The following is a 72,089-nucleotide window of genomic DNA, read 5'->3' as shown; positions in this document are numbered from 1 at the left end:
AAATAGATAAATTGACATGGGTGTTTTATAAAAATTAGTGTGTAAAATAGAAAAATAACTTCTTCTTTTTTGCAAAATTGAAGGAAAATCTCATTATGCATTTAAAGATTGTGTATTTGCTGAAAGTAGCATAGAAAAGAGGAAACTCTTGTTTTGGGTGTGGTGCACTGGTGCTTGCCAAAATAAGCTTAAAAAGCTCAAAAAATTGGCCTCTTTTGAGTTTGCCAAACGAATGGTTTGCTGTAATAAGATGTAATGTTTCAGTGTAGTGGATCACAGCCACAAAAAAAAAAAAAAAAAAAAAAAAAAAATGTCTCGGACCATATCTTTTGCAATGTTGGTAACTATGCTTCTTGCAGAAGACTTTATATGGTTGTTTTTATTTTTATTTAAATAAATCTTCTCCTCCAAGGAATTGGGGGAAAGATTTAGGTCGTAGGTATAGGCGTACAGCCCACTAGAATTTGAACCCTTTTTTGGATTAAGACTCGAGGGAGTTTTGACTTGGACCAAAAGAGAATGTGTCTGGATTTGGATGTAGTTTTTTGTTAAAAAGTTGATTAAAATATAATTGTACTTAATAAAAGTGAGAATTAAAAATGATGTGCTGTACATAAATAAATAATTTAAAGTTAAAAAAAGTAAAAAAGAAAAAATGGTTGCCAAGCAGACAAAACTCCTATGTCATCAAAAAGAAAAAAAAAGGGTGGGGGGGTTGGCTATTTCCTATTTATTTTTTAGTGCTTATTGCTTAATAGATTAAATAATGAAAGTGAAACACAGTATTTTAGGTTTAGAGTGGATGAAGACAAGATGGGCCATAATAAAAAGCTCAATGCCGTGTGGGCCATCTTTGTTATTGGAAAAATATGATGCTCATGGTCAAGAAAACATTAATAGAGATTGATTGCATGCGTCATTGGGAGCAGCACAGCTTAGATTTTTTTGTTGAATAACTGGAACAGTAGTATGAACATACATACATACATACGAGGAGGCCTTGCAGACCACACAATTCAATTCGGCTTGAAAATGGGCCAAAAGAACATTGTACCTAGCCTTGAATTTGGCCAATCAGAGGCTAGAAATCTGTTGATAAGCAGCATATATTAATTGCTTGTGGGGGAACCAAGATGAAGAAGAACTGTCCTTGGTAACCAGCGAAGCTTGGACCTGGTTGGCAGCCTGGCAGCATGTTGCATGAGAGTGCCTTAATTTGCTGGGTGAGAATAGGGCACCCTCTTCGTGTGCATGCCAGACCAGCCCAAAGTTTTTTGTTCCATGGCAATGGCATCATCAAAGGGCCATGGTGTGTTCTTAATGAGTTATGTTAAGAATATAATAAATTGTCACAACAGTCGAGGTATTAGTCTCTTATGGGTCAAAATAAATAATAAAATATTAGATTGAGACTTGCCACAATTAAAACAAGTGAGTTGTGAAGGATGTTGTGGAATTTTGTTGCCGTGTCCATAAAATTTATAGTTCTAAAAGTGTCTGATACTAAGGCCATGGTCCCTTTTCTGTACTTCATGGATGCAGCTAAAGATCAGATAGATGAGACCTCAAAACTCTGGCCAGTTTGGTTCTAATTAATCTAACCAACTTTTCGTATTTCCATTAGGATGAATTATGATGCATGCTCTTATATTTGAGTGTGGTTTTGTTCTTCTCCTCTCTTTTTTTTTCATCTTCTTCTCTCTCTTTTTTTTTTTTTTTAAATAAATTTAAATAATTTTTCAAAACGTGGGTGTCTGGAGGTTTTTGAGAATTTAACTATTCCTATGGTGGATGTAGTTTCTAATCTCACATATAAAGTAATTACAAAAATAATTTCTTGAAGTGGTCTTAAGATGAGCAGTTAAGAGTTTTGAACACACGACTCAGAGATCTTATGAGACCTTATAGGTCACTAAATCAATTCTTTGACTTTGAGTGTGGTTTTGTTCCAACCATCATATTTGCATGGTTATATAGCTAGAAATTGATACTATAGTCTCCAAAAATGTCATCTAATTTCCACAGAGACAATGATTTAAGCATTACAAAATTGGTTAATACAATAATCAACTAAATTATACAAAAGCTAGGCACATTCTAGCTAGCTAGCTTTTCATGGCTCAACTTGGAAAAATCCTTATAACAAAAGGCTGCCAACATAATCTTTAGCAAACTCTGACATTGAGTCTTGACCAATTTCTATTTTGGAAAGTTTAATTATGCCTTATAATTCAAATAATCGGTCTATAATAATAAGATTGACCATAATGACAATGCTTATAACTACCTAGCTAACCCTAAAATATAACTATTTTAAATATCCAATGGACCAATTGTCCATGTCTCGTAAGAACAAATGTTGTGTAGGTGGGGGTGGGGGTGGGGGTTTGAAACATCATCAATCTTGTAAGCATCCTATTAACTGCCTTAATCAATATTTATAATTATTAATTAATCTTACCTCATAACCCACTTCGCCATCACAAGACTCGTACCCCAATTCTTCTTTCTCTTTTCAGTTTTCAAACGAGTTCTAAGAGATGAACACTATGAAAAGGATAGCAACATTGAATCTAACCCGAACACTACTCTCCCTCTCCATCGTTCTAAATAACTACTTGCCAAACCAACCACATGGTGTTCAAGTATTGTTTGAAGAAAAAAATGTTAGGATTAGGACTAGTCATTGTTGATACTTGTTATATCTATGTTGCTGCCATGTGTCACAAGTGAAATTCTATTACTAATTCATAGACATAAAAGAACCAAAACTATGACGATTCTACTTAATTTTTAGTTTATTGCATAAGTACATATTATTTACAATAATACTAAGATCACAATTAAATTCACAATTGATAGAGTTGTGGTGGATACACGAGGACCATTAGTTTTTATTCCACTACTTATAAATCATTACATGGACAAATTGTGGATTTAGTTTTGATCTTAGTATTTTTTAATCTTCATCTTCCCAATTCACTGTGATGTGAAATTTGAAGTATTGAGCAGCTAATGCATTCAAGTTGTACATTATTTGGAGGGGAATAGTAATAGTAATAGAAGAATAGATTAGGCATGTGGGGCCAATGTTTGGATTGGAAAAAGGAGAAGTTCTGGTGCTACACAAACTAGTCCAAATTTTCAGTCCTATTTTTCCTGCTTCACTCTATATTCTATCAATAAAAATTTACCACGTATTAACATAATTAATTAAATATTATCATTAATTAATAATAGTAATATTTAATTAATTATGTTATTACATGACAAGTTTTTATTGGTGAAATATAGAATAAAACAAGAAAAGTAAGATAAAAGATTTGAATTGACCACAAACTAATACACAACTTTATATACAACTCACCGTATATAAAATTGTGAATTAATTTGTGACACTAGAATTTTTCTGAAAAAAGAATCAGACATAGGGTATATGGTGGGGTTGAGGATTAGGAGTTGCACGTGGGGACGATAAGGCTGCCATTTTGACCATTCACGTTGTGTCTCGTCTTCACTCTGTACAGCTCTATATGGAGTGGAGAGATAGGTGGCACTCTCTTATGTGGCCGACAACTGATTACTTAGATTGCATATTCAAACTTCTCTATTAAGTACCTGACATTCTGGCCCACATAATATTATAATTTTAAGCTGTCCTCTCAACGTAATTACAAGAGCACCCATAGCAGGAAGAGAAAGAGAGACAATATTTTAATGGTAAGAGAGAAGCTAAATAATATATATATATATATATATGTTTTAATAGCTTTGGGGCTACAATGCACAATTATAGATGCTGTGTACTGGAGCTGAAGAGGTAAAATTTTTACCTATAATTCCATCGTTGCAAAATGGTTTTTAAGTTACCTTAAAGATATGCGTCAGAAAATATACTTTTATATAAGTATATAACTAGTAATTGAATTTTTGCTCTTTAAAGTTTTAGAATTATTTTCATTTTAGTTATTTATGTTAAATTTTATTATGACTTTTCATATTTATGATTTGATGTTTGATTCTATGTTTATATTGATTATACCGTTCATTTCTATTAATAATGAAATTTGATAGTCTGTAATATGAGGTTTTTTTTTTTTTTTTTGGCTTACAACAATGAAATTTATCTATTCCACAACATTTTAGATTTAGTATTGTGGGGACGTAGGCCCAAGGATGCTTAGTGGTCCGAGAATAGGTCAATTAGTAAGGAAGACGTAAGACTTTGAACTTCATAAGCAAAGTTATGACTGTAAAGGCTGGGAGAGGTAGGCCGAGGAGGAATATCCCCTTGGCTAGGCAAGACGAAGATCGAAATGTGTGTCGTATCATCTAGGGTGACGTTCTAGGAGGTTCTATTGATAGGAGGTTCTATTGATAAGGACATGCATTATGAACGTACAAAAAGTGTAGGAGCTAGGAAATATCTTAGGGAAAGCTGCTGTCACCGCATTGAATGTTTTACAGCTAACTTTATAGTTGCATTAATAAGGAAGTGATGCCTGAACAGTAGTTTTTAGCCTTACAACTACTCTCCAGAGACTTCAGGAAGGTGCTGATATGATAGGATCAATACCAACAATTAACCTACATGTGGAGGGCAGAGATGAAGGGAAAGGGATAGTATAAAATAGGAAGAAGGCAATGAGAGAAAGAAATCGAAAAATTAAGAGAAAAACATTGTAGCAATTAAGAATTGAACTTGTAATCTAATTTGAGAGAAATATATAAAAACTGATCTCCTCAAACTATGTCAAGGACAATTTTATTTATAATAAACCAATCTATCTTCATTCTCTTATCATCTGAATCCACTCTACTTGTCGTATGATTCATTAAAATTCAGTTTTCCAACCCACTCTCTACAAATTCATTGTATTGGGCTTTTTGGGCGTAAGTTCATTTATCCTTTGGGCTAGGGACTCAAATTTTGTACTTACAATTGGCGCCTTATGTGGGAAGACTGGTGTTGTAGTGAGTCTAACATCCAACTATGGTAGGTTCAGGTTCGAATCAGGCAGAATCTATGGGGTCTCAGCATCAAGATCACTTTCGTAATCTTGAACAAAGAAGGGACTAGGAAGGAAGTGTGCATACTACCCAGACTAGTAGGAGCCAATCTCAGGGTGGGAGCCACCTCTCTCATGAGGAAGATGCCAAGAACATGCAACGGGAGATTGATCATTTAAAGAGGAAGCTGCACCACAAACGACGAAGGCGAACTCCCTCCAATTCTGACTTCTCTTCTGACGGTGAAGAGGATGGTAGTTATAGACGCAGATCAAGGACTCCTCCTAATGAGTCTTTCTCGTATGATGAGGACTACCATCATGAGTGCAGAAATAGAAATTCATCTTCCAAAGGCTTGAGAAATGATGCGATGAGTAGAGCACTCAACCAAATTTTCAGGTCACCTTTCACGCGCAGAATTGAGGAAGGGAGACTTCCTTGATGGTTCACTCAGTCAACGTTCACCATGTACTATGGTCGAATAGACCTTGTGGAGCATGTGAGCCACTTCAACCAAAGAATGGCTGTGCATTCCAAGAATGAGGCCTTGATGTGCAAGTTGTTCCCCTCCAGTTTAGGGCCCGTGGCCATGAGGTGTTTGATGGTTTAGGAGCAAGTTCCATTGATTCCTTTAAGGAACCCACTCAAGCGTTTGGATCTTGCTTTATTACGTACAGTAGGGTTCCTCGGCCTTTAGATTCCTTGTTGTCTCTGTCCATGAGAGAAGGGGAGACCTTGAAAACGTATTCGAACAGATATTGGGAGATGTTCAAGGTGACTTTAACGATGTAGCCATCAGGACTTTCAAGGTCGGCCTACCTGCCGAGTATGGCTTGAGGAAGTCTTTGACTAGGAAACCTGCTACTAGTGTATACTAGCTTATGGACTGGATTGATAAGTATAAGAGGGTTGAGGAGGACTAACAACAAGGCAAGGGAAAGGGTAAGGTTATCCCTCAGGAGTGGAGGGATTTCAGGTCGGACCGCTACAACAATAATAGACCCCAAAGGGATTTTGCTGGGCAATCTGGGTCTACAGCTCCTTAGGTGGTTAACACGGTGTTCCAAGAGCCAGTACATCAAATGTTGGAGAAAATCAAGAATGAGTCATACTTCAAATAGCCAAACAAGATGGGAGGAGACCCTATGAGGCGTAACCAAAGTCTTCATTGCCAGTACCATCAAGAACGATGACACACCACCGAGGATTGTAGAACTCTATGAAATCACCTGGAAAAACTAGTCAGAGATGGAAGGTTGAAATAGTTTTTGTATTGGCCCAATAGGCACAAAGACCAAGCAGGGTCGAGGGCTCAGGGGAACACTTCTTCAAGGCTCCCTTTGGGTACAATTAATGTCATCTTTACAGCTCCTGGGAGAACTGGCCCGCAGCCCTCCAGGGTGATATCTGTAGCTCGGCCACCCGTCGAGGACTCTAATCCTTAGCCAAAGAGGGTAGAGTGGAGGTTTGACCGGCGTTGAGTTTTTCGGATGAGGACAAGGTCGGAACCATATAGCCACACGATGATGCTTTAGTGGTCACGCTCAGGATAAGAGGATGTGATGTGAAGAGAGTATTGGTAGATTAGGGCAGTGGTACAAAGATTATGTATCCTGACTTATACAAGGGGCTGAACCTGAAGCCTGAGGATTTGACAACCTATGATTCACATTTGGTAAGTTATTTGATTAGACTACCCATGCAAGCAAGAGGTTGAAGGTGGACTTCATTATGGTGGTGCTTATTCTTCCTACATAACCATTGTGGCAAGACCCTAGCTTCATGCCCTGGGGGCTATTTCTTTCACCTTGCATTTGAAGGTAAAATATCCGCCCGGGGACCAGGTTGAGGAGCTTGTTAGGAGTCAATCCATGGCTAGGCAGTGCTTGGTAGCTGCAATTATGCACCAGCCTGAAGCATAGTCCTCGACCTCTACTGAGGGGGGCTCATAGCAATCAAGGATTTCGGTCTTATCTACGGATGCGGTGTCGAGGGGGGGGGGAGTGTGAGAAGTTGGAAGAAATTATTATAGATGGTGATCTAGAGAAATTTTTTCAAGTCGGAGCTCAATTGCCTCCTCGAGAGAAGGAAAAGTTGATAGCATTTCTTAAAAAGAACGTTGATGTGTTTGCATGGAATACTTATGAAGCTCCTGGGGTGGATCCAGACTTCATTTGCCATTATTTGAATGTTAACCCAATTATCCTCCCTAGGAAGCAACCACCTTGGCGCTCATCTAAAGAACATTCTGATGCTATTAAGAAGGAGGTGAATAAGCTTAGGTAGGCTGGGGCTATTAAGGAAGTGATCTACCCAGAATGGTTGGCCAATACAGTGATAGTAAAGAAGAAAAGTGGAAAGTGATGAGTATGTGTGGATTTCACAGACTTGAACAAGGCCTGTCCAAAGGACCCCTTCCCCCATGCCTCAGATTGATCAGCTAGTGGATGCAATTGTAGGCCATTCTCGGATGAGCTTTTTGGATGCCTTCCAGGGGTACCACCGAATACCACTAGCTTTAAGTGATCAAGAGAAGACAGCTTTTGTCACCCTCACTGGAAATTACCACTACAAAGTGATATCTTTTGGTTTAAAGAATGTCGGGGCTACCTACCAGAGGATGTTGACTAGGATGTTCGAGTCATAGCTAGGAAAAACCATCGAGATTTATATAGATGATATAGTGGTCAAGAGTAAGTTAGAATTTGAGCATGTTAAGGACCTCAGAAATACCTTTGAGATCTTGAGGAGGCACAAGCTACGGCTTAATGCTTCTAAATGCTCTTTTAGTGTCGAATCAGGGAAGTTCTTGGGATATATGGTTACACATTGTGGAATTGAAGTCAATCCTAACCAAATTAGAGTAATTAACAATTTACAGCCACCTCGGAATCCCAAAAAGGTCCAGAAGTTGACAGGAATGATTACTGCTTTAAACCGATTCATCTCTCAGTTAGCAGACAGGTGTAGGCCTTTCTTTCATTTGTTGAATAAGTGGAAGTGATTTGAATGGACTGAGGAGTGTGCCTTGGCCTTCCAGCAGTTGAAGGAATCCCTTTCTCGACCACCCATTATGTCTAGACCTGAGGTAGATGAGGTTTTGTTTGCTTATATTGCAGTGGCCTTCGACGCGGTGAGTTTGGTGTTGGTAAGGGTTGATAGTAGTGTGCAGAGGCCAATTTACTACGTGAGAAAGTCACTACATGAGGTCGAAGTTCATTATTTACCACTGGAGAAGGCCATTTTGGCATTGGTGCATGCTACGCGTAAGCTTCCCTATTACTTCCAATCACACACAGTTGTTGTCCTAATCCAACTTCCACTCAGATCTCTACTTTGAAGTGCTAATTGTATAGAGAGGGTTGCCAAGTAGAGTACGATCCTAAGGGCTTTTGATATCAAGTACATGCCTCGCACCTCTGTCAAGGGACAAGTCCTTGCTGATTTGGTGGCCGAATTTGTTGAATCCCCATTAGAAGAGAGAATGGAGAAGCAGGACAGGATGGAAAATTGGTTGGGTTAGTCTCCTTACAAGAACCTTTGTCCTTAAGGGTATACATTGATGGTGAAGTGAATCACAGAGAATCTAGAGTGGGGCTAGTTCTGATATCTCCTGAGAGGATCATAATTGAGAAATCCTTGAGATTGGGCTTCTCGGCCATAAACAATGAAGTTGAGTATGAAACTCTGTTGATGGGAATGACCATGGTCTAGAAAATGGGTGGAAAGGCAGTAGAGATATTCTTAGATTCAAGGTTGGTTGTGGGCCAAGTTCAAGGAGAGTTAGAGGCCAGGGATGTGAGAATGCAAAAGTACTTAAGTCGGATTAGTCATTTACAGTCTGAGTTTGAGTCTTTCAATTTACAGCACATTCCTAGAAGTGGAAACACCCATGCTGACTCTCTGGCCATGCTCGCGACCTCCTCGTCACAGAGCCTACCTCGGGTCATCCTTGTTGAAGATTTGTGTAAGCCTACTAAGATGAAGAATGAGGTGGTCCATATCCATCAAATTAGGGTGGGACCTAACTGGATGGACTCCATAGTATTGTTCCATAAGAAGGATATCTTACCCGAAGAGAAGTCAAAGACTAACAAGGTGTGAAGAAAGGCTTCTTGGTTTTGGCTGTCTAAGGACCAAAAGTTGTATAAGCGCTCTTTTTCTGGGTCGTACTTGCTGTGCATACATCCTGAGGCATCAGAGCTACTTCTGGAGAAGTTACATGAAGAGATTTGTGGAAGCTACACAAGAGGCAGATCCTTGTCTTACAAAGCCCTTACAGAGGGATATTGGTGGCCGAACATGCAAAACGAAGTACAAGAATATGTGAAGAAGTGTGACCACTACCAAAGATTTGCCATAAACAGTCATCAACTAGGGGGAGTCCTAAATGTTCTGTCCAGCCTTTGGCCCTTTGCTCTATAGGGCTTGGATATTGTTAGACATTTCCCTAAGGCAGCAGGGAATAAGAGATATTTACCAGTTGGCAAGGATTACTACACCAAATGGGTGGAAGCTGAACCATTGGCAAATATCAGGGATGTGGATGTCAAGAGATTTGTTTGGAAAAACATTGTTACTCGGTTTGTGATCCCTTATACACTCATCTCAGACAATGGACTTCAGTTTGATAGTAAAGCCTTCAGGAGGTACTGTTGTGACTTGGGAATTACGAATAGGTATTCCACCCCGGCTTATCCACAGGGGAATGGACAAGTCAAGGCTGTCAATAAGATCATAGTGAATGGATTCAAGAAAAGTTTGGACGATGCAAAGGGGAAATAGGTGGAAGAGTTATCACACGTCCTTTGGACATATCGGACCACATCTCATAGGTCAACAGGGGAGACACCCTTTTCAATGACTTATTGTGTCGAGGTTGTTATCCCTTTAGAGACTGGGTTCCCAACGCTGAGAATGAGTTCTTTCACTCTGAGAACAATGATGAGTTGTTAAGGAAGAGCTTAGACTTAGTTGAAGAGGGAAGAGAAAATGCCATGGTCCAGTTGGCATATTATCAACACAAGCTCAAGCAAGGGTATGATGCCAACATGAAATTAAGGCCGTTAGTTCTTGGAGACTTGGTGTTAAGAAAGGTTTTGGATACTGTAAAGAACCTAGCACGGGAAAAGTTAGAGCTTAACTGGGAAGGGTCATATCGCATTACATCAGTGGCAGGAATGGGTGCATATTATCTTGAAGATTTAGATGAAAATGTTATACCACGCCCCTGGAATGTAAACAACCTCAGAAAGTATTATCATTAATGAAGATGTTCCTTGTCATATTCTCGTTTATTATGTTATGAGTTGTAGTCCCTATTATTTATTTGGATTTCAAACAGAACCCTGGTCATATCTAGCTCCTCGGACCATATACCTTGGGTAAATTGATATTTTAATAACATCTTTCTAAGTGTTAAATAGAACATTAGTCATGCTTGGCTCCTCGGACCATATACTTTGGGTAAATTAACATTTTGTGACATCCTTCTAAGTATTAAACAGAACCTTAGTCATGCCTGACTCCCCGGACCATATGCTTTGGGTAAATTAATACTTAATAACATTTTTCTAAGTGTTAAACAAAACCTTAGTCATTCTTGGCTCCTCGGACAACATACTTTGGGTAAATTAACACTCTGTGACATCCTTTTAAGTATTAAGCAGAACCTTAATCATGCCTGACTCCTCGGGCCACATGTTTTGGGTAAATTAACACTCTATGACATCCTTCTAAGTATTAAACAAAACTTTAATCATGTCTGGCTCCTCGGACCACACGCTTTGGTAAATTAATACTTAATAACATCTTTCTAAGTGTTAAACAGAACCTTAGTTATGCCTGATCCCTCGGACCACATACTTTGGATAAATTAATACTTCTTGACATCTTTCTAAGTGTTAAACAGAAACTTGGTTATGTCTAACTCCTCGGACCATGTGCTTTGGGTAAATTAACACTCTCTATTTTTTTTTCTAAGTGTTAAATAGAACCGTGGTTATGCTTGGCTCCTCGGACCACGTGCCTTGGGTAAATTAACACTCTCTATTTATTTTTCTAAGTGTTAAAATAGATCACAGGTTATACCCGACTCCTCGGATCACTTGCCTTGGGTAAGTTAATGTTCTTGGTTATTTGCCTAGGTATTAGGTAGAACAAGGGTTATGTCTGGTTCCTCAGATCACACCCCTCGAACAAGTCAATATCTGTTTATTTTTTACTAAGTGTTTTGTTCATCTCCATAAATTTTTATCCTTCTCTGTTGGTTGCATAGTTCTCAGTACAAGCACATGGTTATTTTCCTTATTATTTATACAAGTTTAAATCATTTGAGTTAGCAGCAGTGCACTACTGTTGGCTTTGGTAAAGTCAGGGTGGCAATAATTCACTACTGTCAACAACAACATCAATTTTAAGTCCCATTGAAGGGAAAAATGACAACTACACCAATCATAAAATAAATATTACAGAGAAAGGAAAGATTCATAAAGTGAAAAGTGCAGCCCTTTTTATTAAATAAAGGAAAGGTACATTATATACAATGGCAAACTGCCACCATAAAAGAAAAGATACAATGGAAAACTACATAAAGAGAAAAAAAAATGATGACAAAAAGGAAATGATAGGCCAAAAACATATTGACCCCTTGTGACGAATTACTTGATTAATTAGTTAAGTTTATTAATTAATCAAATTAACATGCAATTGTACGTGGTAGCACAAACAAATCACCAATTAACTAAAGTATGCAGTAGAAAATAAATTGACACGGTAATTTGTTTACAAATGGGGAAAACCTACAAGACAAAAATCCCACCGGGTGATTTTAAGGTCACCACTATCGAGAATCCACTATTATCAAAACAAGCGGTTACAAAGTAAAGGAATTTCAATACCTTATACCAACTTACAGTTGAACCCTTACCCCAATACCCAATTGGACTTGTTCTATAGTGACAATCTCTCCTTTTCAATGCATGACTCCCAATATGTGACTAACCAATTGCACAGATCCCAATACGCGACTTGATCACCAACTTGAGAAGGATGTTGGCTGCAAAGTTCTTCAGTTGATCACACGATGAAGATCATGAAGTTCCTTTGTCACAAAAACCTATGGTGCACAAACACAACAACGTTTTCAAGAACTAGGGCAAACTAGGTTTTCGGTCACACTTTTCTTCACACTTGTGGAATTGTGCTCTTGTGCAACTTGTGTCTCCTTTTACGGCCCTTAAAATAATCCTTATATATGTTTAGGGTTGTAAGAAAAGAAAGTTCAAACAAACATTCACGGATTGGATGAAAATCAGCTTGAAAAACTGAACTTCATAAATCTCAATAGATAGCCATCTATCGAGCTAGCTGTTGAGCCATGGACTTCAGTAGCTTTTAAACCTCGATAGATGCTAGCTGTTGAGCTTTAATGAATAGCACTTTCTCACTTGATTCTTGGACAGACTTGCATGGCTTTAACACTTGAACTTGAAACCTTATTTCTTGAAGTATTAAACACATCCTAGATCTACCAACTTATAAGTAAAGTGCGTTTTGTCAAAGGGTTAGCCAATTTCATAAAATATTGACATATGTTCCTAACATCAAATCACATATATCCTAACAACCTCCCCCTTTGGCAATCCGTGACAAAATCACAACAAACAAATGAACATATGCGAGAAGTCATAAAACTCATACTCACTTGTTGAATACAATAAAATCTATCCTAACACAAACTTTTGAAAAATTTTGCAAGAAAAGAGTTTATGGCAAGTAGACTTTGACAACCTGTATTTTTGAAACACTTTACACAAAACTCATCATGGCATCTTAGTGTGAACCAGAAATATAAGATTTCATACAAGATATAAGAAGCATGTGCATAAATAAAGAAAAGAAACAACACATGTAAAGATAGGTGAAAGAACTTAATAACAACCTCAAATATATATATATCAACAAGTACAAGGTTTGCTATCACAAAGGGATCACAAGATCTAAAGTACATGAACAATATATCTAAAATATAGAGAAAAGAAAAAGATACATGAAATCCTCACTACATCCCTCAAAATATGAACACTCCCCCTAACAAAAATCTTCTATGCTAACCCTCCTCCTATGTGTATGAGTACTTTCATATCGAAAACTACTTCCCCTTTTTGTCATGAGTGACAAAGGGTAAGAGTATCAAGTAGATATCTCATCATCATTGGGTGAGCTAGCATTTCCATCCTCATCATCATCATCGTCATCATCCTCGGATGCCTCGGGAGAAAAAGAGGGAGACTCTTCAAAGCCACCAAGGCGAGTTGCCGTCTGGCAATACAGCCGAGACGGGTGTTCACCTGACATAACTTATCATTGAGAGTGTCAAGGCAAGCATCCATGCGTTGAAGCTATGCCATAATCGCATCAAGAGTCACACCACCCACTGAGGAAGAAGGAGCAGAGGTGGATGGAGTTGAAGAAGTGGGAGGAGCTAGCGTCCGTATTTAGGGTCATTGCAGTCTGAGCTGGGCCTTGCTCCATCGAACAGTAGCAGTGTCTATGGCACCTATCACGGAAAAATGAGGTGAAAAGGGAAAAGGAACGGAAAAATGGCGAAGAATTTGCGTGATAGTTGAATGGAAAATGAGCTTATTACGGGTCGCCGTATCCTTGTAGACATCTATAAGGGATAGGTTGAAGTGCGAAGGAAAGTCAATAGAGATATCCTCTAAGATGGATAACAAAAATCGAGCACGAGACTCTGTAATAGAGTATAGTGAGACAAAGGATGAAGAACGAATGTCATCACTATGTTAAGGAACCTCAGACCTTTTGCAAAGCCTGAGCAAGGGGTGTTTTAACGGTCACCCCAAGATGAGGGTGTCTCACAAAAGCGAGACGAGAGTTTGCCTTTGGACACTGTCCTCAGACGCTCACAGTTAGGGTAGTCAGGATGCGCTATCCTAGGGACGTTTAGTACATTGGATACAATATCTAAAGTAACTACAATGCGTGTACCTTGATCGCGAGTAAAAAATTGAGGTACAGAAGTATCAATTCCGTGCATATTGGAGTAAACTTCGATATGATCACAGAGGGACAAGTGACCAGGATGTCACAAAGTGACTCTCAACCCCTATTGTGAATGATAGTGGGTAGGTTAGTGTCAGAAAAATCTGACAGAATGATGTGGCATTCCGAATGAATGCCTCGTCTACAAAAGTTCTCTGAGAAGTCCTTTTGGGCATTCTCATCATGGAATCAAACAAAAGAAGGTGTAGGGTCAGAGGAAGAAGATGCCCCAGAACGCAAAGAGTTCTGGGACAGAGTAGATTTGCGTTTAGGTACCATAGAAGCAGACTAATGCAAGAATGGAGAGAGAGAAAGAGAGAGAGAGAAAATCAGAAAAGTACTAACACAGTAAAATATAAGAATATAAGAAACTGAAGGTACGTATGTGTAGGGGCCTTTTTTGTATATGGTGTATTGGGCTGCCTCCTACGGTAATGGGCTGGGCCGCCTCCTGCGGTGATGGGCCCTAGTGTTTCTGAGTAAGGGAGCTGGGACCGGTCCAATTGTAACTCAACTTGGGCTGGTTTGTGCATAAACTTATGCCTTGTCTGCCAGGAGCAAATTTACGGCAAGCAGAACTGTTGCAGACGAGTTACGGCAGGCAGATATAATAATAACTAAAACAGAGTACTCTGACTATTTAAATAAATGGCTATGTTCTCCTTACTAATAAAGCATGATTATGGTCATAGTGATATCAATCGCAGAGAAAAAATGAAGAAAATAATACTGGCTAATTTAAATGGGCATAAATTAAGCTTTAAGCTTAGTTTGCCGCAGCAAAGCCAAAGAGGAGAGAACGCCTCTTCTCAATGCAAATAATCCCCCAGGAAAAAGATCCTGCTGTGGGGATTAATGGCTTTGAGGGAGTCGGACCTGAATGGTTTTTGCCCAAAAAGAAAGAGTCCTTGTTTGCGTTTTGGAAGAAAGTAAGATTTGAAGGGGGAGAGAGGGAAACCGATCTATTGGTGCATGCCCATTGAACTAACTCTCCTTTTTTCTTAGTTTCCCTTTCTTTTCTTATCTGTTTTCTTTCTTATCTTTTTTTTTTTTTTTACTTGCTCTGTTTTTCGTTTTTCACTTCGTAAAGTCACTGTTTTTCGCCCCCTTCCTTAGGGCACGGTAAGAGCCTTTTTATAGCGCCTGCCATGGCTAGTGTTTTACCGTTTTGCCCCTTAACCTCCTTTGTCTGGTCTGGGCGTACTTGCCGACCACCAGGACTGTGCGACATCCACCTTTGCCAGACAGAGGCAGGTTTGTTTTGTTCCTCTGTATACCGTAACATTTCTTCCTGCCATGGTATTAATGCTTTCTCTCTCTACTCTCAAGGCATGCAACCAACAGTTCCCCCTTAAACTTGCCTCTTTTGGGTGGTCTATCATCCCAGCAGGACGCACCTCCCAAAAAGGCTTGGGCAGGAGTTGCAAATAGATCTTTTCCCCTCTTCCCACCACCAAACCATACCCCCTTTACCTCTTACCTCTGGCCCATGGCCCCACCATGTCCTATATTGGCTGGGTACAGGCTGGTGGTGCCTGGGCCTTGCGCGTGCTTCCCTTTCAGATTTGTCCAAGAGTCTGCCTGCTGCTCATGTGTCTGCCGTGACCTGGAGACTCTCCGTCTGCGTTTCCTGGCCCTTCATGTGGGTTTTTCTTTGGTTTCTCACTCCATTCAGTAGCTGGGCTTCGTATGATAATGGGCCTTACATTTCTTTGGCCCACTTTTGATTTTCTCTATTGCCTGCCACATTGAACTGTTATTCCTGCCGTAATAATTTAATCCTGTTGGACCTCTTTTTGGGCCAACCGTTTATCCCTTTTTCTCAGTGGCCTGTCATGGGCACTGTTTTGCTTTTAGTCATGGGCTCCTATGTCCCTTTGGGCTTTCCTTTGGGCATCCATGACCTGATTGCTTTTTTTGGGCTTCCTCGGCCCGTTTGCTAATTCCACACTCCCATGGGCCTTTTACTAACTTCATTGGGCTTCCCCGGCCCAATAACATTATCCTTATCTTTGGGGTTCATAGGCCTACCATAAACCCCTTACTCTCTTAGTTTGCATTGCCTTGGGCCTGCGGCGGCCCTTTCTCACTTTTCTACCTCATACTCTGCCCATGGGATGCTATTTCTTTCTTTCTTGGCTTCTTTGAGCCCGCTTGCCTCTTTAAGACCCATTTATTTATTTGTTGGGCCTGTAATCTATTATTCCTGCCGCTTGGACCTAATAGGTTTTTTGCTATTTATCTTGTCAATTCTTTGTGGCTCTCATTATTGGGCTTTTCTGTTTGTCTGGGCTTCCACAAATGGCCCTCAACAGTATGTATGAAAATGCATGAGCATATAATGTGCAAATTTAAAAAACATCATTGGCTTAACCAATTACATGGCTTTAACACTAGAACTTGAAACCATGTTTCTTGAAGTATTAAACACATTCTAGATCTACCCAATTACAAGTAAAGTGCGTTTTGTCAAAGGATTAGCCAATTACATAAAATGTTGACATATGTTCTTAATGTCAAATCACATATGTCAGCCTCTTTGGATTTGGCCTCGGCCTCCTTCGCTTTGATTGTAGCATCCTTGGCCTTAGTAGCATCCTTAGCCTCTGAGGGGGGCTTGGCTTCCTTGCCCTTGCCTTTATCCTTGGCCGTCTCGGCTCCTTGGCCTTGATCACCAACTTGGCTGGATCCTTTGGAAGCCTCGGAGGGGGGAAGAATGGCCTAACCGGTCAAGGGCTGCTCAGAGGATTCTGGGGCAAGGGTAGAGGGAGGTGGGAGGGCAGCTGGGACCTCGTGGATGTCGGGAGGATAGTAAACACTCTCAGCCTACCTCCACTCTGAGGTAGAAGGGACCCCTGCAAGGTTGAGGGCCTCCGTCTAGGTCTCCTTGCATTAGTCCCTGCATATCTCGGCCAGTTCCTCAGCTAGCCAGATCTCAGTTTCTTCTACCCCGAGGTTGTAGGACACTTGCCTCGAGGCCTCATCAACTTCCTCGGCCGTCCAAGCGGCAGCTTTGGCTTTCTCCAATTCAGCTTTAAGTTCCAGGATCAACTGCTTCTGCGTGGCCAGCTTTATCAGTAAGATAGAGCTTTTTACGCTGATCTTTAGCCTGGTCCTGGACATTCTTTAGTCCAGTCTCAGCGCTCCTCCACACCCTCTCCTTGGTAGTCAACTTAGAGGTTAGTTCTTGGTTTTCGTGCTTCATGGCTCCCAGGGCTTTGTTGGTCTTGGCACGGAGGTTAGCCTTAGCCCCAGCCTCATTCCGAGCGTCCTTGACCCATTCCTCAGCTATGTAAACCTCTTGGATAGCCTGCACAAGAATGACAAGGGAATCCCATGTAAAAAAATAAAAATAAAAATAAAATAATGGAAAAAGAACCTTGGAATTTAGCTAAAAAATATGATGGTAAATTTACCATGGCAAGATCCCTTTTCAAGGACATGAACAGGTTTGGCTGCCTTATGCGCCTTAGAGCTTCCATGTCCTTTGGCAAGAGAAGGGACTGCTTTAAAGTTTCAGCAACATAAGAGGAGTGCCTTCTTTGGAACTCCCTAATGGACGAGTTCCATAGGATGGCAGCCTTATCTAGCTCTAGCCGAGGAACCCAAGTACGCTGTTGTTGGCGCACCTCAGATATACTTGGGTCCTCCCTACTATCCACAGAGGAGGCCTGTTTGTCCTTAGCCGTTTTCTGCTTCCTTCTAATGGGCCATCTCACCCTCCTCCAATTTCTACTCCTTCCTTTTCTTCTTCAGGTTGGGGTTGGGGAGTAGGCCAACTGTGGTTGTAGGAGGAAGAGGGGGAGGGGGGAAAGTAAGAGGAAGTTATGACTTTGGGGCCTCCTTGGATGACGACCCTTTATTTCGCCCAACCATAAGCTCCTTCAAGCCCTTCCTCGGATTCAGAGCCATTGAGTCTTCCTCCTCGAAAGTGTTATTTACCTCGGTGATTATCAATTGGGGGGAGCAAGTTGCTGAGGATCTGTTAAACTCACCCTCAGAATTTGGGATCTGCATGGGATCTGCTCGCACCTCTTCTTCTTCCTTGAGTAGGAATTGATCTATATCCTCCTCGAGTGATAAGCGTGAGGAAGCAGTCTCTTCCCTTGGAACCGTTGCTTCAGGGATGGCACATTGAGATGGCAGCTCAACTGGCACAATGTCCTTGCGAGCTAGGAACCTAGGAATAAAGACGTCTATTTGGCGTAATCGGGGGTCGCCTGACTTGATCACGTGGCCCACTTCTTGGAAGTTGTTCGAGATTGGTTTGAAGTCCAAGATGAGGTGGACCGCTCTCAACTGCCTATCCTCACTCACAAACACCTCGGATCTGAGGACTTTGTTAAGGTCCACAACGTTGACCAAGCTGAGGCAGGGCGCTATGTGTCTTTTATCTGCAAACACAGCCAAGGAACAAATCATGGTTAGACCAACAAAATCCATCATTAAAGGAAGATGAAATATTAAAGGGAAGGATGGCAAAGCTAAAAGAACTAAATCCCGTGCTAAGGGACCTAACCCTAGGGTATCCCACCTAGCTCTCCCTCCCAAGTTGGGCAGTGAAGACCGTCATGCCATTCCCTAGAAGCGATTAGGTAGTCGTCCTTTATGCCCTTGTTGGACTTGGGAAGACATGATACGAGCTTGTTAGGGACATATTTTTATGTAATTGGCATATCCTTTGATAAAACGTACTTTACTTGTATTTAGGTAAATCTAAATAGGTTTAAGATGATCATTACAAATGGTTAAATTGAAGACATGAAGATTACTCAAGAACTGTTCAAGAAAAGTGCAATCTACAGGTCTCAATACTTCCTCGACAGAAGCTCGATCTGTTGAGATTCATTAAAGCTCGACACATGTCTCGATCTATCGATCTTATGGGATTCATACTATAGCTAGCAACGTTTTTATTCTAAAAAGCTATTTGTTTATGGGTTTTGTATAATCCTTATTAGACTAGGAAAACCCAAAGTTTGTGTAAACCTATTTGGAATAGGAGAGCCCATTAAGCTCCTATTTTAAGGAGGTGGAAAAAGAAAAAAACTAACCCTAGAGAGCTTCATAAGGTTTTCTTTTTGAAACCCTAGCCTCCTCCTACAGAAGAAAGAGTTCTTACTGCGTTTCTTGTATGCCTTTGGGTTCTGTAACCAAGCAAAGTCTCTTGCACCAACATTGAAGATCTTATTGGTGTTTCTATGTGAAGTTGCTGTAAATCAACTACAACAATCAAAGGGTTGTTGTGGAGTTAGTCACGTAGTAGGATCCGTGCATTGATTGGTTAGTCACGTACTTGGAGTCGTACATTGAAAAGGAGAGATTGTCACTACAAAACAGGTCCAATTGGGTATTGGGATAAGGATTCAATTGTAGGTTGGTATAAGGTACTGGGATTCATTTACTTGTAACCGCTTGTTTTGATAATAGTGGATTATCGGGAGTGGTGACCTTAAATTCACCCGATGGAGTTTTGCCTCGGTGGTTTTCCTCATTCCTAAAAAAATCACTTTTGTCAAATTTATTTTCCGCTGCATTTAACTTAGTTGGTGATTTGTTTGTGCTACCATGCTTATTGCATGCAAATTGAATTAATTAATTAACTTAGCTAATTAATTTGTTAATTCATCACAAGGGGTTAATACATTCTTGGCCTATCAAGTGCTATCAGAGCAGGCACACTCTGATTAAGTTTTAATCTTTGCTGTGTGATCTATTGACCCCTGTTGTCATGGAAACTCTTGATTGTTTGATTTGCATGATCCTGTGTTGAATGATGATGATGATATTCAAGATGCCTATTGTAAGCTTTATAATTTTTGTATGAGATCTCTTAAAAGTTCTACAAAATTAAAGGCTAAATTTAAAAAGGTCAAGCTTGAAAAAGATGATTTGATTGCAAAATTGGATGAAGCCAATAATTTGAATGAGAATTTTAAAAATCAAATTTCATCTCAGGTGGACAAAATTAAGAATTTGGAAGGGCAACTAGTTGAATTTAAAACTGAAATTGAAAAATTAAGTAGTGCCAAACTTCTTGTTAAGCCTAACTCAAAAGAAAAGGATTTTTATATTCCTCCATTTAAAAGGAATAATGAAGAGTTGAAGGCTAATATTGCTAGGATAGACAAAGGTAAAAATTTTGATGTTAACATTGAAGTTTCTAAACCTATGTCTAAAACTCCTCCTAGGAAGAATAAAAATTCTGAATTTGTCCCTACTTGTCATCATTTTCATATTGTTGGTCATATTAGGCCAAATTGTCCTAAATTAAGGTCTTTGTCAACCTCTAAGGTTAGACCTCCTTCTAGGAATCACAGTAGTTCAAAAACTAATCATGTTTGTCACCATTGTGGTGCTTTAGGTCACACTCGTCCTAATTGTTTCAAGTTGTTTCCTCATAAACGAGTGTCCACTAGGTCTCATCCTTTGTCTATAGGCTCTGTACCTATTCTTGGTAAGTTATTAAAATCTTTGAGCATTTTTACTCAATTTCAGGGGAATTCTAATTCCTCTATGTCCTTTAGTAGTCATACTAGGACATGTGCCTTTTCATCTTCATGGCCAAGGACTCATGCTGTGTGGGTGATAAAGGATCTTAAGACTTAATTGTCCTTTTGTTTGTCCTTTTCTTTAATTCTTTCTATCTAAAGTTGGACTTTCTTTCTTGATTTCTTATTTGTTTTTGGAATCATGCTTTCATGCATTTGCATCTAGTTTTATGCATTGCTTTGTTTTGTTTAACATGTTTTTGTTTGTTTATTTTTCAGTTTTGCTTTATTTTGTTTTTCATTAAAAAAAATTGAAAAATAAAAAAAATACAAAAACAGTGTATGTTTGTGTACATTGGTACTTGTGTACCTTGGATGGCCATTGAAACAAAGTTTTCTAAACTTTGTATCTTTTGTAGCTTAAATGAGCATCTCTATGCACAACTAATCAAGTGAGCTTTGTGATGAATAACATTAAACAATTTCTTGTACTTAACACTCGTATCACTCTTTTTGACGGGAAGGATTAAAAAATCCTAAGAGAAAGGCATAAATAACCATCTCACCACTGTTGCCTGCCAATCATGAAATGACATCTGTATGCTTCGACATAGCAAAAGTGCAATGTCCAAAGCTTAACATCATTGGGTATTTCTTTTCTCTCTCTTATATGCCCATACATGATTTGCTTAAAAGAAAAATATGCAAAGAAAAATAAAAAGCAAAAAGAATCAAAATGTTTTATATATGATTGCAAGCATGTATTCTAGGAGATGTAGGAGTTATAGGATATACCTCGAAGGCGATAGTCCCCATCAAATAGTTAAGATTGTGTGTGAGTTAAAGTGATTTTCTCATATCTCAAATCGTCATAACATGTTAACACTTATGCAATCTTGCGATATTTTTCACACACAACACGCAATATTCTTGCTACTTTTGATACATGTGTAGGTACAATGTGATTTGGCCATCACAAGGAATACTTTTGTTTATGTATGCTCACTAAACTGTCTTAATTTTTTTTTTGAAATATAAAATTGGATAGACTCGTTTAGTGTGTGTGTGTGTGTGTTTTGAGATCTATGAGCTTAACATTTTTCGTGTTGAGAGATGCTTTTGAGAGCTTAAAATATTGTTTGGATCTTAGTTTGAGTAGCATGCTTGATTGCATTCATATCTATGTTTTTCTCTTCTTTGAAAATCTATTTTTAAGCAATCTCGATAGCTCTCAACAGATAAGCTATCTATCGAGACTTTTCAGCTTCTTTTTATCGCAATCTCGATAGCTTCTCGATAGATTCTCGATCTATCGAGAAACTTTCTGTCTGGCCGATAGATCCTCGGCAGATTCTCAATCCATCGAGGTTGGCTTCTTCTCGATAGATTCTCAACACCTCTCGATTGATAGAGATACCCTTGCATGCATTTCATTTTTCTTTGTTTTGCATTTTTTTTCCTTTGTGTCCATAGCATCTTGTTTTTCTTTTTCTTGTAGGTCTATGGTTCCTTGTTCTCCTCATTCCTTATATATCAGTTTTCAGTCTATCTCTGGTCAAGTCTTTTGGCTTTTTATGCTCTTTGACAATCGTGTCAAAAAGGGGGAGAAATTTGAGAATTGAATGTCTTTCCTCAGAGGGAGTAATAGACTTAGGGGGAGAACTTCATGTTAAAGGGAAGAAAGTTTTTGTTGTAACTAACTTAGGGGGAGAGTTAGTTTGATACACATTAATATTGATATATATTTTTTATGTTGTGTAGCTTTTGGTTTTGTAACCATTTACATACATTATGTGTTGTTTCTATATTTGATGATGATGTATGTGTTTCACTTTTTATCTCATATTTGTTGTTTCTTTTCTCTCTTTATACACATGTTTCTTGTTTATTTAACTTGTCATTATTTTCCACATGGTACCTTGATGTGTTTTGTTTAGTGTCTTTTAGGAAAGACAAGTTAAAGCCAAGTCAAGATTCCAAACCTTCTTCTTGTAGCAACTTCCAAGGTTCAGATCTTTTAGACTAGGCTTATTTATTCTGTAATCTTAAGTAGAATGTATTCTAGGACATTCAATGTACTCTTATGGTTTTGTCATGGAATGCCAAAGGGGAAGATTGTTAGGGACATATTTTTATGTAATTGGCATATCCTTTAAAATGCATTTTACTTGTATTTGAGTAAATCTAAATAGGTTCAAGATGATCATTACAAATGGTTAAATTGAAGACATGAAGATTACTCAAGAACTGTTCAAGAAAAGTGCAATCTGCAGGTCTCGATACTTCCTCGATAGAAGCTCGATTTGTCGAGATTCATTAAAGCTCGACACATGTCATGATCTATCGAGCTTACGGGATTCAGACTATAGCCAACAACGTTTTTATTCTAAAAGGCTATTTGTTTATGGGTTTTGTATAATCCTTATTAGACTAAGAAAACCCAAAGTTTGTGTAAACCTATTTGGAATAGGAGAGCCCATTAAGCTCCTATTTAAATGAGGTGGAAAAAGAAAAAACCTAACCCTAGAGAGCTTCATAAGGTTTTCTTTTTGAAACCCTAGCCTCTTCCTACAGAAGAAAGAGTTCTTGTTGAGTTTCTTGTATGCTTTTGGGTTCTATAACCAAGCAAAGTCTCTTGCACCAACATTGAAGATCTTATTGGTGTTTCTATGTGAAGCTGTTGCAAATCAACTACAACAATCAAAGGGTTGTTGTGGAGTTAGTCACGTACTAGGATCTGTGCATTGATTAGTTAATCACGTACTTGGAGCTGTGCATTGAAAAGGAGAGATTGTCACTACAAAACAAGTCAAATTGGGTTATTGGGGTAAGGGTTCAATTGTAGGTTGGTATAAGGTACTGGGATTCTTTTACTTGTAACCGCTTGTTTTGATAATAATGAATTCTCGGGAGTAGTTACCTTAAATTCACCCGGTGGGGTTTTGCCTCGGTGGTTTTTCCCATTCGTAAACAAATCACCTTTGTCAAATTTATTTTCCATTGCATTTAACTTAGTTGGTGATTTGTTTGTACTACCACGCTTATTGCATGCAAATTGAATTAATTAATTAACTTGGCTAATTAATTTGTTAATTCATCGCAAGGGGTTAACACATTCTTGGCCTATTAGAGCCTAACAATGTTGGACCTAGACTTGAGGTAATACCCCGAGTTAGCAAGTGAGTGGCACTCGTACATATGGACAATGTCATGCCAGGTTAGTCTCAAACCCACCTGCTCGTTGAGAGCATCAACGCTACCCAAGACCCTAAAAAGGTTTGGCGCACACTGGTGAGGGCACAGCCCATGGTTGATTAGGTAGTCTCGGGTTACCCTACCCATGGAAGTGTCATTCCTCCTTCTATGAAAGTGATCATAGGAATGACAACTTCCACTTCATTTCTATCTGTAACTATCCAATCTGGAGCACAATACTGCAGGGCTACTCCCTGCAAAATGTGGTACTTGGCCCTGAAGTCCTCCATATCGGCGGGAGAGTCCACAAGGTGCTTAAATCTACCCATCTAGGTGAGCTAAAGGGATGCGAAAGAAGTTTTCAAAGAAAGGAAACAAAGAATAGAAGGACGAGGAGATTGACCGAGGAGAATAGAACCTAAAGAAGAAGAAACTTACGAAAATAAGCACGTGTGTTGATCCCTGAACCTTTTAAAGATTTAATTTTTTTTTTCAAGAAAAGGACTTGGAAGGTTTAGAAACTTGGAAAGCCTTGAAGCTTTGAGAGTTAGGAACTTTTGGAGAGCTTGAAAATTTGTAAAATGAGGTGAAGTAACTCCCCCCAGGCACCTTATGTAGGAGGCAAAATTGAGTGGGAGTTATCCCGCTCAAAATTCAAGGAGAAATGCTAGCCGTATGATCTACATCTCATCGTAGGATATAGGGAACATAGCTCTACCTGGAGTATTTAATGAGACATCGTGGGCTCCGAAGCGTCAGGAATAGTTATGGCACATACGAAACGACATTCTCACATATGGAAATCAAAGGAAAATGTGGGATTTATTATTCAAACATCAAAACCCCATTTTTCTCCTCAGATAGGAAGGCAAAACTGAAGTTTTGAGGGGCTATTATGGGGACGTAGGCCCAAATATATATTGGGCCTTGGGCCTTGTACGAGGAAGCTTAGTGGTCCGAGAATAGGTCAATAGTAAGAAAGACGTAAGACTTTGAAATTTACGAGCAAAACTATGACTGTAAAGGCTAGGAGAGGTGGGCCAAGGAGGAATATCCCCTCAGCTAGGCGAAACGGAGATTGAAATGTGTGTCCTATCATCCAGGGTGACGTTCCAGGAGGTTCTATTGATAAGGACATGCATTATGAACGTACAGAAGGGTGGGAACTAGGAAATATCTTAGGGAATGCTGCTGCTGCCACCGCATTGAATGTTTCGTAGCTAACTCTCTGGCTGCATTAATGAGGAAGTGATGCCTGAACAGTAGTTTTTAACTTTATAGCTACTCTCTAGAGATTTCAGGAAGGTGTTGATGTGACAAGGATCAATACCAACAATCTAACCTACACGTGGAGGCAGAGATGAAGGCAAATGGATAATATAAAATAGGAAGAAGGCAATGAGAGAAAGAGATCGAGAAATTAAGAGAAAAACATTGTAGCAATCAAGAATTGAACTTGTAATCTAACTTGAGAGAAATATATAAGAATTGATCTCCTCGGACTGTACTAAGGACAATTTTATTTAGAATAAACCAGTCTATCTTCATTTTCTTGTCATCTGAATCCACTCTACTTGTCATATGATTCATTAAAGCCCAGTTTTCCAACCCACTTTCTACAAATTCATTGTATTGGCCTTTTTGAGCCTAAGTTCATTTATCCTTTGGGCTAAGGACTCAAATTGTGTCCTTACAAGTATGTCATGAAATAGTTAATTATGACAAGCATTCAAGGGTGGTGGTACACTTTATTCAGGGGGTTCAAAGGAACTCCTAACTTCCAAATATATATATATATATATATATAATTTTTTTTTGAAGTTTAATACTTTAATTTATTCTTAAAAATATTTTTGCATGCCTTGACTTAAATCTTATACACTCTTATTACAAGTATTTCCAACTCTAATAGTAAGAGTAAGTGTTTGTGAATTGCAAGTGTCACTCTTTATTATAAATTTATATTATATGTGTGTGAGTGTGTCTAATATTGATTGTGTATTTTACTTTTTGTTATAATGTTTTTTTTGTGAATAATGATGTGTGTGGATGTTTGTGTGTATAATATAAATATAATACAATTTTATATAATTTAATAATTAGGAAATAGAGAGGGTTTGTTACGTGTGTGTGTGTGTGTGTGTGTGTGTGTGTGTGTGTGTGTGTGTATTGTTATTATGTTATAATAACTTTTTGATATAAAGTTAGAAAAATTCAAGAAAAAAATTTGTAAAGTTAATGATTGTTCAAACATTTGATTGGTTAAATTGTATGAATGAGTGTGATTGTGTGCGTCAATAATCTATATATATATATATATATATATATTTAACCAAAACCTTTGAAACTCTCACAATTTTTCACATCAACACAATATTTAAATAAAATTATTTTTGTTTAGTCCAAACTTAACAAGGAGTGAAACTCTATCTCTCTAACAAGTCCAGCTTAAACTCAAACTCAAACATTGATAATTTATCTCCAAATTTGTGAGGTTAATCATGAACACTATAAAAGTAAAGCAAACCCCAATATATATATATATATATATATATTTTTTTTTTTTAAAGTCCAGTAGAGGTATGAGTTCTTCTTATGTTATTTTCTTCTACTCTACTTTGTTTAATATATATATATATATATATATATGATTTTTCATGTATTTTTAAAAAAGTAATTTTCATACATGAACCACCAAACTCTCTTTAGCCGTTTTTTACAAGATAAAAAAGCTTGCAATAATTGAAATTATTTTTTCTTATGTAACACATTTTTCTCTTATATTTCTCTATTGTTTAGTCATATATATTTTGTTTTGTTTTAATAATTTCTAAGCAGTTAATAATTTAATTCTATAATATTTTTTGGTCCTTTAGAAGTTTTAATATCTAAAATTTTAAGTTATTTTTTTGCAATATGTGAAACTCTCTGAAAACTTTCTTAAAAAAAATATATATATATATATATATATTTTTTATGGTATTTCATGTATTTTTTAAAAAGTAATTTTCATACATGAACCACCAAACTCTCTTTAGCCCTTTTTTACAAAATAAAAAAGCTTGCAAGAATTGAAATTATTCTTTTGAATGTAATCCATTTTTCTCTTATATTTCTATATTGTTTAGTCGTATATATTTTGTTTTGATTCAATAATTTCTAAGCAATGAATCATTTAATTCTTTAATATTTTTTGGTCTTTTAGAAGTTTTAAGATCTAAATTTTTGAGTTATTTTTTTGTAATATCTGAAAGTGTTTGACAATTTTTTTGTAAACCATTGCACGTTCAAGTAATGACTTTTTCATCAAATTGTAATACAAATTGAAGTCATACAAGAGTAAATCATACAATGGTGTAGTTTCTTAAATTTTTTATAAAATTATTTTAGTCTACCTCACAAATAGGTAAGTTCTCGTGTATAGCACGAGTTAATGACTAGTTAATACAAAGCCAATGAACTGAGTTTAGTCATTTATTTTAAAATATTTTTATAAAAATAATGACAAATAGATAATAAGAAGTGTATAAAAATAAAAATGTTAGACAAACTTAACAAAATGAATGGTCATAACTACCCACATTGGCAATAAATACTCATAACGAACTATTATATAACAATTTAAAATTTAAAAACTTGTAGAATGAAATTATACAACTTTTTTTGTCGATAACTCTATATATTCAATTTCTCTTTTTATTAAATTTTTTTTAATTTAAGTTTTTTAATGACCCCCTAAACAAAATTTCTAGAACCGCCACTGCAAGCATTTAGTTGTCAGATTATTAGCAAAAATAAATGGCAAGATCAATATGATTGAATCAAACATGAAGGATTAAAATAAAAATTCTAAGCAATAAAGGACCAAAGTGGAGACCACCCTAAATTTTAAGGGCCAAAAAAAATGAAATCTTTAATTTATTGCACATGAGGTTCTGCACCTAAATTTTACACACAAGAGAGAGAGAGAGAGAGAGAGAGAGTAATCCTACATACACAAAAATTTTCACAATATTTAATTCTAAAAATAATTAATCACAAAATTTGAATTACCAAGCTTTTACAAGTTCTTATATCTGACTTTGACCACCACAAGTATCGTTACATTTTATCTATCTTTTATCTCATGTCACTAGCGTAGTACACACTCGATCAATAAGAAATTTCATAACAAAATTAATGGTAAGTAAAAAAATGATCTCAATGGTGAACTAAGTTAAATAGCAGTAACATGCAACCTTGTTATCTAGGTTTTTTTGTGAAATTATGGTCGCCTTTAGCACTACTCTTACAATAGTTGTCAATCACATTCTACACTGCAACCTCTATGTTTCAAATTAGGTGTGCTCCCGATCGAGATCATCTAGGGTAACTCTAACTCATCAGCAACTTGTGAGAGATCTAGGACTTGTTTGGTAATGTTGTTTGTATTTTTTGGAAATATGTAAGTGAAAAAGTGTGTAAAAATACGTGTAATATTGTTTAGATACTGAAAATTGTTGTTTAAACCACGGTAACAAACGGGCCCTACATATCCATCCTTATTATTATTATTTTTTTCCACCCACAAAACAAAAGTAGTAAATGAAAATGCTATTATTTTGTATTTCCTTTATTAACCTCTTTTCTTTTCTTGATTTCTCTCTTCTGTTCGGTGCATGCCAGGAACATCAAACAAAACAGAATACTATTGTGGGTGTAGGCCCATCTAGACCGTACCCGTGAATGTGGGTTGGGTTGGCAGCCAATAATTCCCAAAAAAAAAAAAAAAAAAAAAAAACCACATAAGAGAGTGTTTCTTTGGTCTACCTTCTTTCGTAAAAAAAAAAACTTTTTCTTTGGTGAGTTTTGAGTCAGACTACTAACGTTAAACATTTTTTTAATTTTATTTAAAAATGCCTTAATTGAGGAGACACAATTCCTAAAGAGTATATATATATATATATATATATATACCTCATCTTTTTAATCTTAATTATAAATCTAAAAAATTATCAATAGGAAGTTATGAGAAACACGGACCTTGTACAAAATAGAACATAGACCGTTGAGCAGTCACCATCGTAAGCTTATCTTTGATCTCCTTGTCTTCAAACAAATGGCATTGCACACATTTTACATCGCGCGCGCGCGCGCGCACACACACACACATATATATATATATATATAATGTTTTTAGATAGAATTTTGTCTTTAAGTGTACTTAGAAGACACCGTCAAACTGCACTAATTATGATGCTTTTTTTTTTTTTTTTTTTTTGGGTCTAAGATTTTGGGAAATAGTATCCTCCAAAAACCTAAAAAAAGCAAACAAATAGTAGTAATGATAGATGGAGCAGTTTGAATTGCACAATTATCACATCTAATCCTTACTTCAAATGATTAATGGGCCTACATCTACATGATTGTCCAAATTATGGATTGTGTGATGACCCTTTTAAAAAGATATCTCTCTCTAAACTTTCAATTTTTTTTTTTTTTTTCCAGGGTCTTGAAAAACACTTTTTAAGATTTTTTATTTAGTTATTTATTTATTTTTGGAGAGAAAATTCAGAAATCTTTGGGCATTTGTAAAGGATTTTTGAGGAGGCAATCTGGTAGCAGATTTCGTAGCTCTGTAATCCTAGAGGTCCAACATATCTCCATACAATCAAAATTCCTAGCTTAAGTAATTTGCAATAGTAGAGTACATATATACTTGAGCAATTCATGACACTAGACTCAACAGCTCAGGTAGAGCCAGTTCACGACAAAGCAAACCTCTAGATAGAAAATAAAAATAAACAACTTTCAATTGGGAATTTATTCTACTATTCCTCCTTCCAAATAAGTGTACAAACCTTACTGGGAAGCCTCTCTTAATCCTGTGACTCTGACAATTCTAATTGGACCTCCTTTTTTTATGATCCGAAAACTTTTTTAATTAAAAGAGTCAAATGAGTATTGTGAAAGTGGAGTGTGGAATAAAGTTAAAAGTAGATAGCCAAGGAGAATTTAGTTGCTTTGAGTTTGAAGTAGGCTTTAGAGATCTTATATATGATGGTTCAATCTTCAAATGTTACATACATACAGGTTGGCAGCATTTAAGTGGCAATCAACTCTAAAATTTAAGGCCATGCTCAATGCTCATGTTGATCTTGGAAAAGATGAATGTAAACTAGTAAACTACTAAAGCTATAAACTAGTAAACTACTAAAGAGTTAAAACTAAGAAGAAAGAGAACAACATCAAAGAGACTATTAAATAACTAAGATAATGCTATCCGATGTACATCTAGATCACTTCTGAGGCCAAACTGATACAAAAAAATTGGTGATAATATCAGCCGCTACTATTTACACTCCACCATATATATTTAAAAAAAAAAAAAAAAAAAAAAAAAAAAAGGAAAAAGAAAGTTCTTCATCATGATCTCATCCTCGTAGCCCTGCAAACTAGCGTTCATATTCAATCATGCCAACAAAGGAGCATGACCACACATCTTCTAATGATGTAAAGCTTAGCCCTCTGCTCTCTAAGGACCCCTCCAAGTCCTCTTGTTGATAGCCTTGATGATGATCTCTTGGTGGCACTAGCACTACCCCTCTTCATCGATCTCTAATAAAGAAGGCTTTTATTTTGGTGTTTTTGTTTGATCAGTGAGAGCTTAAACTATGTTGTTGGGCTGTGCTGTGTTGGTCTGATGAGGAGGAATAGGTTCTTATTATATAGGGTCTAAGGGTAAGGGGGTGTGGTCCTGGCTCACGTTGGTCTAGTAAAGAGCCAACGATGGGGCATGAAAGGGCGTGCAGTGCCCCCAAAACCACCAGACAATGCCCCAAATAGGCCCCACCACCCCCCACTTGGCCGGGGAGGAATCCATTACCCCAACACCAAGGAAAAATTGATAAAACAAATACAAAAGCCAATTCCTCTCCTCTCCTCTCACTCATTGCTCTATTCCCTAGCCCTTTTGTTTTTTTGATAAGCTCTCTACCCTAACTTGGTGTAGCTATTACCCACCAACATACTAGGTCGGCCATTAGGTACCGAATGTTTATAGACTATGCACTATCTTGTTTTACTGCACATAGAGGTGTCTTAATGGTAAAAAGTCGTAAAAAGTCTTCACGACTCATTGCCTTGCAAGTCCGAAATTGTGAATTTGACTAGTGTCAAATTCTATTATTACTTGAGTGATCTCACACCATTTATGAGTAGGGTTAAGTGGATTAAGAGCAGTAATCACACTTAAGAACTTTTTTTTTTTTTTTTCATTTAGTATTAAAAAAATTTAACCTACCTTTGGATTTTTATGTATGAGATGATTATTCTTGATCTAGAAAAGTCTTTTACAATATGGAGAGTTTTTCACACTATTCATGGGTTGTTATCTCAAATATTATGCGAGTAAGATGTTAAAATATCGGTAATTTTTTGGTGTTTCTAACAAGAACACTATAGATATATAAAGAAAAGGCCTTCTCTTTATCGGTGCTTTTCCTTGTTGATTCTCATTAAATTTTTTGTTGGATCCACCTAAAATTGCAATAGGGTGTCAGTTGGATCCAACATAAGAATGCATATTAACCATCTCCAGCAAGTTTAAAAACTGATATGAGGTCATCGAGTTAGGCTTTTAACTATAAATAGGAAACCATTAATATGGGGACGTGTTTTCAATAACAAAATGTTGCTTTAGTGTTTAAATTTGTTTAATTTAACATTTATCCGAATACCATTCTGTAGATATTATAGCATATTCTAGCTAGGTGATGACATGGGACATATAATTATGGTGAGACTGACCTCTAACTAACAATAAAGATGTTTTGGCTTTATTTGTATGTTTATGAAAAAGATAAGGGTCAAAATAGGCATTTGTCCCTTTTGCCCAAAACAAGTAGCAAAATACCTATGTTCTGAAACTATTTAGTCATATGCCCCTGTTTTAAACTTGATTTTTAGACAATCGAGTTATAGACAAAAAACTTTAAAAAAAAATTACGTGGAACTCGAGTTCCATGTAACATTTTGCAAGTAACTTAATTTTCATTAAATCGAGTTTCAAAACAGGAACATTTTGCTAGATAGTTTTAGAATAGGGCATTTTGTTACTTGTTTTGGGCAAAAGTGGCAAATGCCAATTTTGGCCATAAGGGTAAGATAACAATATTAATCAACTAGAAAGAATTCTATATGTACGTCTATAAAAGATAAAAAATAAAATATAAAAAAATTCTACACTACCTATACTTAAAAAATTTCCTATAGTTAATTTGGTATAACAGATTAGCCTAAATAATTTCCTTATTTAATGCATTTCTTTCCTCCCAAATCCATCTTTCCTTGTCCCGGGTGCTAGGCAAAATTCTCCCCCTTCCCCATTCTACTACCTTTAACTCCTTTAAGGTGTAGGAAAATCTGCGTGGGCAGAGTAGTGAAAAATTATCATCCTTGTAGTAGTAGTATCCATCAATTAGTAACATGTTCATTTCATGAAAAGTTTAATTAAAAATAATATGTGAATTAAAGAAATTGTTTTTACTAATATAATCGAAATTATATCACTAATAGTTTGTGAGCCATACTTTTAATTGAGTTTCACCTTATATAATTTAACTACTTTAATAACTAATGAGCCACATGGCAAAAGTACATTAATTTATCACCTGTAGCACATATGTATGGTATAACCTTTAGTGTAAAACAAAAACTATGATAGATAATTAAAATAAATAATGAATTTTATTTTAAATTTATAGAAACTTTTGGTAATAGAATTTTTGTTATAATAGCATTTAAATTTTCATGAAACTTAAGTAATGAAGTCTTATATAGAGTAAATTAATTGTCTTAAGTTTTTCCTCTAACCATGCCACTCGATGAAAATTTTGCTTCTAAAAGTGAAAAAGAAAAAAGATGAATCATATTTCAATTAATAATTTTTTTTTAGATGAACTAATAAGTTACTTGGTATTTAAGTAATAAAGTTTCAACTAAAATAAAATATCTTAATAATTAATGAGCCATAAGGCAATAGCCAATTATATAATGTGTAACATATATCTCGAATTATTATTTTTGTTTGAAAAACACACGAACACATAAAAAGGAGGGAAATTTTGGTTTTAATACAAAGGCATATATACCCTGAGTCATTTGGTATAACTACATTTTTTAGAATCCAAATTTTATTATATAGTATATGATATGATAAAATATTTAGAACTTAACAAGTTGTAAGGACTCAAAAAGAAAAGCCCAAGCCCACTTAGAATAGTGGTTCCCAGTCCTTCTAACCAAGCTCAATATAATGAATTTTTGAGAGAGTGGGCTTCCGAATCAATTGCAATGCAAAGAAAATTACAAGCCAAAGACTGATAGAACCAAAGTAGCTAATATGCGTGAAAAGAACGACAATTTAGCATAAACTCTTCCTCGGGCAGGTCTAAGGATAGATCTCTCATTAATAAACAAGAGTGATATGCTTTCTACAGGGTGATCCTTTGCTCTCGCACTTATGCCTTTTTCTTGAAAAATGTTTGTGCATTCTTTCTAGGGGGTTCCTTTTCTTATATAGCTCATTCCATTGCATCTTAGCTCTCCATTTGTATGTCTTAGGGGAACATCAGGACCCTTCTAGAGGTGGTAGAAAGGGTCGTGAGCTGTGAAGTTATTGTTCAGGTGTCATTTCCTCAATAATGCAGCTAACTAAGTTGGTGCTGAGCATTGAATGCGGAGGTGGGAGGTGTCTCTTTTAGGAAACTTCCTTCCTCCACCCCTACATTTCTTGTACTCTTCGTTTGTCATCTACTCCTTTATCCTAGGCTTTTTGAGGTGCCAGCTGCCGTTTGGTCTTTTAGTCCTCCTCGGGTAAGTGTAATTCTCGGGGTTTGATTGCGCTTATTTGCTTAGGTTGGTAGGTTTATCTTCGGACTAGGTACCCCTGTCCTCGGCCCTCCCACACTAGTAATGATGAATTAGTTTGTACACAGAAAATGTGAAAATTGAGAAAACGGTTAAGGTTTATGGTTCTACTATTAATATGCCCATTGGCATACACAATAGTCACAATAAAATTTGTAATAATATTAGTATAAGCCTCTTACCTTTATATTTTTCAAATAGAATTTGATATAGAAAAAACAATACATAACAACAAATAACAATATATATATATATATATATATATATATATGTGGATTTCAGTTAGCTCAGCTGGTAAAGTTTTTGATGGTTGAATAAGAGATTTGAGGTTCAATCCCTGCCTACACAAAAAACTGATTGGTGTCTTGGTTTGATGATAAAGAGCTATCATCAAGAGTGGATGCTATAGGTTGAAACTCTCTATAAAAAAAAAATATATATATATATATATATATATATATAAGCTGTCAAACAATAATTTACCCCGAAGTGGAGATGAATTTTTATAATTTTACTATCTAAAATTTGGAGAAAAATTCTTTTAAAGAGCTTGTTGTAGATGCTCCAAGAAAGTAAGATCTTCAACTCCTGTTCCAAATTTTGAGTAAAAATAATTAAAAGCCAAGCAAGTAAAATTTCAAGGCTATGACCAAGATTCCTTAAATAACAATATATATACTTTTACTACAATATGACTAAAAAAGTAATAATAACCATATTAAAATTCCGAGCTTCACAAAGTATAATATAAAAAGCTCAAAACTCGACTAAGTGATTGATTAAATTATATAAGGTTAGATAAATTATAGTAAACCAAAAGCAAAGCAAACACCCACTTGATTCGTCTCGTGTTCCACCCGTTTCACTCAGGACAACTTCTTCCATTAATCCTCATTCTAATAAACAATTTCCCGTTTTCTATACTCTCTCTTCGATCAATTTTAAAGCTGTCAAATCGAATTAGGTGCTCCAACAGTTGTTGTTGTTGATTTTTTTTTTTTTTTTTTTTTTTTTTTTTTTTTTTTTTTTTTATAAAGAGTAGACAGGATATAATTAAGATGCTATAGGTAGTGTTTGTTTACTTACACATACATATGTTCTTAGTTGTATTCTAGATTTGGATAGAAAAAACTGCTTTCTCATTATATTGATCTTTTGAATCAGCACCTTATTAGATGATGATGGTTTAGTATTCCATTAGGATTTGGGTGTTTAATTTATGATTAAGTTGATTACATGATAAAACAACACACTTAGGTGGAAGATACTCTATAATTGAAATATATTTATGTTATGGTTCTAAACACGTATTACAAATTTAAAAGTATATCCAATGACATGCTAAAAAGTACTAATTAGTTAAACTACAAAATTTTTGGCAAATCATACACGTTATAATTGAACTACAAAAGTACTAATTAGCTTTTTAGCACCACCATATACAAAAAGGGTGTTACAATGATGGTAGTATAAGTAAATTTTTTACCTACATTGTTACAATGCACAGTTATATAGGGTGGTAGCATACTTTGCTACAACATTTATAAAAACATTTTTGGTGGAAATGCTTACAATATTAGTGTATAATAATATATTGAGTGTGAGACACCCCAAAGCTTGGGGAACTCCACTAGCTAGCTTAGAGACAATGATGATAAAATTAATCCAAGAAATGCGGTTTAATCAAGGTGATCCTCTCTGGGTTTAGTTTTTAGTGTCTCATCATGCCAGGTTTATGGTACTGTTTTTAGAATAAAAAATGGACTGATTGTACTGAACAAGGAGGTCAGAGTTGCACGTGAAGGTCTCGTGATTTACAATGACATTGCCTTTGAATTTTGATACACTCAAACTCAATATATATTATTTATTAACTCATCTCTAAGCTTTGAATTACATAGTTTTATTATTAGTCACTCAGTTTATTAGTCACTCAGTCCATCATAGACCATACTTTGTTGTTGGCTCTTGTTTTCTAAGGAACTAAATACGTTCCCAGGAGGGGTGGCCCAGTTGGGAGAGATCCCACATGCAAGCACAAGGTCCCTTGTTCGAATCGTGGTGGGTACCGTATGGGAGGAGGGTTTCTTAGCTTGCATTGTGCCTCTCTTGCTGGCTCTCTTGGGGTGCTAGGGTGAGGTCTGTGGCATCCCGGTCACAGTAACTATGGCTCAATCCAACATTTCCTAGCGGGGGGTGCCCCTATTAGGTCACGCCTTGGGGGGTTAGTCATAAATGGTCGCCCCCGCCCCCCCTTTTTTTTAGCCAAAAAAAAAAAAAAAGGAACTACATACGTTGCTGTGCTTCCATCACACTTTCCTCTTAACGTATTAACATGTCTTTTAAATCACTCGAAATAATACCCGGCCAGAATATGTGTATATGTGTGTGTATATATATATATATATATATATATATAGCATGGAGGACTTGAATTTAACAAAAACATCCCCACGTGGGAACATCAAAGAATGGTACGATTAATCTTATTAGAAATTACAGTTGTCTTCTTTACAAAACTGTATCGGATTATGTGTTTGATTACAGCTTTATCACTGTACGAACAGATATTAACACGTAACCATGTCTGTCTATGATGCTACTTTGACCATCATATATATAGCCAGGCAAGCCAGCAAGCTGGTCATGGCTGGTTATGAGATAATAACAGATTTTTAGCATGTTACGTGAAATTTAATTGTCTTCCATATCTTTAGCCATCCAATCTGCAACAATATTAATCCAAGCTAACTAATGATAAAATGCAGTATGAAGAATAACAATGACACTGTGCCTGGCAAATTTTAGAAATAATTCATGCACTATTGTGCTACTAATCTTTAATTATTGTCACAATAATCTTATTTGCACATGGAATGTTTATGCCATAGACTATAATTTGATTCAAGTTGAAATGCACCACAAGTGCATCAAGGCAAAAAAAAAAAGGAAAGAAAAGTTACAATGATCAATGGTTTAGCAACCAAAGAGGTCTAAAATTGTAGGCAGCCCAGTCCAAGTAGTCACCAATCATCATACAAAGAATTGTTGAATTGAGAGTTCCAACACGTTCAAACATGTCAGAATTTGTCAAGTTATTACAATAGAGAAAATAAGGATTAGAAAAAAGTTAATGTTAACGAGTTAAAACTTCCAATTGAGTCTTTAAGAATTAAGATAACGTATAAGAATATCACTTAGCAAAAAAAAAAACTTAAGCCTATAAATTTGAACCATATGAGACTTCAACTTACTCCTGTAAGATAGGTCACTGCCATTTTCAATGATGTGATATACATTCCTTCAGGGTAGGTGATTTCCTCAAATGATTGATTATTATTTCTTTCTCTAAAAAAATAAAAAATAAAATAAAAATAAAAATAAAATAAAATAAAATAAAACCTTCAGCAGGTGCTATTTCCTTGTCTTTGAAGGCAAATGTAAATTAATTTTTCTCAGGATATAGAAGGAAGTTTCCAAAATGCTAATCAAATACTAGTAAGTTATTCCCAAATAGCATCCTTCATGGCAGTTTGAGTTGAATTTTTCTAGACTAATTCAAAACATAGCATATCATTCATGGCAGTTTCATTCAGTTCATTAAATGCTCAGTATAATAATAAATAATAATCCATAATGCAGGTGCTTAATTAAACGTGTGCTCAAATAAAGATTCCAGCTAATTTCCTTCAACTCTATCCCACCAAGATATTTAGTAAACATGGATGTACTATACATAGAAAAAGAAAAGAAAAGAAAAGAAAAAAGAAGTATATATGTATTTACGAACTTCATTCCTCTCTGGGGATCCATCTGCTCCACCATAGGCTCTTCCTGCGCTGGTTAAGCTCATCCATGCTCTCATTCAATGTTCTTATAACCTTCCTCTGGAGCCTAAGGGCTGAAGCAAGAGCATTCCTCTGTGGACTTGCTTTCTTCTTGCCCTTGGGCTGAATTTCCTGCACAACGGAATAATGCAAAGTGTTAAATATACATTTTGACTTAAAAATTTCTGGTGGGGAATATATATATATATATATATAGAGAGAGAGAGAGAGAGAGAGAGAGAGAGAGAGAGAGAGAGACTCTTAGATCCTGAAGCTGAGCTTCAGTGAAGCCACCCTCCTTCTTGGTCCCTGATTTTGCCATTAGCTGAATTATCCACTTGGCAGCTTCCCCATAGTCCTGTTGTGTTGCTCGAAAGAATTGCAGCCTCAGCTTCTGCATGAAGGAAAGAACCAATAGGCCTTCCCTGTCAAAATAGGGATGAGCTAAAGCCGCCTTTGCACTGGTTCTTTGTCGTGCTTTGTAACGAACCATTGAAGTCAGAAGTTCCCATCCTATTCCACCATCTAAATCCAACAACTCAAATCCCCTTCGCAGTTCAAGGCCAGCACGAGGCTCTACACTTTCTCTCCATGCATCCAAGTCATAGTCACATCTCTTTAACTGACGATTGAATTGGATGAGGCCACTGTCCGTGCGTAATGCTGGGAATGCCTATAAGAATGAAAATGTTAAGAGCTCACTATGTGAAATCTTGCATGAGTGTAGTACATGAAATAGCCACATGTTACTTATTGTTGAAATATGCTACATCTGGATAAATAACCTTTGCCAAATATAGTAAAAGTGTTCTGTTATTTTAAAAGTATAGGAGCTTAAAAATCACTGTCTAGGAGCTAGTATTCACTTCCCAGCAAAAAAATGAAAAAAGAGCAAGTATTCACTATTTGTCACTAGTGTTAGCCAAGGCAGTAGTACTTCAATCTACAAAACATTGATTATGCATCAATGCTTCAAAACTGAGCCAGTTGATTGGCAAAGCAAAACCATAGATTTGGTCTGGTTGTGATTATGACTGGTATGATCAATATACCAACTCGCTTGAAGTATTGAGTTTTATTATGTAAATAAACAACTAATAAGTCCAGCATCACTCTGCTGTATTTGTCACTCACCATTTGTAGGAATATGAGACCGGCACTGTAGATGTCAAATCTATCAGGCAGATTCATCTGTTCAAGGACATATAATCAGAACCAACAAAATCAGCTCAATGATTCATGCATCAGCTCTTAATTGTTTTGGAGTTAGTATGCACCTGCCATAGGACTGGGGAAAGTGCAGTTGCAACTGGAGCTGACGGTGCAGATGGGGTTTGTGTGCTCATGATGTATTGCTCTGGTGCAGCATATCTGAGAAGGAAAGTGACAAATATTTATATATAATTGTGGACTGCAGGATTTGCTGTTGTCCAAGCATTCTACTACTGAATGACAGCTAGAATATACGAGGCAAAGTTCAAATACTGAACATTATGACCCCATTCTTCATCTTCTTTTCAAGCTGCTCACTTCTATCAACATTTAATGAATGTTAGCAGTTTAACCAGAAAATCAAATGTTGGGAATGTTGTAGCTCCATATCATTAGGAAAATTGGTCATCCTATTTGTGTGGAATATGCCCAATATTGCTAATTTATCTTTTGAGTGTAAGAATTGAGATGATCTGATTATGTTTTTTTAACAGCAATAAACTGAGTCAATCTGTTGTTTATACCTCTTTAATACTCATATAAGGGAATTTTACATTACAAGAAAAAAAATATATATAAATGACATCTTCTCTCTATTTATTTGAAAATATTAACAATGTTCACACATATCTCCTCCCCAAACATGGAGAAAATGAGAAAGAAAATTGCATTTTGACTTAAGAAGCACCTTCATTATGGTTGAACAAGAAAAAAAGCTTGACTCTGTTAGATAATTGGAAACACAAGTCTATCTACAAATTCCAGTAGTCAATAATTTGAGAGTTAAAAAGCTATATGTTCAACCAGGGAAACTCTTAGGACCTGTGAAAATTTCAATTGTATATTACCTTGGCAGCAAACCAATCCCAGTTTCTTTGTTTAGTGATAATTATGTCTATGACCTCTTGCTCAAAGCATTCAGTTATAGTGAATTAACTTTAGACTCAATAGTTTCTGTATGATAAAGATGTTTCACCTTTGAACTTTGGACCTTAACATAGACTAGAAGCTAAGAGACTAACATTAGCCTAGTGCACTAACAATCAAAACATTTATGAGTTGATCATACAGATATGTATAATGTCTACATAAAAACTAAAGGAGTTGGCTAAAGACCTCCAATTGATGATAAATTGTAGCAAGTTCCAGTAATGGTGAACGAAACCATGCACCAAAAAGGAAAAGGGAAAACTGGCAATTCAACTATTCAGCTTGTAAGCCAGATGCCTATGGGATGTAAATACTGGTAAATTCATGGTGGATAAACCTGTAAGGGATTACATATTTTTTTTGTTCTTGTTCAGATTTAAGTAAACTACCTATGTTACAGAAGATACCTTGGATCCAAAAGGAACTCCTTTGGAATATAATTTATGCCCACTCGCAAATCAGCAGCAGCTCCAAGATCAATTATCTTGAATGTACGAGAACCTGTTCAAGTTTTCATGGGAATGTGATATTATTAAACATAATTTTTTTTTGCTAAGAGATATTATTGAAAATAATATTCAACTATTATAAGATTTTATTGACTATTTGCAAAATAAAGCTTGCTACTATTACCTTCAGAAAAAATAATATTTTGTGGCTTAATGTCCCGATGTACAATCCCTGTCGAGTGAAGGCCATCCAGTGCAAATAAGAGCTGTCTCATGATTGTTTGAATGATTCTATTCTCCCTTTCCAAACCCTTAGGTGAGTCCTGGACCTTTCCAGTGATCATTGTTTCGACCTGACATTTTATGCCACCATTACTAAACGAAGGACTTGAAGAGCTAAAATGAACAAGAACTATCATAGAAGCATTGTAGCCAGAAACTACTTAGCTCAGTCAATCCAAAATAAATAGCATTGTAGCCAGAAATTACTTAGCCAGTCAATCCAAAATAAATTGGGAATCAATATATAACAATATATGGACCATGAAACCATCAACTTGTAATACCATGCCAGAAAAAGAAGAAGAGTAAAATTTTGTTGCTCACTGAGTAGGGAATGAAAATGGATGTCTTAGTATATTCTTTTACCAAGTGACAGTGTCTGCAAATACCCCACCTCCTTAAACCACAAGAGGGAATGAGCGTGGGGGAAGGGGGTTTTGATATAAAAGAAAGATCAATGTTTTGTAACATAAAAAAGTAAAAGACCATAAATTCTCAAACTTAGCATAGTTGGTGTATGTAACCATCATATACAATATGAAAAGGCTGATGAGAGAAAGTACAAACATTGTAGGGGAACTCTTTACTTAGCATCAAATCTGAAAGTGTTGCTTCCCCTTCGAACCGCCATAAAAGCCAATATTCAGCACCTTTCTTTGGAGAAGTCTGGATCCAATTTAATGATAAAAGAATTAGTCACAAGATTTAGAAGAAGAAAACAATTTGTGCAAAGGTATGAGCTTCCAAAGTATATCTCTTAATTTCTAAAGATAATGGTATCCTTAATTCATTTGGTGGTGGTAGTAGTAGTAGTAGTCATAATAGAGCAACACCTCAAGAAAGCCGTATAAAAAATCAGCACAGCTGTTTGCACAAGCTCTTCGAACACGCTCATTCATCCAAATTTCCACTGCACCATATTCAGTAGCTTTTTTCAAGACTAAGTCACCGTCCTTCTGGTGACAACCAAAAACCATCAACCAACAAACGATATTCATTTCCATCAGAAATTTTTAAGTAAATAAAAGTCAAGTGTCACCCACCAGTCCACTCATAATAGAATACAAAACATATTAATGGTCTGATTGTTGCTAAGCCAAGAAAAGTGAAACAACTATCTTAGAATCTTAATTATGCAATCAATCAAGAACCAAAATGAAGTAAACACTGGTGAAATTCAATTATTGGACTTGGAATTTACCTACATAATTGAAACTAAAACAAAAGAAACGTGAAAGCAGAATCAATCAAACACATAATTGATGATACCTTGGATGAAGGCTTCTTGGCCAATGAAACTCTATAAACCACTCCAAAAGCCCCCTCTCCCAACTTCTTCCCCAGAACAAAATCATCCTGTCACACAAAATCAAACCAAATAAGCACATAGATATACTACAATCATCCAAAAACTGGTTGTCCCAAAAGCTACCTTTTTTAGTGTATTTATTTTATTAGAAGCTTAAACTGTTAGAAAATGACAAATTTAATGGTTTAACAATCTGATCCCCCATATGCAAAATCAGATAAAAATTTCACCGACCTTTCTGTAAGTGGGTCTGAATAGCCTCTCAACAAAAGCAAGTATAAACATGTCAAAGAAGCCAGGGGCCACTCCAGGTGTGGCCCAGAGGTAAGACAGAGCTCCCAGAGCCAAAACAGCACCAGGGGTCGTAAGTGTGAGGCCATTGGACTTAGGAAGAGTGCTTCTATATATTATATCACCACACTCCATAACAGTGCATGGTAGCCCCACTCCCACACCCACAAAGAGGTCATGAGCCGCATTGATCAGCTCACCTCCAGCTGCAAAAACTAGCAATGTTTTTGGGTTTGAGCTGGTGATTCTTGCAGTGTGTTGTGATTCAGAAGTGGGTTTGATTCTGAGTCTCTTGCCGAGAAATGGGGATGTGGGTTTTGAGGAATTATGAGGGTGGAGCTTGTTCACTCCTATGCCAATTCCTCTTGCTGCAACAGTGGCCATGTCACTGCAGAATGAGGTTTCGACTTTGTGGGGGAAAAAAAGCAAGTTGCATAGACTCACTTTGTATCTTCTTAAAATTTAGACCACTAGTTTCTAAGAAAAAACAAACAGATTTTATTTTTCCTCGGATATATATATATATATATATAGTGACAGTTAATTCAGGTAATTTTTGTGGAGGGAAATGCTTCGATTGGATTGAAGGGCAATAGTCACCACAAATGACACGCAGATGATACACATTTGGGCTGGGTCTGGATATTTTTTGAATATTTAGGAAATGGTGGTATTTGTGGGCTGAAATTGTTTTTGATGTTGCTAAGGTTGAGTTGTGATAGATCTTTAAATTGACACATTCTCACTCGACCCTTTGGGGCCGTTGTGATCCGTAGCTTTCTCAATGTTTTCCTCACTTGTTTCGTTTACGGGCCCATGTTTTCCTCACTCAAAGTCTCTCTTGCTGTGCTAAGAGGCTTTATACCTCAACCTACATTTAGGGTTTGTTTGGTTGGAAATTATCTCTTTTGTTATTGCCTTGTGGCTGCTTCGTCACCAATAGTCTGTAGTGGTTTCTACCGTGTCTGAGCCTCCGAATTGCAACATCTCAACTTATACTCATTAACCATTTTTGAATTGATCGAATTGTGGACAGGATTGGAACTACATTAGGGTTAAGGGACCATGGCCTCCAAGTTTACATAAAAAGCCATTGTTTATATCATGTTCATATTAGATCCTAGGGTTTTCATTTTTTTTTTTTTTTCAATTAAAGTCTCAAACTTAATTATGAATTTATTATTTCCATTTGAAACTTTCATTCAATTATTTATTTCCGTTATTCTGGTTGGTAACAGAGGAGAAAAATAATAATAAATGGAGAAATCGTTGTTCAAATTTGTGTTTTACCTAAAATTTGTTCATAAATCAATTTGGTGTCCATTAATAAAGAACACAGAGAGAGTATGCTTTGCTTGGAGTAAGAATGTGAAAATTAATCTTTTTATGCGAGAAAAAAATAAGAAAGCAAGTAAAGAACTGAGGAGAGCAGAGAGGCAAATGAATTACCATGTTGTGAGACACTAGAAGGTATAAAGGAAATAATGATTCATTAAAAAGAACATAACAAAGAAGGTGAAGGAACACATAAAGGAAACAAGGATTCATTAAAAAGAAAAAGAAAATGACAAGTGATATACATTACGTTGGTTGTTTCTCCAACCCAATTTGTTGAAAACGATGTTCACATTGTTTTGAAAACAAAAACACAAATACTTTTTACCAAACGGGCACTAAAGGTTTTTTAAGTTGTTAGGTTGGGTTTCTATATAAACAATTTTCCCATGGTAATATAAATTGCAAGACTAAGGAAGGAAATCTATATGTTAGGGTTTTAGGCCACGGTTGTCATTATATTAACTAATTCTTAGCCAAGTAATTATATAGATTAATTATACTTTAGATCTGAATTGAATAACATCACACAAACATGAATCACATAAAGACTCCAAACTGATGACCCAAGAAAATCGGTGAAACAAACTATTTCACTAATAAAAACTTGGGGGGATTTAACTGTCAATCCTCAAGGCAGCAAACTAGAATAAAATGAAAGTTTATATAGAAGATTTAACCATAAATCTAATACTACCTTATGTAGTATTTAATGACGTGACCACACATAACTTAGAGATCCATAGACTATTCTACTTTGATTTGTTGCACAAGAATTCTCAGTTTGTGACTCTAAGATCCACCCTTAAAGATTTGTCCGAAAATAGTTGTAAACTAGTTGCATCAACTTCACTTGATCACTAGATCTTTAGTATGCACATAAGTCTCCGGTTGATACTTCAAGAGGACTTAGAAAATTCCAGATTTGTGTACAAAACACTGCTCTCTTATATATGTAAAAAAACATGCTCTAGGGTTTGTATATATAGTGCACTTGAGTTGTACAAAACCCTACATCCAACTACAAAGAAGAACTAGTGAATATGCAATTTGCCTAATTCTTGATTGGTTGAGGCATACAGTTCAACTAGTAAAATTAAGTGAATCTTGATTGTGTACAAAACACTGCTCTCTTATATATGTAAAAAAAACATGCTCTAGGGTTTGTATATATAGTGCACTTGAGTTGCACAAAACCCTACATCCAACTACAGAGAAGAACTAGTGAATATGCAATTTGCCCGATTCTTGATTGGTTGAGACATACAATTCAACTAGTAAAATTAAGTGAATCTTGACCTGTCGAACTGGTGTCGAAATCAAGCACAATAACAATCCAGTTTCTTTTTTTCTTGAGTCGGTCTTGAACAAATGATTAACCAACTAGACAAACTAAGTTCTAAGTTGTTACAATTGTTCATGGTTTCCAATCTAAAAATTATGTACCTAACACTATTTGTTAGGTTCTAAAAGTTTAGAATAATTGGCAAATCGTGAACACAAACTTGTCTAGATATAGATTCCTAAGTCTATAGGTATGACTAGATAATGTTCAAGGTGCTGCAAGTCAGAATACAAGAAAAATGAAGTTGCAAGTTCAGGAATTCAAAACATGCCAGGTTCGACCTATTGAGAGAACATGTTCGACCGATTGAGATGTGTTTCTGCAGAATTTTAATTAATCCCAACAGTGCATTAAGCCCATTAAGTGATCAAGGTTTCAGATCTATTTCACATAATATTTAAAAGAAACTCTAAGGCATGTTTTGTTATGACTTTGGAGGTGCTCTTTTGAGATCTAAAAGATACTGTGCTTCTCCCTTTAAAGTCACTACTGGAATTTTATCTACACATTATTAGAACCGATAGATCTGAAGTTGCTGCTACAAGATCATACATAGCTGATGATTTAAAGATTTGAGTGGGATCTTAGAGTCACAAACGTGAGAGTTTTTGTTCAGCAAATTCAAGATAGCAGAGTCCGTGGAGTTGGAGTTGCACGTGGTCATGTTAGTAAGTTCTACAAGAGGTAGCTTTAATTTAGGGTTTAAATCTATTGTAAACTACCATTATATCATAGTGGATTTGTTTACCTTAAGGATAACTAAGTTAAATCATTTCTAGGTTTTTATCTTGAAACGGTTGGTTTCATTGGTTTTCCTGGGTTATCATATTACTGTCTTCTTGTGAGAGACCGCGCCCCCGGCCCCCTTTTATAGTGTGTTGGGCCAAACCCACGTGAATGGGTGGAGTCGTGTTATTGCCTCTCAAAATGGAGGTTCGACTAGTTATATTTTTCCCTTTAGATTAAGGGTTTTACAATGGAGTCACCACTTATTTAATTATTGGAAAAATAAGAAAACCATGAATGAAAAATTCCTCATTTTATTAATTTGAAATTGAATTTACATTGATCATAGGAAAATTACATGGCTTTGGTCCTAGATACAATCTAAGATAAAGTACATGACTTTGTTTCCTAGTTACAATCTAAAAATCAAAAATTACATGAATAAGTATTTGATCTACTAACCCTTGATCTAAGCTCGAAGGCTATGTTACAAGATGGGAAGGTGTTAGACACCCACCTTGCCCAGTGAAACCGGTCTTCTAGACTATGGTGGCCAATATTCATATCACATCATCCAATATGTCAATCAATTTGTATATTGAATTTAATGTGTGTGCATGTGATAAACCCTAATTCAATTTATTAAGCATGACATTTGGATTGAAAAATAAACTCTAGTGAATGTGTGTGGATAGTGATAACTTAGATTCAAGGATTTGAAAGAATTACTAAACAAACATGTTTTTCATATTTTTGATGTAAATTTAAGATTAAATCTAGTGATATGCATGAACATGTGATGAACAACTAAGAACATTTGAAGAACACATAAGAACATTCAAACATATTCAAGAGAATTATCATGTTTTAATCTTAAATTCTCATCATGGCAATATAAACAAACAGTTAGGGAAGGGGATTATACCTTCATACAAGATCCATATAATGGAGGATGGGATTCTTGATGGAGGTTCTAAGGGTGGAGGAAAAGAACAGCTAGGAGAGGGAGAGTGAGTCTCACTCAATACCTTGAGTCTCAGGAAGACCAAGATATGACAAGACTACTCAACTTCACTAGAACTCAAGAGAAGAGAAGAGAGGGGGATTTTTTGTGTCTTGGAATGAAGGAGATGGGGGGTTTATATAGTAGTGGTGGAGGAAATATGAATGGAAGGCCATTTAATGAGGGTTGACAAAGAATCATGAACCTAGATCTCATTTTATCCTTGGGGGAAATCTGGTGCATTAAATGGAAAGATTTGTGGAAGTGAGGAGCAAGCCAAAATTCGGTTTTCCCGTAACTGCTGTAACAGCCTATAAAGCCAACTTTGAAAAATCATATCTGCCTCAATTCTGATCGGAATTGTCTCATTCTTGTGCTCAAATTGAAGCCCTGGATGTCTAGTTTCTGGGAAAAATAACCTCATTCACAGATTCAACAAAATATTCTGAGAGATATCGATGAAATGGTGAGCCGAGGTCATTTGTTAGAAAATAGTTTTAGCACAATTAACACCAATAGGTCCCCAAATTAGCTCTCAATTAACATTAAATGTCTCCAATCACTCCCATTTCAGACTTAATTGGTTCCAAATTTACTCTAATTAAAAGATAATTGAACAAATTACTCATTGAATAATTAATTTTTAACTATCTAGTTAATTAGGTGTGTGCAACCTTACCATAAAATGTAGTCCTAACCAACCAAATTATGACACATCATCGATCTCAAATTGATTATACTTATAACCAATTGAAATCAATTGTTCATACTCACATATAGTCGGACTCAATTTGTGATAGTGCATCTCAGCCATTAAAACTTGATTTGATGATAACTTGATTTGATGATAACTTTCAATCTAATGGTCCGATTAGGGCTCATGACCAGTCGATTTAATCATTATAACATCAAGATCACTTTGGTGAAATGAGATTAAGGATCTAATGACCAGAATCAAGATGCATATTTTCAATGTGAAATTACCCTTTTACCCTCCATGTGAGGTTAAATACGGGTTGCAAAATAGGGTGTAAACAGAACCACTATGAGAGATCGCACCCCCGGCCCGTTTTTATGATGTGTTGGGCCAAACCCCGTGAATGGGTGGAGTCGTGTTATTGCCTCTCAAAATGGAGGTTCGACTGGTTATATTTTTTCCTTTCGATTAAGGGTTTTACAATGAAGTCGCCACTTATTTAATTATTAGAAAAATAAGAAAACCAAAATTGAAAAGTTCCTCATTTTATTAATTTGAAATTGAATTTACATTGATCATAGGAAATTACATGGTTTTGGTCCTAGATACAATCTAAGATAAAGTACATTACTTTGTTTTCTAGTTACAATCTAAAAATCAAAAAGTACATGGATAAGCATTTGATCTACTAACCCTTGATCTAAACTCGGAGGCTATGTTACAAGGTGGGAAGGTATTAGGCACCTACCTTGCCCAGTGAAACCGGTCTTCTAGACTATGGTGGCCAACATTCTTATCATATCATCCAATATATCAATCAATTTACATTTTGAGTTAAATGTGTGTGCATGTGATAAACCCTAATTCAATTTATTAAGCATTGCATTTGGATTGAAAAATAAATTCTAGTGAATGTGTGTGGATAGTGATAACCTAGATTCAAGGATTTGAAAGAATTACTAAACAAACATGTTTTTCATATTTTTGATGTGGATTTAAGATTAAATCTAGTGATATGCATAAACATGTGATGAACAACTAAGAACATGTGAAGAACACATAAGAACAATTAAGAACATTCAAACATATTCAAGAGAATTATCATGCTTTAATCTTAAATTCTCATCATGGCAATATAAGCAAACAGTTAGGGAAGGGGATTATACCTTCATGCAAGATCCATGTAATGGAGGAGGGGATTCTTGGTGGAGGTCCTAAGGGTGGAGGAAAAGAAGAACTAGGAGAGGGAAAGTGAGTCTCACTCAATACCTTGTATTTCAGGAAGACCAAGATATGACAAGATTACTCAACTTCACTAGAACTCAAGAGAAGAGAAGAGAGGAAGATTTTTTGTGTCTTGGAATGAAGGAGATGGGGGGTTTATATAGTAGTGGTGGAGGAAATATGAATGGAAGGTCATTTAATGAGAGTTGACAAATAATCATGAACCTAGACCTCATTTTAGCGTTGGGGGAAATCTGGTGCATTAAATGGAAAGATTTGTGGGAGTGAGGAGCAAGCCAAAATTAGGTTTTCTCGTAGTTGCTGTAACAACCTATAGAGCCAACTTTGAAAAATTATATCGGCCTCAATTATGATCGGAATTGTCTCATTCTTGTGCTCAAATTGAAACCCTGGATGTCTAGTTTCTGGGAAAAATAACCTCATTCACAGATTCAAAATATTCTGAGAGATATCGATGAAATGGTGAGCAGAGGTCATTTGTTAGAAAATAGTTTCAGCACAATTAACATCAATAGGTCCCCAAATTAGCTCCCAATTAACATTAAATGGCTCCAATCACTTCCATTTCAGACTTAATTGGTTCCAAATTTACTCTAATTAAAAGATAATTGAACAAATTACTTATTGAATAATTAATGTTTAACTATCTAGTTAATTAGGTGTGTGCAACCTTACCATAAAATGTAGTCCTAACCAACCAAATTATGAAACATCATCGATCTCAAATTGATTATACTTATAACCAATTGAAATCAATTGTTCATAATCACATATAGTCGGACTCAATTTGTGATAGTGCATCTCAGCCATTAAAACTTGATTTGATGATAATTTTTAATCTAATGGTCCGATTAAGGCTCATGACCAGTCGATTTAATCGTTACAACATCAAGATCACTTTGGCGAAATGAGATTAAGGATCTAATGACCAGAATCAAGATGCATATTTCCAATGTGAAATTACCATTTTATCCTCCATGTGAGGTTAAATACATGTTGCAAAATAGGGTGTCAACACTTCTTTACTTTTCCACACTAAGTAATATGATTGCATGAGTTTAATCTAGATCTAAATAATTAATCTAAGTATTTACCTGGCTAATTAATTAAGTTAAACAAATATGATTTATAGGGGTCTAAATAGAACATACAAGTGGTATCAGAGTGAGTTCACTCTGATTGGATTAATGTCCTGAGTGAGATCCTTAATCCCTGCTATCATAGATAATTTTAAGTGTCTTAATGCTTTTGGCTGTGAAAATTTGAATAAAAAGGACAATATTGCTTCTGTTGATCTTATTGGTGCACGTGAAACTCTTAGTAGGGAATTAACAAATCTATGAAAATTGCCAAGAAATTCAAGGAAGGGTTAAAATTGGCTAATCTTGAAAAAGAGGAAATAATTGTGAGATTGGATGAATCCAATAAAAAAAAAAAAAAATTTAAGAAACCAACTTTTCTTTCAAGATGAAAAGTTTGGAATAAAAGTTAGCTGAGTCTGAAGCTAGACTTGAAAGTTTGTCTAATATCAAACTTCTTGTTGATAACAGATCTGTTTTTGTTTTTGTTCCTCTTAAGCCTAAAGACAATGTTTATATTCCTCCTTTTAAGAGGAATCATAAAGAAAATGTTTATTTTGTTAGGTTAGACAAAGGTAAAAGTTCTGATGTAGACTCTAAAGTTTCTAAACCTATGTCTAAACCTACTGGTAAATTGCAGAAGAAATCTGTCTTTGTGCCTACCTGTCATCTTTGTAGTGTTGTTGTCACGTTAGACCAAATTGTTCTTTGTTGAGGCAAAAACCAAAATCTAAGATTAGATTTGTTGTTAGGAATACTGATGTTCCTAAATTTGTCACTATTTGTCACTTTTGTGGTGTTTCCGATCACATTTGTCTTAATTGTCATAAATTGAAATTTGAGCATTCTGTGTTTCAGTCTAGGATATGTGATGATATATCTCTTGCTACAAGTTCTGATAAATTGTTTCATATGCTTTTGAAAAATTTAAGATTGTTGGCTTGTGAAAGGAAATTGCAGGATTTTAGTCTCTCTTAGAAGAATTTTGTAATCCCTCAAATACATTCTGTTTCTCATGGTTTTTCACCTACAAAGCCACCAAAGACTTATGTTGTATGCATGAAAAAAGATTCACTAAGATGAGTGTTGTTTACTTGTCCTTGATTTAATTTTTTCAATTATTTGTGGACATGTTTTCTTTCAATTTTTGGTTGTTTTATTTTCTTAGGTTCTTTTGATTATTAAAAAAGACAGAAAATCCAAAAACATTGAAAATTTTCAAAAAGACAAAAATATTTTATTTTGTGTCTAGTTATTTTTTTATTTTTATTTTCTTGAGGATTACTTGAATTATGATATCATTCTCTTGATTTAGAAAATGCTTGATATTGTGGAGAAATATAGAAAGTGTGTGTTACATAACTGTGTGTATAAGCTATTTCTGATTTTGTATAAGTATGTACTAGTTTGTACATGTACTCATGGGTTAATTAAGAAATTGATATTTCTTATTTATGTACCCTTTGTAGCTTAGCTAAGCACTATCATGCATTACTTTTGCATTTGTTCATTTAGCATAATGTGTGCATTTTGTTTTTGTCATAAAATTTTTTGAAAAACACAAAAAGTTTGTTTGTTTGTTTTTTTTTTTTTTTTTTTTTTTTTTTTTGCACACTACTAAGTGTGTAATTAAGGTTGGTTAATGAAATTTGCATTTTATGACTGTGTACCTTGTTTAGCTTTGATGAGTTATTTTCTGCATTTTGCTAGTTTGAGCTATGTAGTACTTAATTGTGTGAGTTGTTTATATTCCTTAAACAAATGATTTTGTTTTTGATGTCACATGTTTTGATCGTAAGAACTAGAAAATCCTAGAAAAAAAGCATAAATAACCATCTGACTACTGCTAGTCATCAATAATAAATATATGTATATGTGTGCAAATCATAAAAGCCGTGCTCAAGGGTGGGATGATTACCATGTTACTGTAATTTAGGAGTTCCTGATAATTTTCGTTGAGCACGATTGTCCTTTGTTGCCTGGACAATGGACATTTGGTCAAATTCTCCAAAGTAACATTTTCACCCTCTCCTTTATTCTAAGCTTGCATGGTTTTTTGCCACAAAACATTTGTTTGTATTAACCTTGTGTTCTTGGCTCACTTTTCGAAAAGATTTGTTTGAGAATTTTCATTTGAGTCCATTCAAATGAGCATTGATGGTTAGCGATTAAAGGGATCGTGACTCCACAAATTCTGTTGATGCATTTTTTTGTTTTTTTCTAAAAACCAACACAAACAAAGCCCAGTTATTTCAGGTCTACTATTTTTATTTGTATCTTAATTATTTTCTCACAGGACCCGAGTCCATGTATTTTTTATGAGTACATTAAAAGAGTGGAATCAGGAGCAAAGAGTGAGACTGTTATTGTTATTGTTATTATGTTTAAAATTTTTATTAAAGAAAATGGGAGAAAGCTTCAAAGCTCAGAGAGAAAATGGAAAACAAAATAGAGATGAATTTGGGAGAGAAAGATTTGAGTAAGAAATTGAGATTGAATTACTGAGCTTAAGCAACAGATTATACGAGGAGACTCTTTATAGAGAGCTCTATAAATGAACACATGGGGATTCCACCTCTAACAAACTCTATAAATATTTCAGCTGGTACAACAAGAAATATTTAACAGAAAATATCTGATCTAACACTAGAAGAAGCAGAGTTGTGGAAGGAGATGCAGAGCTATGGAAGATATACTGCGTCGTGTCACTTGATAAATTCAACGGCAGCAAAACGACAGTGTCTTGAGCAAAAATATCATCACGCCTCACTTAACCAAACGATGTTGTTTTCATTTAAATAAAACGACATCGTCTGGAAGTTACCATTAGCTTTTGAAATGAACCTTATCTCTTCTACTTTCATCCCCCCTCAAAGTCATGGGGGCCGAGAGGCAACATGATTTTGGATTGGAGGAACTGGAAGCGAGGAATAGGAAGGTTCTTAGTAAAAGCATTAGCCAGCTGATCATCAGTATTTGTATTTGACAAGAAGATCACGATTCACGACAAAGAACACGCTCTCAAATGAAATGGTAATATACTTCAATGTGTTTCGTCCTGGCGTGGAAAACGAGATTAGAAGCAATAGCCAAGGTTAAGACATTGTTACACCAAAGCTTAGGAGGTGTTGAAAGAAAGATGCCCAAATCTTTCAAAAGTTGGCGAGGCCAACACGATTTAGTAGCGGTGGAGGCCAATGCTCGATATTCAGATTTTGTGGAAGAACGTGAGACTGTAAGTTGCTTCTTGGCACTCCAGGTAAACCAAGAAACTTTATTTATTTATTTATGTTATTGCCAAACATTCAATTAACATAAATAATTATTTTTCATAAACTTACCATACAATAATGTGCAGTTTCAAAAATCGAATTTATTTCCCACAATTTCACAAAAAAAATATTTTTAATTTTTCCACAATTTCACATTTTTTAAACGGTCGGCTTCAAACAGCTGTTCAAAATGGACTGTTAAACTGATCAATGAAATGAGGCACAAAGTTTGACAATTTCGTAAATCTGTTTTGTTAAAAAAAATCTTCTCATTTTAATTACTCCACAACAATCGGATTTCGGTATTGAATGAAGAGCATAAATTGAAGAGGGATTCGCATATTCGAGCTAAGTTGACTGGTTTAAGATTTGGGCAGTTGTACAAATTTCCTAGCTTAGAATAAGAATAGATAATTTTTTGATGTGACATTTTTATTTTTTAACATACATACATATATTATAATTATAATATAATTGGGGGTTATATATATACATATCTCTCTTTCATATGGAAAGCGATGCTTAGAAATCATTATCGCACTATAAAAGAGAACAAAGATAATTTTCTTTTTCCCTTGTAAAAATAAAAATAATGAAATGATATTTTTCATACCGACACATATAACTGGAAAGTGTAAAACAACTTTTGGATTGCACCAACAACAAATGAATTTGTAAAAAAGAATAGTCAACGAGAGGCAGAAGAGCATCTAATTATTTTGATACAAAATACAACATTCCAAGCTGTACAAAAACAGATGATATTGATAGAAAGTGGAAAGGAAAGGAAAGGAATGAAATTAAAAATCTGGAATTACATAAAATGAAGAAGAGATGTGTTAGTTGTAATTAGTTTTGGAAGTGTGGTGGGTGGGTTTAAGTATCGGAGAAGAAGTAGGAGTTGGAGGAGTGGTGGCGAAGAAAAAGATCATAAGGAGACCATAAAGTATCCAAAGGACAAGGTCGGTTATTATCAAGTCTAAGCCAAGGCTTACCTTTGCCACTCCAATGCAAAAGACTGACAGGACCAGGATGAAGGTTTCTACATAGCCCTTCCAAATTATCACCTCCGAGTCCATGCTGGTTCCACCTGTGCTCAACACCTTCCACGTCACCAGCGAAAACCAAGAGAAAAGGAGGCAATGAACCAAGCTCATATATCCTATACCTCTTTTGAATTCTCATCCAATATTCCAATCTTTGCGTGAATTTCCCTTCCCTCCATTTCCATATATCTATCACCATCACCCCCGTGTTAAAATAGCACGCCTTCCTCCCCTTTAACGACGCCGCCAATACCGGCCTTGACCAAAACTCTTGGGTAAAGTAGTGACTGAAATTCGCGTGACAATACTCTGGCGCTCCCACCACATGCTTACCTAAACAAACAAACAAACATATTATAATAATAATCACAATTTCTCTCTCTCTCTCTCTCTCTCTCTCTCTCTCATCGTTACCTAAATTGATGTTCCAGAGCTTAGCCACGTCATCTACGACGATGAGATCGGAATCGAAGTAGATGATTCGCCGAACGGCGGAGGGAACCAGATCCGCTAGGTAGATCCGGGCGTAGTTGAGAGGTTGGTCGAGAGCGCGTCGAATGGAGTAGGAGATCTTGCCTTTCACTAAGTTGGAGTCGAAGAGGTAGAGGTGGAAACTCAGGTACGGAAACGTTGAAGTGATGACGTGGCGGAGGTTGTTGTTGTGGCTGTATAGGCGAGAAGCGATGAAGTGGAAGACGATGTTTTCCGGACAGGAGGCGTGTTGGAGGACGGAGAATACTCCGGCGACGGAGCCACGTAGGTAGGTCTCGTCTAGCGTCATCGCGATGTGGATCATTGACGGGTTGTCCAGCGAGGACCGCACTATTCGAGGACATTCTTTTCCGTTTCGAAATGCAGGTGCTTCTCTGAAACCCGGGAGGTCTCCGGCGGATATGGCGGTGGCGGTGAGAAATAGTAGTAGAAGAAAGAGCAGCGGCATGATGAGGAACAAGTGTGGGATTTTTGAGCATGTGATGAGTGAGAGTGAGAGAGAGAAAAGAAAAGAAAAGAACAGAATAGGGGTTATAATTTTTAAGAGGAGGAGAGCAGAGGAGTGGATAGGGGCTGTATATTTTATTTTTAGTGGAAGAGAGCTGGAAAAGAGAAAAAGGGTAGTTTTGGTATTTTAATTGTTTTCGGTGGTCACCGTCACCGTGTGGATATAAAGGAAAATAAAATAAAAATACTCTATAATTTTATCTTGGAGGGGTTAAGTAAAACTAAAAACAGGCTGGAAAGACGGGACGTGATCGTGTGGTGCGGTTGTAATTTTTGCTACCGTACACTGTCACCTCGTACGTTTTGTCCTCTTCTTGCTCCGTTTTTTGCACTTTAACATGGATGGTTTTTTTTATTTTTATTTTTATTTTTTGAGAATCTACCAAGGATGGTTTGGTTATTACTTATTAGTAGCATATACTCCGCTCAATACATATGATCATTTTACATATTAAAGAAAAACAATCAACTTAATATAATAATACAATGTATTATAAAGTAGATTATAATTCGTCTGGACAATGTACCTTTTTTCTTTTAGAAATAATTTCAACATGTTACTAACCCTATAGTTCGAACCCTTTCCTCCCTAAATCTCCAAGCACTTTGTGTATGGAGAGGTGCCAATTCAACTACAAGACTTTTGACTGGGCAATGTACTTTAATTTAACTAATTGTTGAAATAAACTAACATTAGACTTTATAATAAAACTTATATCATAAAAAATTGAAAGGCGTATACAAATGTTATAAGGAATAATAGAATCAGTTTTAAAACTAAGATAACTATACCACCCTAAGTCTATCTTCATCTTGTGATAATGACGAAAACACATCAGCTAAATTTTTTAATAATACAAATTGTTTACAAATATTAAGCATGAGTGTTTGGCTAAACTCTTCTTAATATGGAGACCCTTAACAAATCCATGAATATGTATAAGAAGTGTGACACATTTGTTGATAGGCCAAAAACGAATTGACCACTTGTGATAGATTAATTAATCAAGTTTATTAATCAATCAAATTAACATGCAAATGCGTGGTAGTACAAACAAATCACCAATAAACTAGTATGCAGCGGAAAATAAATTGACACGGTAATTTGTTTACAAATGGAGAAAACCTAAACGACAAAAACCCTACTGGGTGATTTTAACATCACCACTCCCAAAAATCTACTATTATCAAAACAAGCAGTTACAAGTAAAGGAATCTCAATACCTTATACGAACCTACAGTTGAACCATTACCCCAATACCCAATTGGACTTGTTCTATAGTGATAATCTCTTCTTGTAATGTACGACTCCTAGTACGTGAGTTCAATCACCAACTAGAGAAGATTGTTGGCTGCAAAGTTCTTCAATTCATCACACGATGAAGATTGAGAAGATGCTTGGTCACAAAACCCTGCGGTGCACAAACATAACAACTTCTACACAAGAATGATGAACTAGGGCAAATTTTGTCTCTAGTCACAATTTACTTGAATAAACTTTGTTCAATACTTGTGTAACTTGTGTCCACTTTGACGGCCCTTAAAATAATTCTTTTATATATCTAGAGTTGTGAGAAAAGAAAACATAAACGCATAATCACAGATTGAAGTCAAAACAGAACTGAAATTCTTTTTTTCATAAACCTCGACAGATGGCTATCTGTCGAGCTACTGTCGAGCCACAGGGCTGGAATAGCTCTTCAAGCTCGATAGATGGCTAGCTATTGAGCTTTAATGACAGACACTTTCTCAGCTTGATTCTTGGACAGACTTGCATGGTTTTAACACTTGATCTTGAAACAAGGTTTCTTGAAGTATTAAACATATCCTAGATCTACCCAATTACAAGTAAAATGCGTTTTGTCAAAGGATTAGCCAATTACATAAAATAGTGACATATGTTCCTAACAAGTGAATCACATATGTCCTAACAATCTCCCTATTTGGCAATCCATTACAAAACCACAAACAAATGAACATATGAGAGAAGTCATAAATCACTCAACTCATATTCACTTGTTGAATACAATAAAATCTATCTTAACACAAACTCTTGAAAATTTTTGTAAGAAGAGAGTTTATGGCAAGTAGACATTGACAACCTGTATTTCTGAAACACCTGAAACAAAACTCATCAAGGTATTTTTGTGTGAAATAGAAATAATAGATTGCATACAAGTATAAGAAACATGTGTATAAAGAAAGAAAAGAGACAACACATGGAGAGATAGGTGAAAGAATTGTAATAACAACCTCAAACGTGTATATATATATATATATATACATATATAAACAAGTACAAGATTTGCTATCACAAAAATGATCACAAGATCTAAGGTACATGAACAATGTATCTAAAATAGAAAGAAAAGAAAAAAATACATAAAATCCTTACTATATCCCTCAAAGTGCACTCTCCCCCTAACAAAAATCTCCTATACTAACCCTCCCTCTAACTATGACTACTCTCATAACTAAAACTACTCCCCCCTTTTGTCACGAGTGACAAAGGGTAAGAGTGTCAAGTAGACATCTTGTCAGAGCTGAAAGAGCTAGCATCTTCATCCTCACCATCATCATCGTTGTTGAAGTCGTCATCGTCCTCAGATGCCTCTAGTGCCTTGGGAGGAGGAGAGGGAGACTCCACAAAACCACCAAGGCAAGCCTGCCGTCTAGCGATACAGCTGACACAAGTGTTCAACCAATACAATTCAGTCGAAAGTGTATCAAGGCGAGTATCCATGCGCTGAAACTGCGCCATGATAGTGTCCAGAGTCACACCTCCCGCTGAAGTAGAGGAAGTGAAGGAGGATGGAGCTGAAGGAATGGGAGGAGCTGTCGTACCGGACTGCCTCGATCGAAACTGCGCCTTACTCCATTTAACGGTAGCGTAGTCAATGGCACACATAACGGATAAGTGGTCGGACAAAGAAAAGGAACAAAAAAATGGCATAAAATTTGCATGATAGTTGAAGGGAAAATGAGCTTATCACGAGTCGCCGTATCCCTATAGACATCTATAATAAAAAGAATAAAATGTGAAGGAAAATCTATAGTGAGATGCTCAAGAAGGGAAAGCAAAAATCGAGGACGAGGCTCTGTGATAGAGTTATAGTGAGAAAGAGGGTGCAAAACAAAAGTCATCACCATGGTCATGAATCTATGACCTTTAGCAAAGGTCGAACATAGTGTAAACTAACGATCGCCTTGATCAAAAGGACGCTCGCAGAAAGCATAAATTATCTCGTCTTTGGACATAGTCCTCAGACGTTCACAACCGGGGTAGTCAGGATGCTTTACCCTCAGGACACGGAGCACATCGGATACCAACTCCGGCGTGACAACTATGCGTGTACCTCGAACGTGAGTCTGAAAAAGAGGTATTGAAGAATTGCGTCCATGCAGGTTAGAGTAAAACTCCTGGATCAACACAGGTGGACAGGTGGTCGGGACGTCACACAGTGACTCCCAACCCCGACTGTGAATGACAGTGGGTAGGTCAGTGTCGGAGAAGTCCAACAAAATGACTCGACATTCCGAATGAACACCTCGTCGAGAAAATTTCTCCGAGAAGTCCTTCCGAGCATCCTCATCACAAAACCGAATAGAAGAAAGGGTAGGATCAGAAGAAGACAATGCCCCGAAACGAAGAGAGTTCCGAGATGGAGCAGACTTACGTTTTGGTGCCATGGACGCACTAACGTTAACTAGAGAGGGAGGGGGAAGAAAGAAACACTTAGAAAAGTCCCAAGCAGTTCAAATATATAGAAATATATTGAAAAGTCCCAAGCATGTGACGTGCAACAGTAATATCATCATGGGCTCAGCCCAATCCAAACCTACCAGCACACAAACAGTTTAACATATATAACACACAGCTAAATGTATGAAAATATAGTTATAATGCACATGGAAGTTTTTAAGATCAAATCTTCAAAACTCATCCCAAAAATTGCACAAAAACCTCTTTGATTTTGAAAAACCCCAAATTTTGTAAAAATCCCAAAAACTTAGGTTACAAAGTATGAAATGCATGAAAATGAGGGGATTAGAGACTTACCAAGAGAGGAAAAACTTGATGAATCTCGAAGAAACCTTGAGGAAGAGGTTTAAGGTGAGAGAGAGAAGTTTTGGGAGGTGAATAGGCGCGGACAAATCGAGAGAGATTGGGAAAGTAAGGATCGGATCGCGCTGAAACCTATTTATAGGTGTTCAGTAATTCTTGACAGATCAAGGTGTCGAAAGGTATTGAGATAGGTGTCGAGCTTAAAAAAGCTTCAACAAATTGTAGCTATCAAGAGGTGTCCAGGTGTCCACAGCAAAGCAGGCTCGATGGATCGAGGAGGTATCGAGGGGACAGGAGATTTCTCAATTAATCCACCTAACTATTAAGAGGTATCGAGATTGCGATAAAAATCAACTAAGAGCTCGATAGATAAGCCAAGTGTCGAGGAGGTGTCGAGGATGTGTCGTGATTGCTTAAAAACAGTTTTTCAAGAAGTGAAAAACACAGATATGAATGCAATCAAGCATGCAACACAACTAAGGATCCAAACAACATTTTGAACTCTCAAAATTATCTCTCAACCAAAAATTTTAAGCACATAGATCCCAAAAACACACATACACACACAACAAGTCTAACCAATTTTATATTTCAAAAACAAATCAAGTTAGTTTAGTGAGCATACATTCACACATGTAAACCTTGTGATGGCCAAATCACATTGTACCTACACATGTATCAAGAGTAGCAAAGAATATTGCGTGTTATGTGTGAAAAACATCGCAAGATTGCATAAATGTATACATGTTATGACGATTTGAGATATGAGAAAATCACTGTAACTCACACACAATCATAACTGTTTGATGGGGACTATCACCTTCGAGGTACATCCTATAACTCCCACATCTCCTAGAATACACACGCTTGCAATCATATTTAAAAACATTTTGATTTTTTTGCTTTTATTTTTCTTTGCATATTTTTCTTTTAAGCAAATCATGCATGGACATATAAGAGATAGAAAAGAAATATCCAATTATGTTAAGCATTTGACATTCCACTTTTGCTATGCCAAAGCATACAAATGTCATTTTATGATTGGTGGGCAACAGTGGTGAGATGGTTATTTATGCATTTCTCTTAGGGTTTTCTAGTCATTCCCGTCAAAAAGAGTGATACGAGTGTTAAGTACAAGAGATTACTTAATCTTACTCATTACAGACATGAGCCACAAAACTCACTTGCTTAGTTGTGCATAGAGATGCTCATCTAAGCTACAAAAGATACAAAATTTAGAAAACTTTGTTTCAATGGCCATTCAAGGTACACAAGTACCAATGTACAAAAAACACACACTATTTTTGTATTTTTCTGATTTTTCAAATTTTTTTTTGTTTATATCAAAAAAAAATAAACAAAACTGAAAACAAACAAAAACATGTTAAACAATGCAAAGCATAAAAACTAGACTGACTTAAAAAAATAAAGCAAAACACATAAGTAATGCAAACAAAAACAAGAAGGGAGAGAGAGAAACAGTGATAGAATCACTTGGATCCTTTTTCCTTCCACACCTTAGAAGAACCTTTCTGTCTAGCAAACCCTTAATCCGGCAGTGAGGGGGAAGAAGTGAAACAATTCAAATTCGATAGGAACAAGAGGGCTTTGAGAAGATCACCAAGAGGAGCAAAAGAGGATAGAAACTGATTTTGGTTTCCCAATGCGATCATGTCGTTGCTCTATTGAGTGGTTAACCACTTATAGCAATTGGGTCGAGTATGACTGGCTGCTCCACAGTGATGACAGAGATGCTGCTTCTTCTGTTTAGGCTTTTAAGAGCTAGCCTTCTTAGCCCTAGAGTTTTTAACTTCTTTCTTATCCTACTTAGGGGGTGCTCCTAAGATAGATTTGCCCTTGTCTATGTTCTCACTAGCTAAATTAATTTTGATATTAGTGTTCTCAATTTCAACATTATTAGCAGGAGGAATAAAAATAGTAGAACTAGTAGAAGCAATATTAGGAGAAGAGAAATCATACCCTAAACTGGTTCGATCGGAAGCAAATTTCTAAAGACTGAGCATTTCATTAATCTTAGCACTTGAAGTCCTTTCCAGCTGAGCTTTGACTTGGAACAGTTCTGCCTCAAGTTTCTTGGTCTTCTCAGCCAAGAAATTATTTTCAAACCTCAGTACTCCAATAGTCTGATTTGCTTCATCAAACTTTGTGGAAAGCTTTTCTCGTTCCAACTCTACATCACTAAGCTTCTCGGTGGTCAACCTATACATCTTCTCATGCTTCTCTGAGACCTTGTATAACTTTGCATAGGCTGTATGGATATCATCTTGTTCATCCATTTTCTCAAACTTGGACTCCACCAACTCCTCTTCTTCATCCACATCTTCAACAATCCCTTCAATAGGATTAACAGTGGCAGTGAAAGCATTTAGGATTCCATCATCCTCATTGTCGGAATCATTCTCTGGCTCAGTGTCGCTCAAAGTAGCAGCAAGTGCCTTGCTCTTCCCAATGGTCTTGAGATATGTAAGGCACTCTTGTTTCATATGACCGAAGCCTTGACACCCAAAGCACTTTGGTCATGAAGAAATAGTATACTGACCGCCATCCTTAGCATTCTTCTTCCCTTTATCTTGGCTCTTGAACTGTGAGGAGCTAGATTGTCTACAGTCCTTGTCAAAGCCCTTCCCATTGGCATTCTTCATGAACTTCTTGAATTGCCTTGTAATGTAGGACTTCATCTTAGAATCTTCATCGTCTGAAGACTCCTCAGTATCACTGCTCTTGGCCTTCAATGCCATGCTCTTGCTCTTACCCGATTTACCAATTCTTGTTAACTTTAGCTCGTAGGTCTGTAGATTGCCAACCAGCTCTGTTAAAGGAATCTTGTCAATATCCTTTGATTCCTCTATAATAGTGATCTTAGCATGGAATCTCTTGGGTAGAGATCTGAGTACCTTTCTCACAATCTTGGGTTCAGGAATGGTTTCCCCAAGATTGAAAGCTGAGTTCACTATATCCTTGAGCTTGGCATAGAACTCATCGAACGACTCATACTCCTCCATCTTAATCTCTTTGAAGCTAGTAGTAAGCCTTTGAAGCTGTAAAGTTGTAATTTACAACTATGTGTTTCATTGGCTTTTATTCCGTGTCAAATTTGATTGTAATTATGTTCAATCTTTTGTACCCTGTATTTCATGTGGGATTTATTTGTAAAGGTTGTGTGTGAGAGAGAGAGAGAGAGTGTGTGTGAAGACTCAAGGCATTAAAGACTGAAATGTTTTCGTGGGTAGCTCGTGAGTAAGCATCCCGCGAAGTGATGCATGTGCCCTGCACATGATTGGAATGCTAAGAGTCAGGATAGGATGGAGACAATTGGTTTTTGTGAGTATCTTGTGGGTAAGGCCTTCCCACGAGACACCTGCGAAACATTCTGTTTTTACCAGACTGTCATTTCTGATACACACTTTTTGTACCTACACTATTTATACCCACATTACCCACAGATGTTGAGGAGTGCTTCTGAGAGAAAACCCTAGTCATAGACCTTGAGAGTTAGAGATTTTTATACCCACAATTCTCTACACAATTGTTTGTGGATTTTCCTCAACTCCTACCTCTCCATTTCCATATCATTGAGAGGTTGATAGTCCAAACACTTACCACACCCTTCTAGAGTGTTCAGTGAGGTTTTGGTGCTGCTGGGAAGCATTGGAAGAAGCCAGGCATTGGTGGATGCAATCGGGCGTATTAAGGGATCTAGAGAGCTAGACAAGATATGGTTCTGAGAATCCTTGTTGGAATAGGAGCTTGGAGGGCTTAGGTGCATCGGGTAGATTAGGCTTGGAGGGTCTCTTGCTAACCCATGTATCCCAACTAATTGTCTAGTGGATCGATTATTACTTGAAGGGCGACGGAGAGGTTTTACACCGAGTACTTTGGTTTCCTCTTCAATAACACATCGGCATGTTATCTTGCGTTTGCATTCTTCTTCCCTACTCTTTTAGCTTTCATATTACTGCTGTGTTATATTGAATATGGCTTAGAGTAATTTGTTTGTTTATCCGCTCGCATTTACTCTATTCCGTACTTAGTATTAGTTAGAGTAAAATCTATTAAGCCGTAATTTTTAATTAGGGGGTCTAAAAAGCTATTGTATTTTAACACATTTTCGAGCATTCAATTGGTATTAGGGCAGGTACACTCGCTGTGGTTTTATTACCTGAGTGTGATCCTTGACCCTTTTGTGATAGACCGGTCACAATCACTCAACGCCCCACCATTCCTTGATGGGAGTAATTATGCCTTTTGGAAGGTCCGTATGAGGGCTTTCTTGTGTGCTATAGATGAGTCTGTATGGTATTCCATCAAAAATGGGTATGTTAAACCCACAACAACCAAGTTCGAGTGGGACAAGGCAGCTCTTGCTTTGGCTAATGCAAATAGTAAAGCTATTAATGCTATATTCTGTGGTGTGTCTATTGATGAATTTCACAGGATATCACATGTGGGGATTGCCAAGGAAGCTTGGACGATTCTTGAGACTACCTATGAGGGTACCAAGAAAGTTAAGGACACTAAGCTCCAGATGCTTACCACCAGATTTGAAGAGCTCAAGATGGGTGACGATGAGTCTTTTGATTCATTCTACGGGAAGCTCAATGAAATCATAATTGCTAAGCTCAATCTTGGAGAGAAAATTGAGGGTGATAAGGTGGTGAGAAAGATTTTGAGGTCCTTACCGAAGAGCTTCAGAGCAAAAGTCACAGTTATAGAAGAAAGTAAAGATTTGGATGAGATCAAAATCCAAGAGATCATAGGATCTCTCCAAACATATGAGCTGGGATTGCCTTCTCATAAGTCGAGCAAATCTCTTGCTCTCAAAACCATCACCGAGAGAATGGATGACTCATCTGAAGAAGATGATGTGGAGAAAAAGGTAGCATTCTTTGCAAAGAACTTCCAGAAATTTCTGAAGATGAAAAACAGTGGGAAGCCATTCAGCAGAGGAAAGTTTTCATCCTCCAAGGGTGATAGGAAGGAGTTTAAGAAGAAAGATTTCAATCCCCTCATGGAATAGTGTGTTACGAAAGTAATGGCCATGGACATCTCAAGAAGGAGTGTCCTAACTATTTAAGAGGGAAGGGCAAAATATTTGCCACTATCCTTAGCGATTCTGATAGCTCAAATTCAGACACGGAAGGAGAATGTAACAGTGAAGGAAACTACAAAGCATTCATGAAAATTGCCTTTGTTGATTCTAAGAATGATTTGAGCAATTTGGTTGATGAACTTGGTGATCTTTCCGATAATGAGGAAATTAAAGAATCGAAAGATGTAGACGTGTGCCAAAATGAAGGGGAAATCAACCTACAAGAAGCATATGATTCTCTGCTAGAAGATTGTGGCAAATACACCAAAGTTACGAATCTTGCTGTGAAAAAGATGAAAAAGGTTGAAGAAGAGCATAGGTGTATACTTGTGCAACACAAGGAAGCAAAGTGTGAAGTGGAAAGACTCAAGGGAGAGTTGGTTGAAGCTTACTTTAAGATCAAGTTTCTTGAACTTAAAATTATCCAAGCTAATGTCAAGGTCGAGCGCATCTCCACCAAGAAACTTGACAATGTATTGTCCTCTAAAAAATCTTCACATGATAAGACCGGTTTAGGCTATACCGGAGAAGGAAGTTTGAGCAGCGAACCCAAGAAGGAAGTGTAGTTCATTTCAGCCAAGAATATTGAGAAACTTAAAGAAGTGAAGCCTGAGATTGAGACCCCTGCTATAGTAAAGAGAACCATTAGTGCAAAGCCAACGGAAAAAGGGAAGTCATTACCTAGAAATCAAGGGGGCCTTAAGTAAAGCATTTGTGTCATCATTGTGGGGCACAAGGGCATACCAGGCCTAACTGTTTCAAGCTTCATGCACTCAAGAAGGCTGATTACATGCGTGGTCAAGAAAGTTCAAAGAAAAGACCAAAAGGAGCACAAGCTTGGGAGATAGTGAGGGATGTCTCAAAGGAGACGTTATGGAGATGTTGAAAAACATATCACTGTGCGTTGCTAGCTTCACTCCGAGATTTGAAAATTACGTTAGTCGTACCCCGCCATCTAAGGCTCTCACCCAACATACTCGTAAAGAGTGGGTGAAGAAGGGTACTTATGCATTATCACTCTCTATGCCCATACATCAATTCTTCCAATGTTTAGGGTCATAGGTTCATGCATCATGACATGCATAATTCAATTTGTGTCATTGCTTCCGATTTATAGCTTGTTTCTTTTTCAAGTTTTGTTTTGTACTTGTTGATTTGTTGATCTTACTTTACTAGTTTTGTTTTGAGTGTGTTCAAAAATTCAAAAACTCATAAAAATTGAAAAATCTCCAAAAATTTTGATCGCTTGTGTTGTGTATATCATTTTGAGATTTTCATTTTGATCGCTTGTAGCTTGTTATGTATGCACATTTTTCTGTGTGGGAGAAATCTTGAAAACTATGTGTGATTTTTGTAAATAGATCTTCAAGCCTATCATGAATTACTGGTCAATGGTCTTGATGGTCTTGATACTTGCATAGACTTGTGCCTATATATCTTCCCACCTTTATTTTTATGTTTTTGCAATAGAGCTCACCAAATGTAAATCTCAAAATGAAAAAAAGATTCTAAGCTACAAAAGCCGTTGCACATACTAGCATTTGACTAGGAAAAAGGGAAAGCGACATTTTAAAATTGAAATATATGATGCTCAAAAAGCCAAAGGCTAACTCTTAATGTTGAAATACCAAAAATTTCAAGCACCAATCTCAAAAATGAGATGTTTTGTTCAAAAAGATCAAATGTTATGATTTGAAAAGAAGCCAAATGAAAAGCTTCTAATATTTGTAATCATATTCTTGTGGGAAGTCATATATGTTCATTTCTATAATTGAGATAGACCACTTGATTTAGTACCAATTGTGTATGATTTGATTGAATTGATCATTGAAGCTTCACTCTGGTCTAAGGACTATTCCACATTTGATACTCACCCACAACATACAAGACTTTGTTCAAATAATGCTTATCTCATTTATGTGATTGTACATGTTCAAATGTGATGTGTATGCTCAATTACTTGTTGATCAAACCTAAAAAGAATTTTGAGTATTTTATATGTTTTTGAAAGTGATTTTATACTTTCGTGTTTTTAAGTTTTTGTTTAAAATGCCTTTTTGTGTTTTTCTTCAAAAATTGGTTCAAAGGTAGTTTCGCGAGAAGCTCGCGACTTAGAGCTTCCTGCAAAAAGTGTTTAAGGGAATTCTAAAAATTTCAAATTTCACAGAGAGTATCGCGACTGCCTCGCAACTATTTCGCGACTTAACCCTTCTTGCGAAATGATTTTTAGGCAAAAACTGGAAAAACAAAAGTTTCATATAGAGGCTATCGCAACTGTCTCGCGACTGTTTCGCGACTAAAAGCTTCTCGCGAAAGCTTCTGCGCTTCAGTGGTGTTTTTCACAACTAATTTCGTGACTGCCTAACCTGCAAAAAACACGTGTTTTCAGTTTTATAAGGCAAATGTGACAGTTTTTCAAACACTCTCTATTTCCCTCGCTTTGCCTCTCTCGAACCCCTCTCAACCCAAAACAGATTTTTACTCAAACCCCATCGTTTTTCAAGCAAAAATCCCTGCAAAATCACTTCAAGGTATGTTTTCTTAAACATTATTTTCATTTATGTCTTAGATTTTGCAGAAATTAACTTAGGTTTTAAAATTGGGGATTTTTCAAAAAAGGGTTGGGATTCTTGATTTTTAGCAAAATTCTTTCAAAATTTTGATTGGGTTGTATCCCATTTGGTTTGTGTGTATCTGTGTTGGCCCCTTGTGGCATTTTAATCATGTATTAAGGCAATTTTTACATGTGTTCATGCATTGTCCATTCGTGTAGTGTAGTGTTGCATGCTAAGTGCTTGACAAAATGCTCAAGTGGCATTTTGTGGTGTATTGGACTCAAATGAGTTCCATTGCTTGGGTTTACTCTTGATTGAACATGTTTGACATGTTTTGGTCAATGGGTGTGAGTTTTACACACTGTGCCCATTTTATGCCTCACAATGCCATGCCATGCACCACCTAGGCACACACTATGAATCACCTCTAGGTAGTGTTTGACAGCCAAGAAACCAAAAGGAAAAGCTCCTTAAAAACCAAACCCTTTTTCTCCTCTACAAAGAGACCCAGTAAAAACCAATTACACATGCCAATTCCTAACTCCACAAAGTTACTATCAACCCCCAAGCAAATATCAAACTCCTAATACCCACAATAGCAAAACCCGAATCTAGTAAACCCAAACACTATTAACCTATAGAAAACCATTGAGCATTGACCCACCACCACAAGATCTCCATCACTAAAATAAAGAGATGAGAGAGAAAGAGGATCCATAATCAACAAGATTTGGCAGTCAAAGGAAAAGAGGATTGAGAGTGAAAGAAAGATTTAGGTGAGATTAGGAAAAAGAAAGGACAAGAGAGAGGAGAAAGAGAGAGTGAAATTCGGATAAGCAAAGTAAAAGAAAAATTGAGAGAGAAAGATAGAGTTAGGTGAGATACTGAGATTAGGAAAAAAGAAAAGAGCAGAGAGAGGGGGTCAGATTTAAGTAACAGTAGCTACTAACACCATTTGTGTTAAGGATTAAATTGGTCATTTTATGAAAGTCTTGGATGTATTTGGTATTACCCAAAACCTCAGGGCAGTTTATTGTATTTTACCCTTTTTATTTCTTTTCTTTTTTTTTGAATTTTCAGTTTCCTTAATCCCTAATTTCACATTTTTGTTTTCTTTTCCTTCTCAAATCTCATTTTCTTTATTTTGAATTTGAAGAAAAAAAAAAAAAAAACCACTCCTACTAGAAAACCATCACTAAACTTCTCATTTATATTCCTTAAATTTAGGCACTACCACATATCCTTTTTCTTCCTGAGCAACAAGCCACTTCCCAATTTTCCCAACCACAACATCTAAGGGATGATTATTCAAATTAGTAGCATTTGTTTTAACATTAATGGCTGGTGATCTGTGAATTCAAATTTGAATCACAAAGCTATTTTTTTATTCTAACCAACCATGTCCAGCCTAAGCCTAGTCCTGGCATTAATCTACAAATTTCATTCACCTACTCTCAAAATGTTGGTAATTAATTCTCTCATCTCTTTTTAACATTTCCAATTGTTTTCTTTTTTTAGTCTTCATTCCTCCACTCTCACAATCACAATAGAGAATATTAGGATACTGTAGTGCCCCTAGTTAATGATATTTCCGGAGGAGGAACTGCCAATGAATGGAGCAATGGACACATGGGTCGATCCTTTAGAGGGTGAGGAGTTTCCTATTAGGATAAGTGCCCTAAAATCCTATTGTATAATGCTATCTATGACATTATGTTATTAGTAATAAAGTTGTTTTAATATCTAAAATAATTGTAACATGAACATATGGACATTGTAGTACAGTCCTTGAGGTGCATAGTATGTGATTTATATAATTTAATCATAGAAGATGTAAGTCACAAGTTCTTTGTAAACTCATAATCTTAGTTCGTAGTCGGTGATGGAATTGGGTATTTCATTACGTGTCAACTAAGATGATTTGTTTTGATCTTGGAAGTGGAGACTTCTAATTGATGTGTTAATATGTTTTAAGTGTATAAGACATATTGATCTGGACCAATGTGAGATTTATTTTTCTATTAACGACTATCAAATGAATAATATATCTCACAACTTTTATTTACATAAACTCTCAATCCTAAGAGAATAGTGAACCCGATCATGAAATGTAGGTTGCTTTGATATATCAAGAGTGAGATCTAATCTAACGGTCAAAACCTCAGTATGTTGGGCAATCACACGTGGTGTTGAAGGAATACAGATTCTCAAGATGGAATTCATAATCTCTTTATAGAGATATAAAATATTCCCTTGAGATAAGTTTAGTGGGTTTAGTTATTCAGAGTGTTAGGCCTAACCACATTAGTAAATAGTTACTAAAGTTTATACTTTATGAAATTGGATTTCATAAATATATATGAATAACTTAAAGGACTGAACCGGGTACTTAAGGATCAAGAGGTCGTAATTTTCAAAGTGACAGTTATATATTATGACTTTGTATTGCTACGAATATTTTTATGAAGGGGTTAAATGTTTAGATAATAAAATCTTGGGATATAATTTATTAGTAAGGCCTAGAGTGCAATCATATTTATTTAATGGTATTAAATATAATTAATGGTAACTTTGGTCTTGTCAAGAGTTGACAGATAAGCACAAAGCCCATTTGAGCTACAGCTTTATTTGTCCCTTTTGGTCCCACTCTAAGCCACACACTAAAGCCCAATTAGGCTGACCCAAAAAGCTAACCAAATTAGATAATCAGTTATTTATTTAATAAGAGTTATTAAATAAAGTAATTGCTAAGGCAATTAAAGAGATATACGTGTGAGATTGTAAAACTGGCGGTACTTTCTGAAAAGGGGTGACGCATTGGCACCTTCCCTTTTTAGGATTATGTGTGGAGTTGCCACTTATTTTTTGTTACAAAAAAGAGAAAAAGAAAAAAAATACACATGGTACATACTTGAATAATACAACCTCTCATTAATTTGAATGAATTACAATTTAATAAATGAAATATACATGGCTTTGTTTCCTTGATTACAATCTAGTAAAAAAATTACAAAGCTTCGTTTCCTAGATTACAATCTTAAAAATGGAAAATTACAAGGCTTTATTTCCTAGATTACAATCTAAAAAAGAACAGATAGTGCAATATCCTATGAACCAATATCTAGATTTGGGGGCTAGGTTACAGAATGGGAAGGTGTTAGGCACCCATTCTGCCAAGATAAAGTCTGGTCTTCTAAACTCTAAATGACCATTTATATACCCATTTGAATGATGCATTATAATGACATACTGAAATTCCCAAATTTAAGATTAATTCATCCTTTAAGAAATCAAAATCTGCGATTTTTATTTAAGAAGAAACACAAAAATTGGTGATATTTTAGCTTGAAGAAAACATTTTTTATTATAAAAAAAAGGTTTAGATTTGTATTTAATGAAAATACAGATCAGTTTTTATATGTAGAAAAATTTCAAATCTATATTTAATAAAAATACAGATCAGTTTTATATGTACAAAAATTCAGATCTGTATTTAACGAAAATATAGATCTGTTTTGTGTGCAGAAAAATTCTAGACCTGTATTTAATGAAAATACAAATTAGTTTTGCGTACAGAAAAATTCGGATTTGTATTTAAAAAAATATTAATTTTGTGTGTAGAAAAATTCCAGATTTGTATTTAATGAAAATACAAATTAGTTTTTTATATAGAAAAAATTTCAAATCTGTATTTAATGAAAATATAGAATAGTTTTTTATGTAGAAAAATTTCAGATATATATTTAATGAAAACACAAATCTGATTTTTGTTGTTGTTCTTTTTTCTCTTAAAAAAATGTTTTTAGTAGTTTATTGCAAATCTTGAAATTTAAAGAAGAATCTGTGGGGCCCAATAATTTGTGGCCCTGGCCCATTTTCACATTGGGGCCCAAGGCCTGAGCCGAGGAAGGATATAGCTGAGGACGTATAATAAAAGTCCATGTAATCTTGAGATATAGCCGAGGATGATTCTGCCCTCGGCATTCTCAAGGTACTCCTGAAAGAAAGGGCAAGAGCGGTATAGGAACAGTTTTGGGAAAAACCTAAAATATCTATGTTGATAGAGAAAGGACCGCTGGACAGTATGGCGACCAAGGACAAAGGGAAAGCTGCCATTACTACCATTGAATACTCTACACCTAACAGAACCATGCTCTTCAGCTTTTACAACCACCCCCAACCACTTTGGGTATGGGCTGATGGGACAAGTATCAGTCCTGGAAAGTTGAACCTACACGTGAACGTTGGATAAGGGATACAAGCTAATATAAAAGGGGAAGCAAGCAATCCGGGAAAGAGGCTGGGAAAAAAAGGCCAAGAACCAGAGCCTCCTAGACCGCCTCAAGGAGACAGACTCCTCGAGCGAATATGGTTTAATTCTGTATGAACACCACGACTAACTACCGTCTGGTGACCAAGGCCTAGCCTTTCAAACCCACGCTCTACAAATGATATTGTTTGGGCCTTTTTACGTGCGAACCCAATATCATTTTGGGTCGTTACAAATTGAGTCCTTACAATTGGCACCGTCTGTGGGGAGGCTTGTGTGTTGGCACAGGCGGTGGGTAGAGGAAGTCTCCCCGTCACTTCCAATGGCCTGTCATAGTGCTCTAGCACAGAGATTAGGGGCTACGCTTCGAAACGTCAGTAGAGCGGATGGTCCTAGGGGCTCTGCAAGGGGCTAATCTCCTCAAACCAATATCCCACATCATGGCCGAGGGGCTAATCTCCCCAAACCAATATCCAACATCTTGGCTGAGGGGCTAATCTCCCCAAACTTAAAAAAGCTATGTTTTGGACAGAACCAAGGTATTGCATGGTCCTCGGACTCAAACCTATGGGGAAACCAACTAATTAAAAATCAAGTTTTGGACAGAACCAAGGTATTGCGTGGTCCTCGGACTCAAACCTATGGGGAAACCAACTACTTAAAAATCAAGGTTTAGACAGAACCAAGGTATTGCATGGTCCTCGGACTCAAACCTATGGGGAAACCAGCTACTTAAAAATCAAGTTTTGAACAGAACCAAGGTATTGCATGGTCCTCGGACTCAAACTTATGGGGAAACCAACTACTTAAAAATCAAGGTTTGGATAGAACTAAGGTATTGCATGGTCCTCAGACTCAAACCTATGAGGAAACCAACTACTTAAAAATCAAGTTTTGGACAGGACCAAGGTATTGCATGGTCCTCGGACTCAAACCTATGGGGAAACCAACTACTTAAAAATCAAGTTTTGGACAGAACTAAGGTATTGCATGGTCCTCGGACTCAAACCTATGGGGAAACCAACTACTTAAAAATCAAGGTTTGGACAGAACCAAGGTATTGCATGGTCCTCGGACTCAAACCTATGGGGAAACCAACTACTTAAAAATCAAGGTTTGGACAGAACCAAGGTATTGCATGGTCCTCGGACTCAAACCTATGGGGAAACCAACTACTTAAAAATCAAGTTTTGGAGGTATTGCATGGTCCTCGGACTCAAACCTATGGGGAAATCAACTACTTAAAAATCAAGTTTTGGACAGAATCAAGGTATTGCATGGTCCTGGGACTCAAACCTATGGGGAAACCGACTACTTAAAAATCAAGTTTTGGACAGAACCAAGGTATTGCATGGTCCTGGGACTCAAAC

At 36.4% G+C, this 72,089-nt stretch overlaps 3 protein-coding genes across 4 annotated transcripts; all 3 read right to left on the bottom strand.

Moving 5' to 3' along the window:
• Positions 1–30,132: 30,132 nt before the first annotated feature.
• On the bottom strand, positions 30,133–30,525 carry LOC115957897. Its single transcript, XM_031076272.1, has one exon. The coding sequence runs from the start codon at positions 30,351–30,353 to the stop codon at positions 30,210–30,212; it is 144 nt and encodes a 47-aa protein (XP_030932132.1). The 5' UTR covers positions 30,354–30,525; the 3' UTR covers positions 30,133–30,209.
• A 6,717-nt stretch (positions 30,526–37,242) lies between these two features.
• On the bottom strand, positions 37,243–42,458 carry LOC115990934 (serine/threonine-protein kinase STN7, chloroplastic). Of its 2 annotated transcripts, none has more exons than XM_031114709.1 (10): positions 41,915–42,444; positions 41,641–41,727; positions 41,205–41,324; positions 40,939–41,037; positions 40,274–40,442; positions 40,048–40,141; positions 38,776–38,869; positions 38,633–38,689; positions 37,758–38,171; positions 37,243–37,630 (listed from the first exon to the last, which is right to left on the bottom strand). In XM_031114709.1, exons 1-10 carry the CDS (start codon positions 42,353–42,355, stop codon positions 37,463–37,465), a joined length of 1,743 nt encoding a protein of 580 aa, XP_030970569.1. In that variant the 5' UTR covers positions 42,356–42,444; the 3' UTR covers positions 37,243–37,462. The 2 variants fall into 2 exon arrangements, with proteins under 2 accessions (XP_030970569.1, XP_030970564.1); XM_031114704.1 differs by having other exon boundaries at positions 37,248–37,630; positions 41,205–41,327; positions 41,915–42,458.
• A 9,445-nt stretch (positions 42,459–51,903) lies between these two features.
• On the bottom strand, positions 51,904–54,755 carry LOC115990924 (probable galacturonosyltransferase-like 3). Its single transcript, XM_031114694.1, has 2 exons — positions 54,134–54,755; positions 51,904–54,052 (listed from the first exon to the last, which is right to left on the bottom strand). Exons 1-2 carry the CDS (start codon positions 54,657–54,659, stop codon positions 53,550–53,552), a joined length of 1,029 nt encoding a protein of 342 aa, XP_030970554.1. The 5' UTR covers positions 54,660–54,755; the 3' UTR covers positions 51,904–53,549.
• Positions 54,756–72,089: the final 17,334 nt, after the last annotated feature.

This window comes from Quercus lobata, chromosome 1, assembly GCF_001633185.2.
Source record: "Quercus lobata isolate SW786 chromosome 1, ValleyOak3.0 Primary Assembly, whole genome shotgun sequence".
Classification (NCBI taxonomy): domain Eukaryota; kingdom Viridiplantae; phylum Streptophyta; class Magnoliopsida; order Fagales; family Fagaceae; genus Quercus; species Quercus lobata.
This window is presented reverse-complemented; position numbering and strand designations above follow the sequence as displayed.

Excerpts from the sequence above, each read along its gene's own strand:
- LOC115957897 (XM_031076272.1), bottom strand. The coding sequence starts at position 30,353 with ATGAAGAGGGGTAGTGCTAGTGCCACCAAGAGATCATCATCAAGGCTA.
- LOC115990934 (XM_031114704.1), bottom strand. The coding sequence starts at position 42,355 with ATGGCCACTGTTGCAGCAAGAGGAATTGGCATAGGAGTGAACAAGCTC. Across the intron at positions 41,328-41,640 it reads CCAAGAAGCCTTCATCCAAG|AAGGACGGTGACTTAGTCTT; the intron begins GTATCATCAATT and ends GGTTGTCACCAG. Across the intron at positions 38,690-38,775 it reads TTTCCCCAGTCCTATGGCAG|ATGAATCTGCCTGATAGATT; the intron begins GTGCATACTAAC and ends GTCCTTGAACAG.
- LOC115990924 (XM_031114694.1), bottom strand. The coding sequence starts at position 54,659 with ATGCCGCTGCTCTTTCTTCTACTACTATTTCTCACCGCCACCGCCATA. Across the intron at positions 54,053-54,133 it reads GCTCTGGAACATCAATTTAG|GTAAGCATGTGGTGGGAGCG; the intron begins GTAACGATGAGA and ends TTGTTTGTTTAG.